The sequence below is a fragment of the Lutra lutra genome, chromosome 12 (assembly GCF_902655055.1).
Source record: "Lutra lutra chromosome 12, mLutLut1.2, whole genome shotgun sequence".
Taxonomy (NCBI): Eukaryota; Metazoa; Chordata; class Mammalia; order Carnivora; family Mustelidae; genus Lutra; species Lutra lutra.
This window is the reverse complement of record NC_062289.1, coordinates 12,077,109-12,149,197: the sequence shown is the minus strand read 5'-3', so window position 1 is coordinate 12,149,197 and position 72,089 is coordinate 12,077,109.

Below are 72,089 nucleotides of genomic sequence, written 5' to 3'. Positions count from 1 at the left end.
ACATATATGTTGTCTTTGTAAAAATTAACAATCTGTGTTGATTTTGAGTTTCAAAAGTGAATTCTCCAAACTTTGCTAGAGTGTTCTCCCAGGAATCGTGCTGCAGGCACAATTCACCGTGAGTCACATGCAGAGTTCCTATGCTCAGGCCTGCCTAGGAGCCTGTGTCTTTCCTTCCTTAGTATTGGCTTTATTATGAAAAAACCTAATGTTGCTACTAACTTTGGGAATGTACATGTGCGGAAGGAGGCAGGGTTATATGTATTTGACTGAATTAACTGTTACACTGGTAGGACTGGAATCTGATGTGCTCTGTCCTATTTTCTTTTTAAAAATAACTTGCTAAGATAAAATTTACGCAACATGAAGTTAACCATTTTAAAGTGACAGTTAAGCAGCGTTGGATACATTTGCAGCGCTGTGCAACTACAGTCTCTCTGTAGTTCCAAAACATTTCTGTCCCTCCCCAGTAAGACGCCGAGCCCATTGAGTGGTTTCTCCTCACTCCCCTCCAGCCCCAAACCACAGCGACTACTAACCTGAGTTTCTGTCTCTATGGATTCACCTATTCTAGATATTTCATGTAAACGCAGTCATAGACTTGTGAATGTTTTCTGTCTGGCTTCTTTCACTGAGTATAATGTCTCAGAGGCTTATCTTTTCTCCTAAGAAAACACATATTCATAACTAAATTATGCTTATCCTCAAAATGTTTGAGAGCGGGCATAACACATGCTGTTAGTCCAGATAGACCCGGGGTGAAATCTTCAAGTTTCCAATTACAGTGCTTGGGATATAGTGCATGTTATTTAACCTTTCTGGGCCACACGCTCTTGCACATAGTTAAGAAAGAAATATCTGCTTAACGGGACGATTTTGAGGAATAAGTAACATAGATTTAAAAAGTTCCAGAAGGTACCAGGTCTTTGATTTTTATTCCACTTGGCTTAGCAGAGATAAAATTGTTGCAATATCTTCACAATTCAATGACTTGACCGATATTCACTCAAATGTTTCTGTCAATATCTATTGCCATGTAGGTAAGGTAATGTAAATATCACTCATTTTGCATATATAAACTTTGTTATTATTTTTATTCTACCTATAAAGATATTCTAATTTTTTAAAAGTTTTATTTATTTATTTATTTGAGAGGGAGAGAGAGAGCAGCTAGTGGGGAGGGGAAGGGCATTGGGAGAGGGACAAAGACAATCTCAAGTGGCCTCCGTGCTGCTTGTAGAACATCCATGGGACTGGATCCCATGATCCTGAGATCATGAGCTGAGCTGAAACCAGGAGTGCGACTCTTTTTTTTTTTAAAGATTTTATTTATTTATTTGACAGGCAGAGATCACAAGTAAGCAGATAGGCAGGCAGAGAGAGAGAGAGAGAGGAGGAAGCAGGCTCCCTGCAGAGCACAGAGCCCGATGTGGGGCTCGATCCCAGGACCCTGGGATCATGACCTGAGCCGAAGGCAGAGGCTTTAACCCACTGAGCCACCCAGGCGCCCCAGGAGTCCGACTCTTAACTGACTGAGCCACCCAGGTGTTCCTTTAATGATTTTACTTCATAAATTTTAGTAAAAGAACAGTTTAATGGAAATTACCTGTAAAAAATCACAACATTGCTGTTTGGTTTGCAGCCCACTTTGCTTGAATTGTAATACTTTTTAAATTCTTTTCATTCTGACCCATTTTACAAGATTTCTATGTTAATGATGAAATTCTTCCACAAGACAATGTATTCCTTAGGAGAGAAATTTCAACAAAAGCAAAGCGACGTTAAGCCGCAAGGCTGTTTCTGCTTTACATTGAGATTGTATTCAAAATTACACACACAGTTAAACTGCTTTTATCTAAGCTAAAGAAAAAATCAATTTTATAGGCTTGATTATGACACACAGGACAGCAGGGTTTTATTTTTGTAGGATGGAAATTTGGTATTTGGTCTTGTATGTGAAAATGGTCAAGCCTCACCCTAATGTTGTTTATGCCTCTATAGTATATCAGAGCAAAAGGACTCCAAATATAGATTGTAATTATAAAGACCAAACAACTTAGCTATCTGTTCTTAACAAAGGGAACCTGTCACTAGCTAAACTATAAAAAAAAAAGTCAGGGACTGTTTTCTGGAAATTTTAAATAAGGGACTCTCTCTGTATTGTGTTCAGGTATACATTGATTTTTTTGTTGTTGTTCTTATTGAACATTTCTATGGTTAATTTTTATTTGTAATGCTTCTTTTTTCTTATAACTATCTATTTTAGTTCATTTCTTGTTAGTCCATGACTCATTTGATACATTTGTGGAAATTTAATCTGTTCTATGTCATTTTACATGATAATTTTATTGAAATATTTCATCTGAAATTCCCTTAAAGCCAATGAGAGATGAAATATCTTTTTTTATACTGTTTTTTCAAATTTTATGATGATCCTCCCTCAAGGAATATCACACACACACACACACACACACACACACTCTCAAACAACAAAAACAAAATAAAGTTGCATTCCCTGATTTCTAAACTAGAAAGTGAAACATAATTTCCCTATTAGCTTAACTGTATGCTATCAGTGCTCAAGTCATTTTTCTATAAAATGTCATTTCTTTAGGATGAATGACCACCCATCACCAAATTATACTTCAGGATCACCGTTCCTTAATAAAGCACTATCAGGTTGATTTTTTAAAGCTTGGAAAATAGTTACGGAACATATTTACTGATGGCATTTACTCAAACCTCTCGGCTCAAGATTTTGTTTCTAAATTAGAAATAATATCAAGCAATGTGACTGTATACAGTTAGTAATATAAATAAAGTGTGTGATTTATCTTCCATATGTATGCACCAGATGCATACATATTAAAAATATGTTAATTTTCTCCCCTGGAAGCACATTTTATATATTCCACATCATACTTCATTACAATATGTATAATGATAAAATATATGTACAGTTTTTAAATGAAACTTCAAAGGAAGATTATGCTAAAACTCAAATGTCTGCATGCTTATTATGCACTTGTCACCAATCTAAAAATTATTTAAAGGTTAGTTTTCTAATCTAATTGCACAGCTAAGAGTTTAAGGTCATCATAATGCTAGATTTGAAAAAAAATAGTCTTCTAGTCTTGACAGATACAAGAGGCAGAGACAGGAAGGGACTAATTTGAATCATACATAAATACAAAGTAAAATAAAATAAATGGTCTCAATGATGGTACACAGGCAATAAGATCAGTTTTGATGTCCCAAGGTAGGAGGAAAAAAAAATCTTTAAAAAGAATTAAGTTATCATTTTGAATAGTAGCCGAAAAATGTTCTTCTTTCATTTTGAATAAAGCTACCAAGCCAAGGAGAGTAAGATACGAGTCTGAATTGGGCCCACAATAAGGTGAGATTTATCAGGGTTCCATAAAAGTGGGGTTATCCAAGATTTTAAAGATGCAGAGGATAATATCAGGACTCACAGAAAAATACTACCACTGTATGAAAATGATCCCTTAATTATGGATTCTGGATTTTAATTCCAAGGGCATTTTACAGCGGAATCCATTATGGAACCTTATCATAATTAGGGGAGGGAAAAATCAGACTGTCAACAATTGCCTGTGTGTGATGAGGCACTTATCTTTTGATGTTCAGTTACCTTCTGCTTGTTAACCTTGTCGTGGAGGGCCACCGCGGAGAGCAGCAACCCAATGCAACCCCTGGTAATTACTGTAATTCAGCGAGAAATGCAGTCACTGGAGGCAGGCAGTTCTACCCCCGCCGTCAACCTTGTGCAACTCAAGGAAAACACAAACATGGCCGGGCGCAGACAAATTAGGCATGAACAAATGCTTCACATTAAGTGAGTTAAAGGACCTTGCTGAAAATTACAAGGGCTGCTTAGGAAAGCAACGAATCCCATTATGGAAGTAATAGGTCTAAGAGAAAGCAGCTTGTTGGGGATCCATCGAGAACCCCAGGATGTGGACTCCTTGGTGAAAGCAGGTCCCATCCTGAACCCGGTTCTCCAGCACAGCCCTCTCGGGGAGGAGTAGTCAAAGTCATGAGCTGGAGACTGCTCTCCTAGAAATGTAATTAGAAAATAAAATACTGTTTTGTGTTACCTCAAGCAATTTTGCTATGAAAAACCGGGAAGAAAACAATCTTACATTTCATTCTGAGTTTTAAAAAGCTCTATCTTTCTGGCAATGCCTGATTTGAATTCATAGACTGCACATATAGGGCATATGTGGACATTTATACCTCTATCAGAAATTATTTCCACATTACAATAAATAGGCTTGGGATACGGGTACTTCTAAATAACTATCTTTATGAAATATATTATTTTAATATGCATTTTCCCTGCCTTCCACTTCACTGGCAGGTGGGCGAGAGGTTCCTATTCTTTAAACAGGAATGAGACTGGGCAGTGCTCCATTTAGCTCTTTCTCCTGCTTCAGTGATAATGTAATTCATAGGAAATTCTGCCTTAACTCTGCTTTGTAGTATTTTCTAACAGCTTGCTACACTCTGAAAAAGTGCAATTTTATTCAAGTCCATTCTGTTGTGGAAAAAAAAATAAAATGGAAGTGGGGAGAGCAGGAGTAAAGATATATGCAACACAGAAGCAAAAATACATCCATAGAAGGGTTTAACAGAAAATGAAGTCAGCAGGGGTCTGTGTTATGTACCACCATGAAAAAACAGAAGACAGATCACCACTGCCCTGTGTTTTGCAGGTTTCCATTAAGGGAGTTTGTGTGTGTGTGAGTAAATGGTCTTTTAAGTTGAGCCTTTTTGCGGTTTGACTGTAAAAAGTGCCATCGAGGATGCAGAGAAAGGGGAACACTTGTGCACTGTTGGTGGGAATGTGAACCGGAGCAGCCACTCTGGAAAACAGTACAGAGGTTTCTTGAAAAGTTAAAAATAGAACTCTCCTATGATCCAGCAATTGCATTACTGGGCATTTACCCAAAAGATACAAAAATACTAATTCAAAGGGGTACCTGCATCCCAATGTTTATAGCAGGATTATCAACAATAGCCAAATGATGCAAAGAGCCCAAGTGTCCATCGACTGATGAATGGATAAAGAAAATGTGGTGTCCATACTCAACGGACTATTACTGAGCCATCAAAAAGAATGAAAGCTTGCCATTGGCAATGACGTGGATGGAGCGAGAGAGTATACTGCTGAGTGAAATAAGTCAGTCAGAGAAAGACAAATGCCATATGATTTCACTCATGTGTGGAATTTAAGAAGAAACAAATGAGCAAAGGGAAAAAAAAAGATGGAGGGAGGCAAACCAAGAAACAGACTCGTAACTATAGAGAACAAAGTAATGGTTACTGCAGGGGAGAGGGGTGGGGGAGTAGGTTATGTACGTGATGGGGATTAAGGAGGGCACATGTTGTGATGAGCACTGGGTGTTGTATGGAAGTGTTAAATCACTGTATTGTGTATCTGACACTAATATTACACCATATGCTAACCGGACTTAAACAAAAACTTCAAAAAAAAAAATAGAATATATAGACATTGTTCCTGCTGCAGTCTAGTTGATGCTGCCTGTTTCTAAATATATTGTAAAAGTTAACAAATAAATAAAAGTTATCTGTTTAATACCCTGAGTTTTATACTCACATGTTGTTATATTTTTTAATGGTAAACTGAATCAGAAGGAAGAAAACAGATGAGTTGAAAGAAGAATTGATTACCTAATCTGTCCCAATTTTATCAGTTGTTCATATGATATAGGATATATTGTTGATACTTATGAATGTCTCTCTTCCTTTTTTCTTTTTATCTGTGGGCCCTCTTGGTGAGCAATAAAAGCATCCACTTTTTCTTCCCATTTTCACATTTCAGTTTAAAAAAATCTTCCTGGGCACCTGGGTGGCTCAGTGGGTTAAGCCCAGCCTCAGGTCATGATCTCAGGGTTCTGGGATAGAGCCCGTGTTGGGCTCTCTGCTCCGCAGGGAGACTGCTTCCCTTCCTCTCTCTCTGCCTGCCTTTCTGCCTACTTGTGATCTCTCTCTCTCTGTCAAATAAATAAATAAAATCTTTTAAAAAGAATCTTCCTGATGAACATATTGCACCTATATTTTTTATTTATTTATGTTTAAAGATTGTATTCATTTATTTATCAGAGAGAGAGAGAGAGCACAAACAGGCAAAAGAGCTTGTAGGAGGGAGCAGGCTCCCACAGCAGAGGGAGAAGCAGGCTCCCCACTGAATAAGGAGCTCCAGTGTGGGACTCAGTCCCAGGACCCTGAGATCATGACCTGAGCCGAAGGCAGACGCTTAACCGACTGAGCCACCCAGGCACCCCTACCTCTATCTTTTAATGAAATATAGATTACTCACATTCAAATTTCATTGAGCTTGTACATCAGTTTAAATAATTTGTGTCCATAAGTATAGCTCATGTAAATATACATTGTTGTAAGTTTAACTGAACAACCCACAACTAATGCATGTATGTTTCATTGGTATGAAATACACTAATAGTAACTTATAATCAAAAGGCAAAGGGGTACACAGGAGTAATAACACATTATGGGACATGCTCAGAAGCACATTGATGATACCCAAAAACTAGAACAGCCACTATTCTTGGGCCTCCATGGGTGGGAAGCGAAATGCTCCTTTGTCAATCACTGCCAGTCCACTACACTTCTTAATAGGATGTTTTTATCAGCTTACTGACATATCTTTGGCAAATAAAATTTATATATATTTAAGGTGTACAATGTAATGATTTGACATACATCATGAAATGATTCTCACAAGCAAATTAGACAACACCTCGCATAGTTGTGTGTGTGTGTGTGTGTGTATAGAACATGCTCTCTTAACCAATTTCAAGTACAAAGTATGGAATTATTAACTATAATCACCATGATGTACATTCGGTCCTCAGAACTTATTCATCTTACAACTGGAAGTTTTTCCTCTTTGCTTTGAGTAAATCTCTCCACTTCCTCCAGCCCCCAGACACTGACAACCATCATTCTAGTCTCCATTTCTGTGAACTAGAGTTTTTTAGGTTCGAGTAAGATTACACAGTATTCTTCTTTCTCTGTCTGCTTTATTTCACTTAGGATAGTGTCCTCCTGTTTCATCCATGTTGTCATAAATGGCATGATTTCCTTCTTTCTTGTGGCTGAATAATTGCATGTATATACCACATTTTCTTCATCGATTCATTTGTTTGTGGACCTTTGAGTTATTTCTTGGCTATTGTGAATAATGCTTTAATGAACATGAGGGTGCAGCTGTCTCTTCGATTCGGGTTTCATTTCCTTTGAACATATACCTAAAGTTGGGATTGCTGAATCATACAGTAGTTCTATTTTTTCTTTCTTTATTTATTTTAGGTAACTCCATATCGTTATCCATAATGGCTGCACCAACTTATATTTCCACAAACAGTGCACCAGATTTCCTTTTTCTTCAAACCTTCACCACATTTACCTGTTGACTTTTTGATAACATCCATCCTACAAGATTTGAGGTGATAGCTCACTGTGGTTTTGATTTGCATTTCCCTGGTGATGGGTGATGTTGAGCACCTTTAAATACACCAAAAGGCCACTTGTATATTGAAAATATCTACTCAGGCCCTTTGCCCATTTTTTAAAATTTAGTTATTTTATTTTATTTATTATTTTTGTTTGTTTGTTTTGCCACTAAGTTGTAGGAGTTCCTTATATATTTTGAATGTTTTCCACTTATTGGATATGTGGTTTGCTTATATTTTTTCCCATTGTGTAGGTTGCTTTCTCATTTTGTTAATTAGTTCCTTTTCTGTGCAGAAGCCTTTTAGTTTGATGCAATCTCACTTGTGTATTTTTACTTTTGCTGCCTTTGCTTTTCGTGTCATATCCAGGAAATCTTTGATCTCTTCTTTGGGTGCTTGTCACCTCTGTAACCCATGTGTCCCTTCCATCCACAGAGCACAGAATAAATAATAATAATTATTATTACTATTATTATTATTAATTATATTATGCAACCTAACCTTGTACAGTTTCTGCCTATCTGAGTTTTGTTTTGTTTTTTTGTTTGTTTGCTTGTTTTTTGCTCTTTCTCTTTTTATCTAGGAATTTCTCTAGCTGCTTATTGTAAAGAGTATATGACCACTCACCTTCTTTTTAAATTTTATCTTGCCTGCCACTCTTTGGTGTATAATAGATTTCAGTTGAAGTCTCATGACCAAACTTGGACTTTGAATCCCCCCATTTTAAGTAAAGAACTATTATTTAAGCAGTTAGAGCTCTGGTACTTAATTTGTATCGTCTTACAGATTCAAAGAGGATTGTCTTGCCTTCAAGGATTTTTTTCAATTTGGCCAAAGTTGTATTGTATTTGACTGTTATTCTCTACAGACTTCTGGTCAGGATTGTGATGAATTGGTATTTTTCTTCTTGAAAAGTTAAATTTTGGGGGTCATTTTGTGTGACATAGGAGAGAGAACACTTTTTCTCTGTCATATACAAATGAAAATGGAATTCTTAAAAATACTAAATTTACTACTAACACCAATAAAAGAGTTTTTGTGGTTCTATATTCTTTCACAAATAATAATTAATATTCTTCATGCCATATAACATGAGCCTATTCGTATATATATTATACCTAAACTTATCCTTAAAACTCTGAATGTCTGATTTTTTCCTATTTTATATACAAATGAACTGAGGCTCAGGGAAACTAAGTATCTTGCCAGAGTCTCATTGATAATTAAGATACAATAACCTGATTGAAAAGTAATTTATAATCTTTACCCAAACTTCCTCTTTGGTCTAACTTCTTCTCACTCTCTCATATGAGTTATCTAGTCTTGATTCAATGAATAAAAACAATTCTCTGAATGGATGATCTCTCATGAGTACCTGCTTCTACGTAGCCCCTAATGGACACTAAATCTAGTAGGTGATATCTTCCCTTGTGCTGCTTGCTGTATAATTTTAACACAACAAAAACCCTTTTCTCTGGCATAGTCAGAATGTTGGGCTTAATATGTCCATTCACTTGATAGAGGCGACATTATTTATTCCTTGAAACTTTTTACACTGCTTTGAATATGCAAGATGTTTATGTCATTGGTGGAAGTCCCAATTATTATGTCTACTTTGTCCAAGTTTATTACCATTTTCTGGAACCTTTTAAGGATTTTGGTTAAGATCATTTACTTTGTTAATTAATGTTATATTTGAAATTTTTGTGCTTTGTGATACTGTTGCTTCTTTGCTAGGGTGGACATTTTGGTTCTTATTCTATGAACACTTTTACCTCATTCTTTTCAACTCTCATCTTCTATGATATCAAAATCTTCACTTTTCAGTGAGGTCTTCCTCTCTGCTATGAGGGCAGATGGGACTTGAGACATAGCCTGCTTTTCTTGATATCTGTCATCTAAACATAATATGAAATCAAGACTCTGTGCAGTTCTTCCGAGTTAATTTTACATTGTCTTTTTCTCCCATAAGTAATAAGTAGAAAAACTGCTTAACATGGGCTGAGAACAAAAAGAGGAGACTAGGGGGGCGCCTGGGTGGCTCAGTAGGTTAATCCTCTGCCTTCAGCTCAGGTCAGGATCCCAGGGTCCTGGGATGGAGCCCCGCATCGGGCTCTCTGCTCAGCAGGGAGCCTGCCTCCACCTCTCTCTCTGCCTGCCTCTCTGCCTACTTGTGATCTCTTTGTCAAATAAATAAATAAATAAAATCTTTAAAAAAAAAAAAGAGGAGACTAGGGTTACTGGTGCTACATGCTTGTGATGTGTTTACTCGAGAATCAGAAAACTTATATTCTCATCTCATGGGATCTTAGGGTAGCCAATTAAACACTGTAGTCTAATGTTTCTTTTTAAGAAAAATGAAAGAATCTGGCTTAGGTTACTCAGAGAGGTGTTTTTTTTTTTTAGTTAAAAAAACAAAGTAAAAAAAAAACTTTAGTTTCTTTTTTTTTTTTTTTTATTTGAGAGAGAGATCACAAGTAGGCAGAGAGGCAGGCAGAGAGAGGAGGAAGCAGGCTCACTGCTGAGCAGAGCGCCTGATGTGGGGCTCGATCCCAGGACCCTGAGATCATGACCCGAACCGAAGGCAGAGGCTTAACCCACTGAGCCACCCAGGTGCCCCTAGTTTCATTTTTGTATGTAGTAATCTTTGAAAACTATGAGGTTGAGCTGGAAACTATAAGACATGAAATACAATGTGTCTGGGGCATAGGATGAATCTAGCCTAGAGTGAGGGTTTAGTCTAGTCTAAATAGGCCAGAACTTCACTGATAAATCTTGATGATATTATGGTAATGGGCATAAAATCATTAAGGGTTTTGAAATGAGTACTGACCAAAGGAAAATAAAAATGATACTTTAATATCTGGGCAATGCGGTGCAACTAAAGAAGAAACAACTAGAAGTAAAAAGAAGTAGAAAGAAAAGCTATCAAGTATTATGTCTAAAAATACCCACAAGGTTGAAATTTAATGGTTTATAGCATTTGTTTTGCAGATAATAAAGAATTTTGAGAAAATGATGGGAAATATTACCTAATCAAACAATACGACACAGCTGAAAAAACAGTAAGTTGTAGGGATGTCACAGAAGATCTTTAAGTACTGGGTTTCTCACCTACCCAAATACCCTCTTTTTTTCTGCTCCTTACGCACAATTCTGCAATACCAGTAACAAATAATTATGCTAAGAAGAGTCTACTAACAAAAATGGGCCAAACAATATTCTTCCTTACGAATCGAGACTACAAAAAAATGACTTTCATTATTGAATTTTGGATGATTAAACTGGGAGAAGACATAGCTGTTTTCTTGTCATTTGCAGAGGGAAGCAAATATTTCCTGGATGAAAACAAGGCCAAATTGGGACTAGACTCAGCATAGTGTCACTCTAAAAAAAAAAATATATATATATATATATATACATATATATATATATATATATTACAAACCCAATCCCTAAAGCAAAGAAAACAAATATAATACTTTAACACAGGTCCTTGTGGGTGCCTGATCGGGAAAAGGATTTTACTACATAAAAAATTTACAGACTTTCTAATCACCTTATTTCCATACTTTCCCCAAAGTGACACTGATCATATCTATAGCTACAAGTCAATCCTCCCTCTCCCTCCATCATTTTCCAAGATGATTCTGTGCCACAGGGCTGTTGTTCCATTATTAATTCTTCTCTATGCAGCATCATTCATATGTAAAATGCTCTAGCTCTCAAGACTTTACCAAATCCTTTTTATTCCTTGTTTCAATAAACACAAGGAAAGTTCTGCAAGTTACAAGTCTGGAAGAAGCGTATCTATCCTCACGGGTTGGAGCAGGAGAGGAGGAGCTGGGCATTAGAGAAGCTAGTAGAGAAAACTCTCATAATACATTAAATTTGTTTTACCTGGCCCACAGAGAAAAATAGGTCTAGAGTGAGAGGATGTCATAGATCAGGTGTGCAGGGAAGGGGGACCATACGACTCAAGAAAGAGAGGGAGATTCCTTTATGATGCTTCGCCCACAGTTACATTCTTACTTTTCTGAGGCCCATCTGGACGTGGGGAAGAAAGTGAGACACCGTGGACTTCTCATTTAATCCCCACCGCTCCTACCTCATGACTCCTAATTAGAGGTGCTCAGTTACTCGTAATATAAAAATTCTAAGACCGACTTTCTCTTCATCGAAGAAGTCTAAAAGGTTATCTTTCAAAAATAGAGAGATTCAAGTAATTCATGAGCTGTAGTAATTATTTTCCAGGTTAAAATAAACTATTAACTGCACTTAAATCAAAGGGGAAGTAAAATTAACACTGAGAACAGGAGGAGGAAATAACTATGTGTATAGATGACTTTATCATTACTTTTATCCTCTACCTATCAGAGCAAATATATTTTATGTACAAGTCATATATTTATAAAACTGTTTTACTGCAATATTTAATATAAACTACATAACAATAACCACTCATTCTTGTTACATGCTTGCCTAATAGTATACTTGAAAATTTAAGAAATTTTATCTTAAGTATTTGAGGGTTTGTTTTTTTTTTTTAAATCACAGAGAGACTAGAAATGTCATTCTGTTGCTTATTTAATGTTTATATTAAAAGTTTGCATAACAAAATTTCACAATAAGCTTATATGTTGCTTATATTTGTGATTAAAATTATAACCATCATGGCGACATAATTGCTACAAAGTTATCATAATTATCATTGTAAAAATACTATCATAAAAATAGTGTACTTAACAGTATTTGAAATTATCCTGTTTGCATATTTTTTACCTCGTCCCATTTGACTGAGAGTTTCGTGAGAGCAGGGACATTGGCTGGCTTGTTTTGTCTTTTCATATCTGGAACATTTGCTGAGACTTACTGAGGCTCCATAGTCAAATAGTCCTAAAAAGATACTAGGAAAACCAGTCATTGTATGTTTCTGATGTTATGCTTTCTACCTATCTATTTATCTATCTATCTATCTAAATATCATAGATACCTTATACAATATATACAACATATGAAGTATTCTTGCAAAAATTTTTAATTGAAAGCTAACCACTATATCAAAAACTATATGCTGGCTAACTAACCAAAACTCTAGATTTAATTTCCAATTTACAGAAGTACAGAGTATATAGACACTGTAGAAACAGTAAATACAATGTAGAAACAATATATAAATACAGAATAAGAAACATTCCATTAGGCATTGCCTGGGATCCCCTAAAATTAAACGTCTCGGGAAAAATAGGTGTAACTATATTTGATTTAAAATGATTAAAAGTGGAAATACAACATATCAAAATTTATGGAATGTAGAAAAAGAGACGTTAAGAAGGAAGTTCATACTGAGCAATGCCTACCTCAAGAAAAGAGTCTCAAATACACAACCTAACTTTATACCTGAAAAAACTAAAATAAGAACAAATGAAGCCTGAAGTTAGTAGAAGGAAGAAAATAACAAAGATTAAAGCAGAAATAAACAAAATAGATACAAAAAAGACAATAGAAAAGATCAATGAAACTAAGACCTTGTTCTTCAAAGAAATAAATAGAATTGACAAGCTGTTAGGCTCACCAAGAAAAAGAAGAGTGAGCTCAATAAATGAAATCAGAAATGAAAAAGGAGTTATTACAACCGATCCACAGAAATGTAATGGATAGTAAGAGGTCACTAAGAACACTGATAAGCCAACAAATTGGATAACTTAGAAAAAATATATAAATTCCTAGAATCATGAAGAAATAGGAAATCCTAACAGAGCAATTACTAGTAGGGAGATTGAATCAGTAATTCAAAACCTCCCAGCAAACAGAAGTCCAGGACCAGCCAGACAGCTCTACTATTGAATTCTACCAAACATTTAGAAAATTTAATACTTACCCTTCTCAATTTTTTCCAAAAATAGAAGGAGAGGGAACTCTTCTAAACTCACTTTAGATGCCAGCATTACCCAGATACAAAAACTAGACATAGATGCCACAAGTAAAGAAAATCATAGGTCCATATAGCCCTGGTGAACATAGATGCAAAAATCCTAAAGAAAATATTAACAACTAAATTCAACAATACCTTAAAAGTATCATTCATAACAATCAGAAGGGATTTACTCCAGGAATGTGAGGATGGTTCAACAACCACAAATCAGTCAATGTGATATACCACAATAACAAAATGAAGGATAAAAATCATAGGATTATCTCAACAGATGCAGGAAAAGCATTTGACAGAATGCAACATTCACTTATGATAAAATTTCTCAACAAGACAGGTACAGAGGGGGTGCACCTTCAGCATAATAAAGGTCATACATGACAAGGCCACAGCTTTAGTACATCTCAGGAGATACTGAGTAAGAAGTACCCAGCTGAGTTCTCTTGAATTTCTGACCACTGGGCCTGTGAAATAATGAATGTCTGTGGTTTTAAGCTGCTAAATCTAGGGTAATTTGTCACTTCAAATAGGTAGCTAATCCAAAACCCTTTGATTTTCCGTACTAGATTTCCTATGTAAAGCATCTGAAAGGAAGAATGTTTATTTATTTGATGTTTTCTAGAGCACCAGCAGTTCCATCAGTCTTGTATAAAACTGTTGAAAAGAAGTCTTATTTACTTACTGCATGCCTATTAGGACATCCATGACCAAACTGAATTTCTAGAGAGGAACAGAGCCATGGAGTAAAAGGGGTGGAGAGGAAGAGGCAACAAAATCAGAAAGAAATAGAGAAAAAAAAATAGTCAAAACAAAATGAGGAAAAATGTTCAGAGAATTCAATAAAATGTTTGTCTTAGATGATAATTGCTATCAAATAATTCACATTACTCTTGTTTTATTCTTGAACCAGGCATTTTTCCTTTGTATTACTTTGGGTTATTTTTTTAACCCTCAACTTTACAATATAAATTTAAAGATCCAATAATTGAAAAAAAGTAAAAATTAAAGACCCAATCATTGGTCTCAGGAATAAAATAGTAGGTAAGATATTTATGTGTTTATACATATATAAATATATAAATGAAAATTTAAAGCTGCAATAATGGTCTCAGATATGAGTAAAGGAGTAGGTGAAATATTTATATATTTATATTTATTATTTACATTTAATATTTATGTATTCACCATTTTAACTTACTGTTTGTAATTGACAAATAGTTTTTTTTTTTAAGATTTTATTTATTTATTTGACAGACAGAGATCACAAGTAGGGAGAGAGGCAGGCAGAGAGAGAGAGAGAGGAGGAAGCGGGCTCCCCACTGAGCAGAGAGCCCATATGAGGCTTGATCCCAGGATCCTGGGATCACAACCTGAGCCAAAGGCTGAGGCTTTAACCCACTGAGCCACCCAGGAGCCCAGCAAATACAGATTTTTTAAAGCTCCATAACTTCCTTTAAGCTCTTAATGTTATGTTTTTCCTAGTAGACAAATGATAAGATCATTATTGCTAACAATCTACACGTGCATGGCGTTTTCTAAGAGAAACGAAGCATTCACCTTGTGTTTCCTTAAGCTTGGAAGGAGTTTGGCAGCGTTCACACCAGAGAAGAGCATTCCATTTGGGGATTGAATTCAGGACTGATGTACTTTTCTTAGCCTTAAAGACCAGTAGAAATATCTCCAGGGCAGGGTGGAAAATTGATGGGTAGGAGTAAATGTGCCACAGTGACTTGGTTTGCCTGTAAGTGTATGTGACTTCAAATTTATTTTACTTCCACAAAACTTAAAATTAATTCCTTGGTGTCTCCCTGTTGTCATTTCTTCATAAGACCTTATATGGAGAAGTTAATAAGGAAAATTGTGTTTTCTGAAATGATTAGGTCAGCAGCATAGATAGAATAGAAATAACTTCTCCCACTCTTCCAAGTATAGCAGTCTTAACAATGTTTCTAAAAATAGTAAAGACTAATAATTTGAGTTCACTCTGAAGACTCAAACAAGACAATACACATAAGTAGCGAAAGGTCACTGGTAACTTCTAACCATCTCAATGTGTTTCAATTGCATCTATAATTTCATTAAATTGCATCTCCTTAATAAAGGAGACATTTACTGAGGGTAAGGCATTGTGAAATGTCTAGAACAGGGACTATATCAAAAGAAAGAATTCCAGTAGGTTATTCTTATTGTTAATAATATCAGACAGGTGATCTTCAACATACCCTCCAATCGTTTTCCTAGAACTAATATGAATGTTAATTTAAATATTAATCTAATTAACGTGTGTGTGTGTGTGTCTGTGTGTGTGTGTGTGTGTGTGTGTGTGTGTGTGTTAGGTGGTGTGCACTTGGTGCAAGGAGCAATGGTAAACACAAAAAGAAGTCAGGGATTTTTGTTGTGTTTTATTTTTTCCATTCAGATACAATTTCCCATAGAAACGATGACATGTCTGTCGCAAATACTGCTGCTCACTCTTCCCTTGCTTCCCGTCTCCAAGGAAAGATCCAACATTTTATTTGGCCAGAGTTCCACAGAGTAGTTTAAACTGATACAAAGGAAGAGCTTTCTAAAGGTTATTATTGGTCTCTAGTGCCCAGAGAGTCCATTCCAAGGCTCTGCTCTTGGATTTTGAAGGCACCACGTCAGAGGACCTGGTCTGGCTTTAGGAAACTACCCTGTTGGGAGAGGGCGTGGGGCATGGGAAGGCAAATTGCTCTGTGGAGGGCTCTGGGGTAGATCCTGCATGTGTGATTCTCTGCATCACTGTGTCCACTTTTCTGGACCAGGGTTTCCCAGTAGCACGAGGCGGTTATATTAAAAAGGACAGGATTTGATCGTGATCTTCGAGAGGAAGACCGTGTTCCGTGTACACTACATTTACACCACAACTATAAGCTTAGCCTAAACACAGGTTGCCACTGTAAGGTTTATTCTCAAGTACAGAAAACTATGCCTCCAACTGAAGTTAGTGCTTCGATATGAAACTGATTATAGAACCTCTAGATCTGGGGGAGGAGAAATCTAAGCCAGTGATCAGAGGCCACAAACTCGTCCATTAATTACACTGAAACGGTAGTTCTGAGCACATCCCGCCAGAACGTAATGGTGCCCAATGAGGAAGATTTTCCTTCTCTGCTGTAACCCTGAAACACAACGTACATTTTTCTTACTGACTCGTTTCACTAACAAGGCCAAAGGTAGTGAAAGCCCATCTCTCTCTTAGAGAAAATCATCTCTGATCAATAGTCGCACTCCGATGCTCGCTCTGTAATGTGTATCAGAGCCCAGGGTGCAAGAAGGCTGAGTAACCCGCAGCCACCTATCACGTGGCCAGGAGCCAGCTGGGCACTTAGTGCAGCTCTCAGTCCTCCACCAGCCTTTGAAGGCATTTTATGCATCTGAACATTGGGAGTCTTTTTGACTTCCCCAACAGGAAACATAGATTTCACTCTAATACTGTTACAAAAGTAACTCAGTTAAGAACCCAGCACTTGTATTTTTTTAGTCAATGATATAAAAGTGTTCAAAATGACTCTTAGTGTGTATCATTCTACTCCAAGAAGTACAGTGGTAATTAAAAGAAAAGGTGATAATGGAATGCAGTAGAATCCAAAATCATCCTGTACGACACCGACCTTGGTTTTGTTCTTGATAGGGTACCATGCAGAATCGTAAGTAACATTTGCTCTTAAATGAATGGAAAAGTGGAAGTTTAAGTTAGGGTATTTCATGGTTTGTCTCCCCCTCCTATGTGGACTCTGAAAAACAAACTGAGGGTTTTGGAGGGGACGAAGGTGGGAGGTTGGGTGAGCCTGGTGGTGGGTATTGTGGAGGGCACGTATTGCATGGAGCACTGGGTGTGGTGCATAAACAATGAATGCTGTAACACTGAAAAGAAATAAAATAAAATAAAGTGGAAAAGAAAAAAAAAGGGTATTTGAAATGACACCAGCCATAGGCAAGCCAAGGAAGATAAGATGCTGGTAAAATCCTCAGACAGCACTGGAGGAGAAAGATACATTACCAGTGAAAGAGCGTAAGTTTTGAATACAAATGGAAATTGTACACCCACTTGCCTCCGCCCTAACAATAACAAAGCAAATGCTTTTGCTGAGCATTACTTAAACCTGCTTAAATTATCACTTCGAAGTCCTTAAATCCATTTATTGTAATAATGGAAAAAATTCATCTCGCACCAAAATTTGCTCATTAAAAATAATCTAATAGTTTTCTATTACTGTTTTTGTGGAAATAATGATTTTCGTGACTATTAATACCTGGTAGATGTTTTTAAAGATTTTATTTATTTATTTCACAAAGAGAGACGCAGTGAGAGACGGAACACAAACAGGGAGACGACAGAGGGAGGAGCAGGCTTCCCACCTAGCAGGGAGCCCAATCAGGGGCTTGATCCCAGGACTTTGGGATCATGACCTGAGCTGAAGCCAAAGGCAGATGCTTAGCAACTGAGCCACCCAGGTGCCCCTAAAATCTGGTATGTTGGCTTTTTTTCGTACTTCTTTATTTAACAATTAAAATGTTGTTCATGGGGCGCCTGGGTGACTCAGTGGGTTAAGCCGTTGCCTTCGGCTCAGGTCATGATCTCAGGATCCTGGGATCGAGTCCCGCATCGGGCTCTCTGCTCAGCAGGGAGCCTGCTTCCCTCTCTCTCTCTCTCTGTACGCCTCTCTGTACGCCTGCCTCTCCGTCTACTTGTGATTTCTCTCTGTCAAATAAATAAATAAAATCTTTAAAAAAAAAAAAAATAAAATAAAATGTTGTTCATGGTATAAAATGGAGAACTCTATCTGACTCTGAATAAAAATCACTCACTACCTTCCCCTGCTCCTTTTGGTCCCTTTAATGTGAGGACATTTACCTTGTGAATCAGTAGATAGCGAAAAATATTTCCTTTTTTCTTCAAAATTCTACTAGTAATGTCAAGAATCATTCACCTTTAACTGGCAGGTTTGATGACCAACCAAACTTCTTACTCTTGATTAAGAGTGGTTCCAAAATATAGTGCTTGTTATATGCATGCACACACACAAACATACATATGTAATCACCTCTTACACTTGTAACATGAAGAATTCAGCAGAAGAATAAGATGTTTCCTGTCCCTCTAAAACTCTTATTGTGTGACACTTAAAAGATTTTTATCTTAAGTATCTTTAGCTGTTATCACTAAAAGATTTTATAATGTGACAGTCTTATTTCATAAATTTTACTAGTAAATAATAGTTTATTATATGATTAATCCAAAATATATTGATCTATTCTAAATGGACATCTAATGGACATCCAGTGCTTTGTGCTATTCAGGGTGCATATGTGTATGTGTGTGTGTGTGTGTGTTTATTAGCAATGCTTCCAAAGGAACGTGATTTAACATGTCATCTGAAGAACATGTGTGTGTCCTGTGGTGTGTGTGTATACATACAGTTGTGTATACATGTCTATATAAACACACGCATGTGTGTCTAGTGTGGATGTGTGTATATACGTAATGCCTATATTTAACTATTGGGTTGTATATACGTGCATGTTTAACTTTACTAGGCAATGTCTCACTGATTTCTAATGTGGCTGTATCATTTTATACGCCCATCAAATGTAGATAAGTGATCGCAGGGGTACCCATCCTTGAAAACACTTGTTATTATCAGATTTTAAAGTTTTTGCCATAAAATTTTTGCCAAAGTGTAAATTTTCTATTTCCCTTTTTTTCTCCTTTATTTACCGAGATAGTTGAGGGTGTTTAATGGTCATTTGTATTTTCCATTCTATGACGTTATATTTACACCTTTATTTACTTTTCATCTGGTTTGTCTTTTTCCCCCCCTAATTTGTAGAGTTTCTATATAATCTCGAAATTAGTAAATTTCAGGCAAAATGGGTGGCAAGTATTTTCTTTTTTTAAGGATTTTGTTTTTATTTTTTGTCCTTTTTGTATTAATAAAACAGTGCTTAAATGTAAGATTGTGAAATTTATTAATAGTTCCCCTTTTCACTTAATCTTAATTAAAACATCCTTTAAATCTAGTTACAAAAATATATTCTTCCATTTTACTCTATTCATTCTAGCTTGTATATATAAATTCCTCAAATTGCTAAAATAGGCAGTTAGTTAAGTTCTAACAGGATGCCTGGAGGCCAACAAAGGGGAATGCATGGTTAACTATGAAGGAGTCAGACGCCCATCCAGGCACACTCTAAAACTAAAGCACAAAAAACCCAGATCAAACCAGGCAGGCCCAAGATGGCTGACAGAGTAGTCCAAAGTTCACAGTATTCCTTCATTATACTATAGTACCATACTAAAATCTCCTCCCTGAGGGTTCCATGACAGGAACCTATGACCAAATAAGGAAGAAAATAAAACCCCAGAACCCACTTTCCTGGAAAAGACCACCCTACTTCCAAGAACTCCCCACCTTAAGTGGTGAATATTCCACTCCTTGGTTAACAACTGTCAAAAGACAGAAAACCAAAACCCAGTGGGAAACAGTCTCCCTTGTGCTCACCTGCTCTCACATTTTGAGAGTATACTTTGGTTTTAATAAACTTTCCTGCTTAGACTGCTTTTCTGCTGTGCTATACCTGTCCTTGAATTCTTTCTCCTGATAAGACAAACCAAGAGTCTCCTGAGACATCTTTTGGACCGGCTGGACCTGAGGTTCCCCCAGTCCAACTGGCAACAAAATCATTTTAGGTGTTTGTATGTGTACTAAAAATTTCAGTTTGTTTAAATTGCATTGTAAGAACTGTTATACATGATTTGTTTTCTGCCATAATGTTTGTTTTCTATTTTCTTTTTTCTCTCTCACTCTTTCTTTCTTCATTTTTGGCCATTTATTTGGATTGAGTTTCCCTTCAGTATTTTATTATTTTTTCTTAACTAATATGAAAGTTATTCAAATTTTGTGGTTGCCTTTGGAATTCTAATATTCACTTAAAATGTTTGAGCTTTTACCTTTTTTTCTGGACAGTACAAAGATCTGAAAATTATTTCACTCCAAAGCCCCTACTGTCCTCTCCCTACTCCTAATAACACACAGTGGCTCATGATCCTGGACTTTAGTTCTTTCTACCTTGGTTCCTTTAACCACAAAACCTAAATGTTTTCTTTGTCATTTGGATTCATGTTATGTTTAACATTTACATTATTTACCATCATTTCATACATTTGCTACTTTCTTCCTGGTTTACGAAGACCCAAATTTTAGAATCCTAGATACAGACAAACACAGGCAAATGCTGATGACATTGTTGTTCACCTCACAGATGTTTCTGTTATTTCTGCTATATATTTTTTTTAATTTCCAAAAGCTGAGCTATGTCTTTTAAACTCTCAGTGTTAATATATTATCCAGGGAGAAGTTGGTCTTCATAGCTAGTTTACCATTTGGAGAAAAAATGGGAACAAACCCAGCATCTTGAAAGAAAAGAATAGCAGGTAAATTTCTCAGAGGAATATTTATTGTGTAAGATGTCAATATCCATAAAGTATTTGAAAATTTGGAGAAATAAAACAACTTGAAATTTTTAGCAAAAGGTAGTGTGTAAGTTTTCCAAAATAGCCCTCTGCCCCAGCATGTTAGGAATGATGCATGGTGGGGTGGTATAGACAGTTGGTTATTACTAACAGAGGAATGTCTGTAAGCATGACATCTTCAGAAAGATAGAAAGACCCCGGCTTATGAGAATTAAAATAACTCTTTATGTATTTGAAGGCCTGTCACGACATAAATTTCATCAGTAAACAGTGTTTAAAATACCATTTTCTCTGAGTTGATTCGTATTTTGTTTCACTGGACTGTCATAACAATTACTGACTTCTTTACCTGATAATAGCTATTGATATTAAGGCTTAAGAATGGGACTTTTTTCTTAATGCCACTCATATACATTCAGAAGGAGATAGAGTTGAAAGTTAAATGTTTCTCACTGAGGGGAAAAAAAAAATCCTTTAATTTTCTGCCCACTAAAGTGTTGCCATCTCATGTCATTTTAATATGCAGTTAACCAGAGGATGGAAATGCTATGATTTATTGTGACAGGGTAAATAAAGCAATAAGAGCAAATCTAATTTAAGCATGCATCACTGAGCATGCCTTTTCACTCCCGCTTAATAGCTACCCAAAGTGATCCAACAGAAAATAAAAGGCAAGATGCATTAAAAGTGGGAGACTGGCTTCCCAGTGCACTGAGAGCCCACTGAGAGCCCATTGTGTAGTTCAGGGTTCTGCACCTCCTCCTGACTTCTGACTGAGAGCTGGGAAATCCTTATCATGACCTTCTTAAGCATTTTTTCACTTCCTGCTGCTCTTTGAACCATTGAGTAGAGCTGATTCTTCTATCAGGAACCCTAGATTTGAAGTTTATCTCTCCCTTGTACTAGCTGGGGGCTCCTGGACAAGTTCCTTAACAAGCTATGCCTCCATTTCCAAGTCTCTAAAATGGAGATGCAAATCATGTCAAACGAACACAGGTTTGTGAGTGTTGAATGAGATAATACATGTAGAGCACTTAGCTATTGTCTCGTAGTTATAAAAGCTCAGTAAATACTAGTCATTTTTTTAAAAGATTTTATTTATTTATTTGACAGAGATCACAAGTAGGTGGAGAGGCAGGCAGAGAGAGAGGAGGAAACAGGCCCCCTGCCAAGCAGAGAACCCAATGAGGGGCTCCATCCCAGGACCCTCTGAGCCGAAGGCAGAGGCTTTAACCCACTGAGCCACCCAGGTACCCCAATACTAGTCATTTTTATTAATATTAAATTTAACTATAAGTTAAAAAAAAAAAAGCCTTGAATAAGTGGAGACACTGAATTTAACACCTTGCTCTCAAGCAGAAAAATAATCTGAAAACAAGCAACCTGTCTTCCAGGCTGCCAATTAACTAGATTCAAGGGGTAAATACTTAACACTCTATGTGAAATGTGTGCAAACATGATAGCTCCCCACACTCAGTTTGGCTAGGGTCAGTCTTTATTTTGAAAGCCACAGAAGGTGTTTCCAGTATCACTCTCCTTGTTTTCCCCCTTTTTTCATATGTCTATTAGCTTTCTTTTCAACATTTTCTTGATAACCTTAATTCCTATTACCAAACAGCTTGAGTAAAGCATTATCATAAACAAAAAAAGAAAGAAACAAAACAAGATATTCTGTAAGAAGAATTCTACTTTTATTTCTGGGCCAACACACTCAAATTCCATATGGATTTTGAAAATCATGATATACTTTCTCCCATTACAAAAGACTGTTTTGTGCATGCATGCATGCAAAAAAAAAAAAAAAAAAAAAAAGAATAGTAAAAAACACACTTTTCAATGTAGGCCAAATTGTGTTATTGTGGTGGTTGTTGATGTTCTTATTGAGAGCCTAGAGCATAATTTTGGCTTTTTCACATTCTGTAAATGATTGGAAAATGTGATAAGATAGTGTTTTCAAGGAATCCTATGGCTTTAGTGCCATAGCATGAGTAGAAAAACAGGGCCAGGACTGATTAAGAAGGGCTGACATTAAACGCTCACTGAATACCAGGCACTGGACTAAGTGGTTTACAGATACTTGTTTAATACAACAACCAGATGAGAAATGTTACTAACTGCATTTTTTACAGAAGAAACTGAAGGTTAAGAAAATTGCTCAAGTTCACATAGCTAGAACTTGAAGCTAAACTTTGGACTCAGGTTAACTACTGCTAGTTCCCAGTATGCTAATAATATTTCTGTTGAGTAGCCTGCATTGTTACTGAACAGAAGACCACAGAGGCCTGAATAGTTAACTTTCTAATGAGTTCACAATCTCATGAAAATATGTTGTTCAATCAAATGCTATGATTTGAGTCCTTATACATGTACACACCAAATTTATTCTGACAGATCTTGTTTTTCTTTCTTTTTTTTTTTTTTTTGCTTCAGTTGTGGTTGATCAAATGTTTTAGTTACAGATAGATAACTTTATTTACTTCCATATTCTGAATAATGTAAGTACACTAAAAATTCTGCTTCACTGAATTTACTATGAGTCTTTCAATATCCTGATTTTTAAATTTTATGTTTAATGTGCAATATGGGTTGGGTTTCAAAATAAAATCTGAGAAACTAGTTCATTTAAAAAAAAAAAAGGATGAAAATACAAAGTAGCTGAAATCATTTAAGTTTTGACACATAGGTTAATGCTCATGAAAGTTTCTGAAAGAAACAAACCAGAAAAGGAACTGAAAGCAAATACCATCCACTTTCATGTATTTGGTACTATGTTTCATTCTAAAATGTGCAGAATGCATTTAGGTATTGAAGAGACAATTTACTATTGTATTTATATATAGGTAGGTGTGTGTGTGTGTGTGTGTGTGTGTGTGTGTGTGTGTGTATACATATATATATATGTATATGTGTGTGTGTGTGTGTGTGTATATATATATATATATATAATATTGCAGTGGCACCTATGCTCTGCTGGCCCAGGAGACCAAACTGCTTATCTTCCAGTGCAGGTCTCAGCAAAGGAGAGACTGACTACCCATGTTTCCTAAAGGAATAAATGTACAGCTAACCAATGAATGAATGAGTTTCTGGGTTGTATGACTATAAGCAGATATATTTTGCTTTATTTTTTTCTGTTTTCCACATTTTTACCACCAAGTTTGTATTTTTTTAATATAGAGATAATGAATTTTATTTTCAAGAGTCCCTGTGCTTGGAGAAGTGAGAAGTCAGGGTGAATGTCACTGAAGGGCGTATACACATTTGTATCCCAAAGATGGAAGCCCACAAAGCTGTGATACTTAGTAGCTCAGTTAGCTCAGTTTACACCCTACATCTCCTCATTAACATTCCATACTTGAGGTGTTTCATGAAGGAGACTCTCTCTTTTCTAAAGTTAACATGAAAAGTAAGGGAGATGAAAAGAGCAATGAGAAGGAAAACACTTCCTTATGAGGAGAAATGTCCTCGGTTAGAGTTCTTGATCCTTACAAGAAGAATCTAAGCATAATTATGGAAACATCAAAAAATGTATATTTTAACATTGTTTTCCCTCTGTAGGCCATTTGAGGATGGGTATAAGATTTATTGAGGGAAGATTTTAAAAGTTACTCATCAACAACACAAGGTCATACATAATGAAACTCTTCTGCATCTATAAACTCCTAGGGGTGTTTTTAACATTGCTTTTCATTCTCTTCTTTGAGCTCACTGTCCTTTTTCCTGTTATTAAAGAATATCAAGGTCAAATATTTTGTCACTGCTTTTGATGAATCACTCTTATACTCCAAAATTCAACAGAGCCAAACGGATTTCTATGTGTGTGCATATAGATCATTGTACGTGCGTGTGTGTTTTCCTTAAACTGTTTGAGAAAACAAAAATAATAATATTTATTAAGATATTGATTTTAATTTTCACTGCCAGTGTTGACAATTAAATACTTAAATATTTATGATGAATGAATGAAGGAAAATACTGCCTCACTTGATAAAATTGGATTTAGATTCTGGAAGATTTTATGTTGTTTAAAAACACCTCAGAGATTAAATGTGCTCTGAACTTCTGTAAAATGGAAGATGAAGTAATTTGTTCAAGGTCACATGATTAGGAAGTGGCAAAGCTCTGTTTCCAACTGAGGCAGTAGGGCTCCGGCGCCCATTCTCTTCCGCATTATGGGATGTTTTTTGTGAAGGTTAAATGAGACCATGCCTATGAAATAATTGTATGTATTTTCTAAAATAAATAAATAAGTTTCATATTATTTTTATATTTATAAGTTTTATATTATTATACATTATATTATTATATATTGTATATAATATATAGATATAACGTGTTATCTATATATTATATATCATACATTACATAGATGTATGATATTATATATCATACATTACATATTATATATTATTATAATTATTTATATTATTATAACGCCTGCCTGGATAGAAGGTCTTTGAAGAGTACAGCAAATAGATTGGCCTGAACAGCAAATAGAGGATGCATAAGAGGACATTAAAAGTAGTAAGGTAAATCAATGTAGAAAATACTATTGTGCCAGATAATGGAGGTTGTTAAATACCAAATTTAGTACCTTTATTTTAAATGCAACCAAGAGGAATATTTAACATATCTTGTAAAGATGCAACATGGGCCTTAAGAAGGTTATACAAACAGCTTGTTTGGGGAAGGGAGGCGACTGGACAGCCCATTGATTTTCTATTGTACTAGTTGAGGAAAGAGGTATTTACATGATTAGTGGTGATGAACATGATAAAGAGAGGGTGAATAAAAGTGTATACAAAGGGAAAGCTGTATAGCAATCAAGAACAGATAAGCAGGATTAAGATTCATTGAGTGACTTTTCTATCCAAACTTTGCTAGAAATTCTACATTGAATCTCACCAGAAGTTTATGATATGTTTATGGGGTTTATTTTCTTCTCATTCTATAGTTGAGAAAACAGTCTCAAGAAATGTTTAAACAGATAGGTCAAGATCATCTAACAAATACAAGGCAGAAATGGGAGTAAAATGTAGACCTTGGCTCCAAAACTTGTGGTCTTTCTATCTCCCCAAGTGCCCCATGCCACTTAATACTGGGAAAAGCAAATGTAATAAGACTAAAAAATCCCAAACACGTTTGAGGAGGAGGATGGTGGCAATTCTAACCAAAGTAGGAGATGTAAGAAGAAGAATACATTTTGATGAGACAATGTTAAATCTCGACCTAAAATTTTGAGTTTAGTACAGAGATGAGTGCAAGGGTTAGAACATTCTGGCGCATATAGCATGTACCTATAGCTATGCCATACGATACCATTATTTATTATTATATCTAAACCCAAAACATTTAAGGAGATTTCACATCATTATTTACAGCAGACACTTGACAAAAGATTTTACCATGTGCTTCAACTTGACTTAATAACAAAACTCTTGCCTCCTTCAAAATAGTATTGTCCACCTTCAAGAACATAATGAACAGTGAATATTTTCATTGCCATTCTAAATCAGCTATGAGAGCATGTATATAAATCCTGCCAGTTTTCATCAAACCCAGTTACTGGTTGCTGTGACCTTTGGAAGCTATGGATCATTTTTAATAAACAGAATGGTATAGGGAAAAATTATACAGAAAACATGAAGTCCTTATAGTTTTGTCGATCTGTTGTGTGTCCATAGGTTGTGACATTTTTGCTTAGCCTCTGTGCTATTCACAAGTCACGGCTTCTGGTTCATATTCTTTAAGTGGGTCATTTCGTTTTATCCCTAAGTTTCTAGTCTCAGAGAGATCATTTGCTTGGTCATTACCAGTTGCAAACACACATTTAAAGCTTCGGAGAGAACACAACATACCAGGGAGTTTATCACAATGACTGTAAATAGCATAATTTTCAACATTTGGAGGTACTTTGAGTCCGTGGTCCCCCAGACCCAAAAGAATCAAAAATCAAAGAAGTCAAAGAAAGACCCTGCCAAAGGAGTCACCTTTTTAAGCCAAGTAAGTACCTTGCTCCTTGATTTCATGTAATTGAAGTTTAACTTCTCCAGAAGTGTTAATCCAGGCACAGCAGGTAGTGTTACCACAGCACAGAAATTTTGCTCAGCTAGAAGATCTTCAAGGCTCTTCAAGGATCTTCAAGAAGATCTTCAAGCCTCTTAGCAGGAACATTTTCCAAAGAGTCTAAGGATCTTTGCTGGGGTGCTCTTGTCTTAACAATGGATTCTGAAATTTCAGGAATTAAGAAGTTCCTGATCATTGTCTCTTACATTTCCCTAATGAGGGAAGTAGGAAACTGCCAACAGGGGTGAGTCTGAAATCATGAAAACCTCCTTATAGGCCTTTCCTAACTTGATGATGTAAATTAAGGGGAGTTGACCAATAAGTTGTCTTATTTTGCTTGTGAAGAATTAGGGGCATGGGTAGGTTCTCTCCTAGCCTGAAATAAAAGGTTGGTCTAAATTCCAGAGGTTATGCCCACTGTTAGTGTTGGGTGACAGAGATGAGTGCATTATCATTCCAGGCCAAGACCAGAATAAAGGAAAGGAGAAAGGGTTTTACTAATTAAAGTATGAAGTCTTTATCTGCTGTTTTGGGCGGAAGCAGTCTGCCTCCGTGTCAGCTACCTCCCTTCCACTTCAGTTTAATTCAGAGGTCTTCAGTATTTAGATAGGACCAGCTGTCAGCCAGAGCATTTTTTAGCTATGTGATGTGAGCTTAAGGCTTAATACCTTCTGGGAGAACTAAAGAGTGGTAACTGAGAATGGTGCCAATGCTCTAAATTTTGATCACATCTCTCAGTTAAAGCTGAGGGTTGATTAAAAGGGCAGAATTCTCTCTCTCTGTCTCTGTCTCTCTCTCTCTCTCTCTTTTTAAAAAACATTTATTTGTTTTAGAGAGAAAGCATGAGCAGGAGGGACAGAGGGAAAGGGAGGGAGAATCTCAAGCTGACTCTGAGTTGAGCATGGAGCCCAGTGTCAGGCTCCATTGTACAACCCTGGTATTGTGATCTGAGTGAAAACCAGGAGTCAGATGCTTCATTGACTGCACCTGTTAGGTGCTCCTAAGAGGGTAGAATTCTGAAAACCACAGGCCCCAAATGGTATTACCTAATCTCAAATTCTTATAAACTTTATAATCTTGATATCTTGGTGTGGGTGAACATGCACACACACACTCTCTAAATGTTATTTAAAAATTTAGTAATGAGGGGCACTGGGTGGCTCGGTTGGCTCAGGTCATGATCTTGGGGTCCTGGGGTTGAGCCCTGCCTTGGGGAAGACTCCTTCTCCCTCTCCCTCTCTTTCTCAGCCCGCTTGTGCTCTTGCTCTCAAATAAATAAATAAATAAATACATAAAATCTTTCTTAAAAATAAAATAGATAAATATATAAATAAATATTTAATAATGACTATCAACCAGATTTGAAGCTACTTATAAGCCAATTATTAACAAACTATGTAAAACGAGACAAAAGTTAAATGGAAAACTAATGCATTGAAATAATTCTGTAACTCAAAGATCTAGATAGGTCCTATCCAATTTTGCCATTTGGGGTAAGCAATTTTTCTTCCCTGAGTTTCTCTCTCCTTTTCCATGGGATATGAAAAACAAAATAATAATGCTATCTTCTGCACATTGTTACACAAGTCATATGAGATTATATAAGCAAATGTGCTAAATGATATACATATTTAAGACATTTTCCTTATTCTCGATATTATGTTTTATTTATTTATACCTTGCCTTTCTCTATAAAAGTTTGAAGCAACTTATGAAAATATACTAATAAAGCATAGAAATGTAAGTAATATTTAGACATTCAAAACAAAGAATAGTAAAAGCCAGAGAGACAAGACCAAGATAATCACGTTATTACTATTAATAGAAGCATAAAAAGAAATAAAGAGGGGGTAATTTAAGTCCTTTGATTTCAGAAGTGTTTTATTTGCCCTATTTGTTTCTTTGCTACAGCTCTATTTTATACATCCCTAGAGTTGTGTAATCTATAACACCCAAAGGTTGGTTTATGGGTCAAGAGATAGCTTCATTAAAAAAAAAAAAAAAAAATCTTTATGTTGTTGGAGGGCAGTTGTTACCTAGGTCTTATTTTATTATTTCACTTTTCTAGTAGAGGGGAAAAAAATCAAGATCATTCTAATTTCCAATAGCATAGGATTTAATATCATGAAAATAACAAAAATAAAAGTCGAGACATTGTAGTGGTTTTACCACATACTACTTTATTAATACGTGATGTCAGCAGCATGCCCATTTCCAGAAATGTAACAATTGCAAGGAATGTAAACGAGGATTTTTTTTTAAAAACAACCCATAACAGATGTTTGCAAGATTTTTCCCCCTACTTAGAACATAATAAACATATGGAATGGCCTATTAGGCACAATTGCTGAAGCAAAACACAAGGATCATTCAAGAAACAATTAGATTCTGTTCTAAAGAAATGGAATACTTAAAAAGGATGAGTCCTGATGGGCCTATAGTCCTGATGAGCAAATAGCTCCAGCTCAACCCTTTATGATTCTATCTCCATTTGAATGTAAATATCACCACAATGTACTCGGATCAGGATTTGGGAGCGCTGTGGAGATTTTTCTCCTCTGCAAGAAAAGAGTGAGCGTTGATAATATTCCATGTCTATGTTGTAAAACGCCTACATGTGGTAACAATGTTAACATTCTCTTTCATATTAAAAGAAAGGAAGATGTTTCTCATCATCTTAATGTCTTCATTTTTTAGGTAATGTTTAGTGGAGCTGAGATGATTTTTTTTAAGAGTAAAATCAGTTTTAGGCATATTTTAAGACGCATATTCTGAGCTGTGTCGGGAAGTAAATTTGGGAAATAAATCAGGAAGTAAATAAAAATTATGAATTTACAAGACAGAGTAAAACATAACAGCATATGCAAAGAAGAAACCTCTGGAATTCAAGGCCACATGGAAAGTGGTTTGTCCTTGAACAGCTAATTTTAGTGTAGCACGATTGAACATGGCTCCAAGAAAATGTAATTTTATTTATTACTGTATAAAATAATGGCTTATCTGTAGCTGAGGTGCAGAGGTACAGGAGCACCTGGCTCCGGGGGTCCCAAACAGACTGGGTCTTCCACCTGAGCCAAGAGATTAGCTGAAAGAACCTAATGAGAAATTATGAGGCCAAAATGGAAGTGGTCCCAGTCCTCTTTCCTAGCCTTATGGGAAAGGCCATCTCTTGCATGCATTTATTGCCCGACATGTAACTGCTTAAAATGGGCTTTGGGTCTGAAACACTTTCTTCCTAAGAGGTAGAAAGCTCTCAGTCTGTTGGGCTTATAGCTTTGTGGAGGAATATGTTTCTCTGTTCCAGACCCAATGTGTGCTCCTATGTTTCTCCTAAATGAAGTTGGGCTTTTCCTCTGGAAAGGGGAGGGGCTTTTATTCAACAATCCTAATAGTACATGTACTTTCCTTTCTTTATCCCAGTGTGCTTTTTCTTAGAAACCTAGGATTTTACACCATCCTAAAGAATATAAGTTTGCTTAATCTATCATCCATATCTATTGGTCATGAAGACTGGGTTGAATTATTTTTGTACAGTGTATGTTATGAAAATGAATAGCTCTGTTTTCCAAAATTTAAATAATATTTGAGTGTATGTCTTAGACTACATATGACACTATCATTCTAAGATTTGGCTATGCTTTCCAAGGGCTGCTAACTGTTCCTTCTCTTTTCCTGTTGAGGATTATTTACCTGACTCTTAACACCAATATGTATGACCCACATATTGTTGTCGACAACTATGATTGTGATGTCTGAGAAAAGAATTAACTATTCAGGTAAAAAAGATATTAGCTATTCAGTAAACTACGAAGGTAAATAAGTTATTTCCATAAATATCACTTTTATATATCATTCAAATGGTAAGAGGTGAGCCTTAAAATAGTATTAATTTGTAATTAATTTGTAATATACTCTGAATTCTACTTTGTTTTGTTGCTTAGTGAAGTTGGATCAAATACCAAAATACCACAAATTGTATTTCCCAAGTAAATGTAAATTGACCAACTAAGTACTTATGTGAACTATTTTAAGTATAGAGGGAAGAAATTTTAGTTTTAGCTTATTCAATAAAAATTACTAGTTTGGGCCCTCTGGGTGGCTCAATTTGTTAAGCGTCTACCTTTGGCTCAGGTCATGATCCCAGGGTCCTGGAATTGGGCCCCATAAGGGACTCCCTACTCAGCGAGGAGTCTGTTTCTCTTTTGCCTTCTGCCCTTCCTCCCACTTGTGCATTCTCTCTCTCTCAAATAAATGGATAAAATCTTTAAAAATATATTAAATTTAAAAAATATATCTCTGCACTAGAAATTAACCTCTTGAGGGAATAGGCTGTGACCTAGTCAACTCTATGTCTCTGGCACATAGCATGTTATCACCAAATGCTTATGGACTAGAAATTAATTGTTAATGCAAATTTGTTTAACTTTATTGACGTATCTTGCTGAAGCATGCACCTTTACCTTATTAAGCTTCCTCAAATTAGATGCTAAGTCTAGAATGGCAAATTTTAAGGTTGTCCTTGAACATTTGCTCCTCACAATTCAAATCCACTTTGGCTTAATGAAATATAGTCCTGTAGGGCCTCCTTGTTTCAACCCACACAAACTCAGTTACTTGATGCCCTTTAACTGCTAATTGCAGTGCATTTCACATTTTGGCATATGGTCAACAATTAAGACACACATACACACACACACACACACACACACACATGCATGCAAAGTGTGGAGTATATTTTTCCAAGATTCAATTTCTAAAGCCCTGTAGGAACTATACTCATAGGATATTGAATTGGTCTAATACTGAAAATCCTGCCTGATCTCAAACATATTTTTTTATCTTACAGATGCAAATTATATGCAATTTGATTAACTGTTTATTTAGGCAGATTTAAAACCTTATTTTGTGCATTGAATAGTTACACAGATTTGAGTCACCTGCTTGCAATTGGGCAATTAGGTTAAAAAAAATCATTTTTTCTTGAGACACCTATCTGGCTCAGTTTGTGGAGTATGCAACACTTGATCTCAGAGTTGTAAGTTTGAGCCCCATGTTGGGTATAGAGATTACTTAAAAAGAAAATCTTAAAAATTTTTTTTCTCTCTCAATAAACTTGGGCTTTATTATTGTAATAATATCTTTCCTAAATTATAGTATTATAAAACAAGTATTTGTTCATGAAATTAATACTCTGGTGAAAATTTACAAAGTATTTTTGATAGTCACCATTCACGGAATTACAAGAAAGGCTATTTTATACTACATTTCTTAATATGCTGAAACAGGGTTTTTGAGCTCTAAACATGAGATATTGCCATGAAAATAAGCCAGATTAAACTGAAATCATATGTGTACAGTATGGTGCTCATGAACAACTGGCTAATATAGGGTCAATCTACTGTTACTTACCAAGATGGCTTTAACTTTCTCCTGAACTTGACAAGCTCTATACAGACTTCTTTCTGACTCCCAGTCCCTGACCTCCTTTTCCTTAGACAATTTACTGTAGAAAGTTTGCAATTGAAAATTCTTTTTCAACCTCTTCAAAATACAACTTTTAAAAGGTCTTGCCTATTTAACATCTCAGGAATGTCTTTCTCCATGTCCAGAAAGCCATCTCTTAGAAATATAATCATCAAAGGAGATGCCCCTACCTCCCATTTTGTATGGAAGAACAGGAGCCTAATTTTAGCAGGTACCTTGATCCAAGTTATGCAACTAACTTCCTGTTATAAAGATATGAGAAAGGTTACTTTTTCTCTGGGCAAAAACAATTGGCAAATGCAAATAACCTAAGATCACCCAACCTCATCTTCAAAAACTCTCAAGTCCTTTGTTTCAGTACAGTTGATCTCAGACAGAGTTCTGACCTCTCTATCCCATTGCAGTAGCCTTGAACAAAGTCTTCTTTACCTGTTTAACTATATCCAGCACAATTTTTGCTTTGGTATTACAGATTAAAAGCAAATACATCATTCAACAGAAGAGTGTTTACTCTAGTGTTTAAGCTTCACTAAAATATGGTTCCCTATTGAAAGGCTTAAAGGTTTTGTTTTTAATCAAGTGAGGTTTAAGTTATCATTTTAAATTAATATATGCTTAAACATAAAATTGTTTTGAAGTCTCTATGCTTATTGGTTTAGGTTTATTCGACTTTAAAACCAAACCAATATGTACATTAAGTATAAGCAAAATTAAAATACAAAACCAATCAAATTAAAGTTTACAACATTAATGTGATCCAACAAATTGTTTTGTCCTGTAATTCAGCTGCCATTTACAATATGACTCTGCTAGTGATAGCCAAAGCAAGACAATGATTCTTCTAAGTCTGTGCACCTATACTACCATATGCCAGCATTTTGCCAAAGCACTTCTCCATCAATATCTTTATATAATATACTATGAGATCATTTGGCTTTCACTTGCTCCAAAAATATGACAATCTATGTGATAATGAGCACAATCTTACCAAAAGAATATTAAACCCAATTGAAAATTCTATCACTGAAATCATACGGTGGTCATCAGAAACTTATGTAGTAGGAAAAGCCTTGCTCTTTCCATTGTGGGCACTTTATGGCTAGCCCTCTTAGTAAACACCGCAAGACTCTCATTCCCCCTCCCATTCATCCTTGGAGAAGGCTTAGTTATTTATTGGTATGTTCATCTGTTGGTTTATTTGTTTAGTTATTTACTTAATACGTATCTATTTATTTAATTACATTAATTATTGAGTGAGATTCTTCATTTTTTACGTTAGGTTCCTAGAATAATTTTGATTGTGAATTGATATTTGGGAACCCAATGGCACAAAGAGCTTGTGTTACTGTCCCACCATTCTTGCTTCCCACACACAGACATGCATATTCTGTGTTAATAAACACTCTGAAGTGAGAAAAAAGAAAAGTTGATCTCTCAAAAGAAAAAAAATTGTTGCATTTCTCAGATAGTAGGAAATCTTATAAATAAATATCTCAGTGTACTTTAGATTGAGAAAAAGAAGTATTTAAGTACTCTGAAGCTTCTTACATCAGTATTTTTTTTAGGGTATCTAATATCTGCCTACAAGATATGTGCTTTCTCAAGGCTTTTTGTTACTTAATGCAAATATTTTCTTAAAGTTTAACAAGTATACAGAAAAGTGCAAAAATTCTAAGCGTGCATCTGGAATGCTTTTTACAAACTGAACACATTTATATACCTAGCATCTAGATCAAAACCCGGGATACTAAGGCCCCAGAAACCATCACCACTAGTATGCTAACCAAAGATGTCTCTTATCAATTAACCCAAGGGTAAAGACAATCCACTTCTGACAGCATAAATTAGTTTTGCCTATTTTTATACTTGATATAAATGAATCACACAATATGCATGTTTGTGTCTGTCTTTTTTTGCTGTAACCTGTCCCTGTGAAATTTATTTTCTTGGTGCAGTCACAGTTTGTTTATTCTCATTGTTGTCTCCTGTTTGATTATTTTGTTTGTTTATTGCCTTACCAAACTATGACGTCTAAGTAATGATGTTTTTCTTGACAGTAATTTGTGTTTTCTTTCTTCCTTTGGTGATTTGTCATGCTTGGGATTTATCAGTCTTATTAATATTTTCAAATCACAAAGTTTGGCCTATCTTGATGCTCTTTATTGTATGCATATTTTCTATTTAACTAATCTCTACTCCTATTTTAATTTATTACTCCATTCTAATTTCTGAGAATTGTATATACTTTCCAACAATCCAGCTTATAGAAATAAAAGACTTGATAATAAATCATGAAAAAATTCTCAAAATTAATCAGGCACTTTCAGTTTTTCTTATGTAGAGATTTGTATGTATTTGTTATGCATTATATTTCTAAGTACCGATTTAGAATTTCACAAACTTAAATTTGTCATATCCACACCATCATTCTAATTTCTGTGGTGATTTCTTCTTTTACTCATGGGTTATTCAGTAGTATATTGTTTGCTTTCCAACAAATTCCTAGTTATCTTTTTTATGGATATAGGAAAATTAATATGACTTATATCAGTGCTTTGAGATTTGTTGAGACTTGCTATAATGCTTAATATGTAAGCAGTCACTTTTTAAAAAATGTTACAAATGCAGTTAAAAACAAAATATATTCTGTCTTTTTGGGTGCCTTGTTCTATATGTGCCAATTTCTTCATATGTGTTAAATGCATCATTTATAGCATCTCTGTTCTTACTCTTTTTGTGTATGCAAGTTTGCTATTTCTCTTACCGATTTTTAGAGGAATGTTAAAATCCCACTATGTTTGTGAGATTGTCTATCATTTAGTTCTCAAATGTTGCTTTATATATATTTTTAAGCTAAGTTATTAGAAAGTGAGAGTAGTATTTCTTCCCTTAACATCTAAGTTGGCTGGTAACAGCATAGCCATAACAGCTTTTTTTTGGTTAATGTGTTCATGATTGAGCTTCTTTCTTGCTTTTTATTTTTGACTTTTTTGTACATCTTGTAAGCCATATGTAGATTTTATTTTTCTTCCTTTAATTTACTTTGACAATCTCAGTCTTACAACTATTGTTTTTAGCCTATTTATATTTAATGTAATTCCTGATGTTTTCAGGTTTATAATACTGTTATTTACTTTTATTTGACCACCTATTTCATGTTTACTTCTTTCTTTTGTTCCTTTTATATTAGATATCTTATAACCTATGGTTTCTTTATATTATTTACACATTTTATTAGTTCTTAGTGTTTATTCTGTGGATTGAAATGTAAATGCTTTATGAATACTTGATTAATTACCCATGAACAATAATGTCACTTTTGTCATTTTACTGAGAATAGAACATTTAACTCTATATTTACTCCCTTCCTTCCATTTGTACTGTTTTAGGCACTTTTGCTCTAAAAATATTTGAGTATACACAGGAGACTATTATTGTTTTATATAGACAATTAACTTTCTTGTGATGCAAGTCTGTTGGCAAGAATTTTCTTTCACTTTCTCTGTAAATTCTTTAGTTTACTATTATTTTTGAAGGGTATTTTTAGGTTAGAGATTATTTTCTTCAGCACTTTAACTGATATTTTATTGTCTTCTGGCTTCCAGGTTTAGTCTTTATTGTCATTTTTTAATTCTTTTGTCATTTACTGGAACATAATTTGTGCCCCCTTTTTGGATAATTTTAGCTCCTTTTCTTTGTTTTCAAGCAGTTTAATTAATGTATTCCTAAATTTGGTTTGCTTTGGGCTCAATGAACTTCTTGATCTATAGGTTCATATTTGTTTTGTCTCTTACTGCATTATAAGCCATTCTAAAAAGTAGTGGCTTAAAATAATAACAATTTTATTAGCTCATGTTTTTGTGGGCTGATTGGTTACAGCAAGGATTTCTTTTGCAAGTCTTGCTAAGGGTTTCTCATGTCATTATATTCAGATAGTGGCTGGGTCTGGACTTTGGGATGTTAAAATGTTCTAGTCCATCTATGATGTCCAAAATGGCTTCTCTATGCACATATAAGGTGACATGTGGCTTCTCTATGAAACCATTCTTTGATTATGGTGTCTCCTCCTCCAGGATCTCTCTTTAGCAGGATAGCTGGGAATAATACTGTTGGGACAGGGTTGTAAGGGCTCAAAAGCAAAGTTTCCCAGCCATTTTAAAGCTCAGGCTTGATGTTTTATGCACAGTGTCCTTACTGTCACATTGTTACACTAAGCAAGGCATAGTTCTGACCCATAGTCAATAAAGGAGATCTTTCCACATGGCATGGATATAAGGGCATGCAGCTACTTTGAGGACCATTTCTTTAAAAAGATTTTATTTATTTATTTATTTATTTATTTATTTATTTATTTATTTATTTAAGAGGGAGAGGAGGAGGAGCAGAGGGAGAGGGACAAGCAGACTACTGAGTGGTGAGCACAAAGCCCCAAAGGGGCTGGATCCCACAACCCCAAGGTCATGACCTGAGCTGAAATCAAGAGTGGGATGTTCAACTAACTGAGCCACCCAAGCACCCCTGGGGTCTGATTTTGAAGACCAGATACCACAATGTGTTTCTTCAGTTTTGGGATTGCTCTATTATGATCTCTCTAAAAATCATTTCCTCCCCTTTCTCCTGGTAATTTCTGCCTGGAACAGCAATTACAGGTATGCTATATGTTCCAACATTTCTTACACTCTTTTCTGTACTTTCCATCCCTTTTTCATTCTTTTCTTCAGTGTGTATATCTTCTATTGACATGTGTTTCAGACCACTAGTCCTGTGTTCTGCTGTGTTGAAATCTGTTGTTAACCTATTGTGTTCTTAATTTTAAAACTTCTTTTTTTCAGTTCTAAATTTCACGAAAATCCTTTTCTGCATTTCAAGTTTCTGATATAGTTCTCCATCTCTGTATCTTCTCTGTCTTTCATTTATTATTTTTTTTAACAGCTCGATCATAGGTTTTTTAATGTTCTCTTCTGCTAAGTGAATATCTGTACCATCTCTCCTGCTCCCTTGGTTTTGGATTTTAGGGACTGCTGGCTTGCAGTATGGGTAATGTTTATTTCCACCTCTAACTTATCCTCCCCATGGCCACAGTCCCTTCCATGCTTTCAGATGACCATTTGGCATTGTCTCCATGACCCTCTCCTGACATTAAATGAACTTAGGCATTGTTTTCTCAGCAAGGCTGGAGTTGCCATTTTGCTTTGCAGAAGCTCTGTTCAGTCTTTTTAGCCTCCTCATCATCCATGAAGCCATGGAGGGGGAAATAGCCATGTATTTAGGAGCCATCACGTTTCCATTTTCTCTCTCCAGTCCCCTGAGACCTCCAAAAGCTCTACTAAATGTTTCTCATCCTAGCAGCAGACCTCTTCTGGGGCATGGCCTACATTCCTAGCCTCCTCTGTAAAGGCAGAATCAGCAGATTCCCTCAGGGAAAACACTTCTGCAAAAGTCAGCTCAGTTTTCAGAGGTTCACCTCTCTCTGGAATTCTGCTGTCTCTAATTATCCTGGTTTCAGCATTTCTCTAATGTTGTAGGCATGATTTTTATATGTCATCCAAATTTGCTAGTTGTTTTTGGTGGAAGTATTGGTCTGCCCTCTTTAAGTCTTTTTTACCACAACATTTAGGTATCACACACTCTTGACTGCCTGCCTGCACCTTTCCTCAAGGGACTGTAATTCTTTCTACACTTTAACATACTTATTACACAGAATAAGAGTGTTTGGTAAGCCAAGTTTCCCATTAGACTGTATGCTCTTTGAGTAGAAAAACACTGCATTATTCATCTGTGTACTCTTGGTATCTAGCAGTTGGCATCAGAGAATGCAAAGAATATTTCTTTTTTTAAAACATATTGCTAGGTCCAAAATGGATTCTTGTTAACATATTTGAGGTTATAAGCTAAATATTTTAAGAGGGCAAAGTTCCCATAAATATATATGGCATCCCTATATTAGGCATCTTGGGATATTCCTGAGGAATCTGATAATGACAGAATTGTCAACACATGATAGCTTTTGATCAATTTTAAACTTTTAAAGAAGCTTTTAGTTATTACTTTCTGAAACCGAAGAAGCAATTTTTCCCCCTCTGGATTCCACAATAACTCAAGTGCTGTCATTTGACCTCTCTTCACTGATAACTCTTACCAAAAACATGATACCCTGGATGGTAGGGGAGGAAAGTCCTGAAGAAACAAAGTGCACTATGAATTAAAAACTGATTTATTTGTTTGGCTCATTATATATACAGTTTAATGATTTACCAATGACATAAACAATATCATGTTTTTGTTTCAATAAGTTGGTGTTGTTGAAGAAGTGTGTCATCAGTATTTTTATTGTTTCTCCATACCACAATTTAGAACCTTTGCAAGGGAGAAGGAAACATAATTATAGAAATACAAGTAAAACCACATAAAAATGACAAAGTTGAAAAATTGGACAGATTTTTAATCCTGACCCTTATATAAATATAATAGCTTTAAAATAAATTTTAAGGTAACTGTGAATGAATGTGCCAAAGGATAAGATGTATTATTGAGTATAGTTTCAGAATGAACCTTGCTTGGAATTTTTTTTTTTTTTAAGACTTATTTACTAATTTTGAGAGAGAGACGGTACCAATGTGTGGAGGAGGGACAGGGAAGAGGAGTCAGAGAATCCAAGCAGACTCTCTGCTGAGCAGAAACCCACTTATGCGGCTCAATCTCAGGACCCATGAGATCATGACCTGAGCCAAAATTAAGAGTCAGTCACTTAGGGGCGCCTGGGTGGCTCAGTGGGTTAAGCCTCTGCTTTCAGCTCAGGTCATGATCTCAGGGTCCTGCGATCGAGCCCCACATTGGGCTCTCTGCTCAGCAGGGAGCCTGCTGCCCTCTCTCTCTTCTGCCTGCCTCTCTGCCTACTTGTGATCTCTCTCTGTCAAATAAATAAATAAAATCTTAAAAAAAAAAAAAGAGTCAGTCACTTAACTGACTAAGCCACTCAGGTGCCCTTTCTTGGGCTTAATTAAAAAAAAATCATGTACTTTCAGATGTTCAAACATATGCATATATTTATATTTAAAATAAAAACAGATAAAATTAGATGAACATCAGAGAGTTTTACTGTTGGGATCATGATACATTTTTCCACCTGGTTGAAGTAAAACATAAATTTTGCTACTTATGAAAGATAGAGTTTGACTTGCAATGGCCATAGTTTTGAGCCTCCTCTGTGTAGATAATTTACATTTATAAGTATAATATTACACCCATGGTAATGCATGTTGTGGTCTTGTGGATTATCGTTTTCATTATAAGGAATCTTTTAAAATACTGATTTAATTTTTACTATGGTGAGTTTTTATCTAGATTCTTTGTTGGTTGTCTTATTTTGCATAGCAGTACTGGCTAAAATTATTAGATATATATTTCAGATAACACCACATACTTTATTTTTTTTAAAGATTTTTATTTATTTATTTGACAGAGAGAGAGCACAAGCAGGCAGAGAGGCAGGCAGAGAGAGAGGAGGAAGCAGGCTCCCTGCTGAGCAGAGAGCCCAATGCGGGGCTCGATCCCAGGATCCCGAGACCACGACCTGAGCCGAAGGCAGCGGCTTAACCCACTGAGCCACCCAGGCGCCCCACACCACATACTTTAAATGCTAAAATACCATAAAAATATCCTATTGCTTTTTGCCTTTATTTACTTCCTTCTTGAATAATTTCACATTGATTAATATGTAAACTTATAGAATATATTGTACATATTTTGATTCATCTGTTTATAAATGTGACAGTACATTCAGAGAAAACAGTGTGACAGATACTGTACTTCAATGAAAATAACAAAAGAAAATAAAACAAAGGGTGTTTGTGACAAATATGACAGCTCTAACTTTCAAAGGAAAATGAAAGTAGGGGATTTGTCCTTGAAAACTGGTATTATGACCTTTCATTTTATAACCATTTACTTCATGTTTAATGAGAATATGGCATATTTTCTCTCAGGTTAAGGAAAATAATAGCTTTAGACATTATCTTTGACCCTCAAACTATAGAGGGATATGAATAATGATGAAGCAGGGGTAGAGAGCATTTTAAAATAGCCTACTATGTCTCAAAAAGGGGCACTCAACTATTAGTGCTAAGAATAACTTCTATAACTTTGAAATAGCTAGCATAGGTCATTTTCAAAAATGGACTAATTCATACTCTTAGAAGGTTTTTTTTTTAATTTTTAATATAAAATCTTTGGGTTACAAGAGGAATGATAACATGTTAATCCAGGCACAAGGTTTTCAGAAAAAAAACTGAGGCCTGGAACCATAAAATGATTTCCCCCAGCCATTTGTATAGAGAAAGCCATGTGACACTCTCATCTTTGTCCCATTGTGTCCTCCTTCGCTCTACTTCATGAGTCCTCCACACATCTCTTTTTGAAAGAAGTTGATTGGGTAGAATGTGTAGCTGGATATCCACTCTCTTGTCTATACAACGGTGCAGAAAGAAATTCTCTCAACTAACAAGCCATAGTCCTCCAGTTATTTTGACAAAGGTCATCCAATCAATATGAAAGCATATTCTCTACAGATTGAGTGAGACCCACCCCACCAAATGACAGCCATGGATCTATTACCCAAAGGAAATGTTTAGTTTTGAAAGCACCCTCTGTTTTCAGTGAATAAATCAACCCCCTGAAGAGAATTTTAGGTTAAGCTAAAGATAGTATTTGTGGTTTCTGGTTGTTTATTACTTCTGAGACTCAACTTTTTTTTCTTTTTTTTTTTTAAATCAAGGAAGCTAATGGTAGTAATTAATATTTTACAGCAGTCATTAATATAAATTATTAACAACTATTTTAAAGGCAAGACATCACAAGACAGTGAAATTGTGAGTACACATGAAATTTTCCTTTCTTAAGGAATAAAGTTAAAAAAGACCACCTTAAATAGATATATTACAAATAAAGTCTTATTTTTTACAGTTATGAAAACAAATGTAAAATGTGTAGATTAAATTAATTGTTCAATGAGTTATGTCTTAGTTATCTCATTAGCAACATTACTTCAATCAGGAAATCAGAATTTTATAAAATTAGGTTGAACATTACTGCATACACACACACACACACACACACACATTTTTATTCTATAGAAAGGTCACTTGCATTATAATAACCCTATTGGCAACATTGTGGGATAGATAAAGCAATAATTATTTCTATTTGGCACATAAGGACACTAAAAATGTAATGTTAAATACTGTCCTAAAATTATCACAAGTGAATTTTAAACCAGAGGTGTTCTTGTTGCATTCTCTTTTGATTCTGAATACCTTCCATGGTAGAAAATTGTAACAATAATGGGTATTCTAATAACTTACTTTCAGTAAGGATTCCAAGCTGAAATGTAATTGCATTATGTTATACATGCTCTTTTTATTTCTAATAACACCTCAAGAGGGATTAAGTGCCATAATTCTATCTAAAAGTATGTGTGAGAGGTGCCTGGGTGGCTCAGTTGGTTAAATTTCTTCAGCCTTGGGCTCAGGTCATGATCTCAGGGTCCTGGGATCGAGTCCCACATCAGGCTCCCTGCTCAGCAGGGAGTCTGCTTCTCCCTCTCCCTCTGCCCCTCCACACCCTGCTCCCACTCATGCTCTCAATCTCTCTCTCTCAAATAAATAAATAAGATCTTTAAATAAATAAATATTGTGAGACAGAATCAAAAATGTATTTACTGACATATGGCCTAGAAAATAAAATAAAATAAACAACAAATGGGGCGCCTGGGTGGCTCAGTGGGTTAAGCCACTGCCTTCGGCTCAGGTCATGATCTCAGGGTCCTGGGATCGAGTCCCGCATTGGGCTCTCTGCTCAGTGGGGAACCTGCTTCCCCCTCTCTCTCTGCCTGACTCTCTGCCTACTTGTGATCTCTCTCTCTGTCAAATAAATAAATAAAATCTTAAAAAAATATATTTAGCTCTGATTGATTTGTACATTGTGTGTACATATGTACACATGCTCACACAAATATAATAAAAACACATTTTTATTCTTTTCCCCATATTTATTATATTTGATTTCATTCCAATAAATTTCCAAATTCTATCTCAATTTTAATCTCTTAGGGCTATGTGGTAGTATTTCTTCTAAAATGTATATATATGTGTGACTGTGTGTTTGTGTGTGTGTATCTAAGTTGATAATTATTTTTGTTAAATAAAAATATATCATCTACTTGTATTTAAAAATTATCATCTAAAATATCTAAATTTAAGAAAGTAAATTATTTTAGAAAATATTACATTGCCTTATAAATTTAAATATCCAGTTCCACATGAGATTGACTAATTGACCCATAATTGGTCAATTACAGCTATAATCACATGCAGTTGCTATCTTCTGTACACAAATAATTATAGGTGACAAATACATACACATTAAAGAAGTAATCATTCTTAAAAATAAAATCTCTCTTAATTTATGTTCTCCAAGGGCATGTGGATGCATGAAATTACAATTGACAAGCAGCACATATTTTGTACATTTTGAAGAAATTGTAATCACCTGGAAAACTACTATAATACAGACATTATAAGGAGCAATTGCTATCAAAATCTGATGTGTCTAAACATCTTGTTGTATGAAAATGCATTTACCTGAAGAGCGCCTCTCACTTTAACACGGCGCCATTGCTCGTGGGATTGATGGCCTCCCTAGTTGAACTCTAGACTGCTTTGCTGTAATGCGACGTTAACAGAGACAGCTGACATAGTAAAAAGAGCCATCGCCACCACTAGTCAGGGTGTGATCTAGAGCAGTCACAGAGCAAATCTACAATGAATGGCTTACAGAGTGAGGAAGAAGGAAATCTGCTATTTAAGCTTCTCATACCTTCTAGATAATGGTCTTCAGGACAACAGAGAGACTTTCTAAAATTAGCATTTCTTTTTTGACATACCATAAATCAAGCAAAAGTAGTAGTAACCTTTGTTACCATGTAGTTTACTGAAATACAAAGCACCTCAAAACCACACTGATTAGCAAACAAATACCTTCTGTTTCCACAGATGCTAAGTACTTATTGATTTAGTTTTACCTGCTGGTGGTCATTAAGGCTGGAAAAAAAAATGACCACAACACCATAAATCATTATCGTGCTGAAACATTGATTAAGTACCTGTGTGTACATGAAGGCATTTCGTGAAAGGAGACAAGCAGAATTGTGTAAAAATATGACCAGTGGGAGGATGCGATGATGAAAGAGAGAATGTGATACAGCTGTGGGTTCAAGCTGAAATTACGGCACAACAGTCTCGACAGGCTCTGTGTGGGCTCATCACGTCTAATGGAAGAAGTGCAGGCACCCCCGGGTCTCAGTATGTGCTGCTGTCTGCCAGGGGATTTATCCAAGCAGATTGTTAAATTTGGTGTTACATCAAAATAAGATTTGTCTTCAATATTCTGTGGCTCTCCATAGAAAATAGCAGTAGATTTATATTGTGTTTTTTGTCTTTTTTTATTTTAGTTCCCTTGATTTTAGTAAATTGGCTAGAAAGTCTAACATTATGAATGAGAGGCAATTATTTTGTGTTATTTTTGGTATTGTTTTGGCTCTTCATCCTTAAGAGGGTACGGATTTGTCTAGAATGTTCTGGCTTCCTCCTAATTACAGGCGGCAGAGGGTTCTGTGGAAACAGCAATCGATCAGTTAGCATGAACTAAGAAATTCATCTCAGTTTTTAAGGAAGTTAACATAACTTTCAAAAACCATGAACAATTGCAAAATGTCTTACCTGTGCTGTCCCTTACATGATTTTCCCTTAACAACCTGAAACTAAAGGAGAGCTACATGATTTCAAAGAAACCGCAGCTTTGCCCTCATCTTCAAAAAGCCAGAGAGTGCTCACAAGGGCAAGTGCTTTTTCTTTCCACTCTGCACCCTCATTGGCAAGTGCAAGGCCACACACCTTTGAGCTGATTGAAGCATAACAAAACATAACTACCTGCTCCAAGAATCAGACTCTGGCTTTGGGCTATAGCTCAGAACAGAAGTGAGCTTTGCTGAACATAAAGAAAGTTAAACAGATGCAATCCTCAGTGACAATCAAGAAAGACAACACTGATGCAGGAGGAAAAAAAAAAAATTGTAAGGGCAAGCCGACATTCAAGCAACTGCACAGACACTGAACCCATAAACTAAATGAAGCATTAACAGGTTATACAATTTCAATTTGAGTTTGGGGATGAGTGAAACTTTTTGTATGGGAGACTCAAGGAAAAATATAGACCACACTGAACATGGAAATCGAACTTTTGAAGCCTCTCTTTCACCCTCTTCAGAAATAGTTAAGAATTTGACCTTCAGTGATCAACGGCTGTGTGTGTCATGGGAAGCATATAGTAAGGATAAATGTTTTATGTTTAAAAAATGAATGTCCTGACTCATAATCAAGGCAAATGAGTGGGCAGAATCACAATATTCAGGCTTCTAAAACACATTACTCGTTCAAAAAAATATTGGCAATACTTTCTTAGCTTATACATTAATTTCTTCATTAATTCTTCAATGCCCCTTATATCCAGGGGCTGTATTGGGCACTTGGTGGCTAAAGGTGATAAGCACCTGTCTCTATAGTAAAGAAGCTGTGGTTATAAAAAAGTATTAAAATAAGGAAACATCAGCAGATAATGATATAATGATGAGTGTTAATTATCATTTTTATACATCTACCAGAAGATTTTTTAAATCACTAGGTCTATGTACCATGCCCATAGCAGAATTTTTAAAAAGTGATTTTTAAAATCTCTTATTTAAAATGGCATGTGTATCTTAAACTACACACACTTAGAAATAACCTGACATTCTGTGGTTCCTCAATAGTTCCTCAAATGGCAAGGATCCATTATGTAATAGTCACAAGTGTTTTGTTTGTTTGCGCTAAACCTCAGCTCTTTTGAGCATAGGCGGCCTCTCCTGCAGATGCCTGTGTTGGCCAGGGCGTCTCATGTGGAGAGACTGAAATACTCCCTTGGACAGCAAGCAATGAGCCATCCTCTTCCTGCAGATAATTCTATGCAACCAGAAGACTTTGTCTGGAGAAATCCAGACCAGGAAAGGAAGTTGTTATCTGTCTCTTGACCAAGGGCAGATACTAAGGTAGATTTTAAGAAAACAACTAAAGTCCAAGGTAAAGATCTTGATTTTCAAGAGTAATTCTATCAGCCTAATTCAAGTATGTGAGTAAACTTAACTTATACAAACTAGTCTATGAAAAGTACCCAAAGGTCTAGAGTAGACTAAGAATATCAGCAAGAGGAAATCATTTTTGCCATAAAAAAATAAGCTTGCACCAAATAAAATGAAAATGTTCCCAAGAACACAGAAATTCAAACTACATAAGCTTTCTTTTGATTTTCTTTGTCTTTTCCTATCTTATACTAGTTTCCATAGAGATTCCTTTTGTAAGCATCTGTTACCTACATGGAGTAGGATGTGTTCGGTTCAGTGTTCTCCCTGGGATGAGTGTGACATCGATGCCTGTTTTAGCTTCAAACCAACACCTATTTTAGCTTTAAAATGGAAAACTCTAGCATTCAGCAGAAGCTGGGAGACAGAAGGGGAGAGATTCCGAATCGGTTTGGAATATTTTACATATTTTTTTAATGCCAAAGAATGCTGCTCTGGGGTCTCATTTTATGCTTTCTTAACCTCAGTTTCCAGACAACCCACCTGAGTCTGATTACTTAGCAGCCACTCTACTGACAGACCTCTTACTGGTCACGGTAGGATTCAAACTGACCACAGGACACTTTTTAGTGTTATTTTATTTGAACTGTCATTATCATCGGATGATAATGATTATCCAATAATCCCTTTTTGAAATTCTTCTTCCCTTACATGGATAGCACTATATTCTTCTTGTTTTCCCTACTTCTATCAGAACTCTCTTTTTAAATGTGTCATTCCCAAGTATTCATTATGGCCTCTTCCCTCTAATTATATGTACTCATTGGGCAATTTTTATAGCCTGAACAATTCATGTTTGTCCTTCAAGGGCCATGAAGTACACCTTGGAAGCCTTCTCTCTTTTGATGCTCCAGCTCGATGCAGAATGACTCATGATTATTATTCCCCTCCAAGATCCCATATCATCATGTACAAATTTCTTAGGAAAAACCACAGTGAATTATAATTTTCCATGAGTTTATTTTTCATTATCTTGTTTTTCCACCAGATTTTAAGATTCCTGAGACAAGGGTCTCTGTCTCATTCATCATGATATCCCACTTTATTCCCAGTTTTGTCAGAATTGCTGGATAAATGAGGTAATGTTTGCTAAATGGATGAATCAATTAAAATCAAATAAGGTAACTTCAATTATTGCCAATTAAAGAGTATGCGATTTTTCTCAAATATTATGGGAATCTGAAAACAGTTTGCATTTTCTGTAAGATTTTGAGTGGAGAACAAGCATGATGACATATTTTGTCAATATATTCTGCTCCACAGCACATGATTAAACATATATATTTTTCTACGCATGTGATTATATGCAAATGTATAGAAAATGTATCCAAGTGTACTGCTCATTGCATCTTATCTGAAGATCCATGCTTCATGTTGACAAGGAATAACTCAGATGCAAATATTTCAGTTTCTGCACAAAACAAATGAATAAAGAACGAAGACATGTATTAAATAGATCTCAGTTATGTATTAAAAGCAAGAGTCCAATTGCCTAAAGCTTTGGGAAAAAAAAAAAAAAACAAAACAGCAGACTAACACCAAACCAATTAAAACACAGGGCACCTGTTTCTCAAATTAAAATAGGAGCAGGCGATAAACAAATGAGACGTTTAATTGGAAATATGTTTCATGGAACTACTACATATCCCTTATTCCTTAAATTACTTGAAAAGGCAACAAATTTATTCTTATCTGAGCTGGTAGAGAGAAGCATTGGCACAGGTAATAGAAAGCCAGACATCATGGCCAATTAAGCCAGCCAGCTGTGTAATGTAGGTGGAGCTCTAGGGTCCTAAGCCAAATGCAGGGTGCAGCTAGATAGCAAGATATCCAGAGGGTGTGTAACCCTATGTCTAAAAGATTAATTAATTAATTAACTTATTAATTTGTTTATTTTAAAACAGCCTAGAGCTTAATCAAAATGCCCATGATTGACATGGACAAAATGGGGTGTTGTTCCTAAGTGAAGTAGTTCACAAATGCTTACAGCTCATAAAATGGTTGTTATAAATTGAAACTTATACAGGTGACACTGGTTTAATGCAAGGGGGTCCAAGATTTCAGCAGATGAAGAGAGGTTAATTTATTATTTATTTTACAATCAATGGTAGAGGAAACATGATTCTTTTTGATTTTGGCTTTGTTGCAATATATTTAGACCACTGGATAAATTTTTTTTTTTTATTTTTTATTTTTTCAGCATAACAGTATTCATTATTTTTGCACCACACCCAGTGCTCCATGCAATCCGTGCCCTCTACAATACCCACCACCTGGTGCCCCCAACCTCCCACCCCCCACCCCTTCAAAATTCTCAGATCGTTTTTCAGAGTCCATAGTCTCTCATGGTTCACCTCCCCTTCCAATTTCCCTCAAATAAATGAAACCATATGATAATTGACTCTTTCTGCTTGACTTATTTCACTCAGCATAATCTCTTCCAGTCCCGTCCATGTTGCTACAAAACTTGGGTATTCGTCCTTTCTTTTTTTTTTTTTTTTTTTTTTTTACAGCTTTATAAACATATATTTTTATCCCCAGGGGTACATGTCTGCGAATCGCCAGGTTTACACACTTCACAACACTCACCATAGCACATACCCTCCCCAATATCCATAACCCCACCCCCTCTCCCAACCCCCTCCCCCCATCAACCCTCAGTTTGTTTTGTGAGATTAAGAGTCACTTATGGTTTGTCTCCCTCCCAATCCCATCTTGTTTCATTTACTCTTCTCCTACCCCCTCGACCCCCCATATTGCATCTCCTCTCCCTCATATCAGGGAGATCATATGATAGTTGTCTTTCTCCGATTGACTTATTTTGCTAAGCATGATACCCTCTAGTTCCATCCACGTCGTCGCAAATGGCAAGATTTCATTTCTTTTGATGGCTGCATAGTATTCCATTGTGTATATATACCACATCTTCTTTATCCATTCGTCTGTTGATGGACATTTAGGTTCTTTCCATAGTTTGGCTATTGTAGACATTGCTGCTATAAACATTCGGGTGCATGTGCCCCTTCGGATCACTATGTTTGTATCTTTAGGGTAAATACCCAGCAGTGCAATTGCTGGGTCATAGGGTAGTTCTATTTTCAACATTTTGAGGAACCTCCATGCTGTTTTCCAGAGTGGTTGCACCAGCTTGCATTCCCACCAACAGTGTAGGAGGGTTCCCCTTTCTCCGCATCCTCGCCAGCATCTGTCATTTCCTGACTTGTTAATTTTAGCCATTCTGACTGGTGTGAGGTGATATCTCATGGTGGTTTTGATTTGTATTTCCCTGATGCCGAGTGATATGGAGCACTTTTTCATGTGTCTGTTGGCCATCTGGATGTCTTCTATGCAGAAATGTCTGTTCATGTCCTCTGCCCATTTCTTGATTGGATTATTTGTTCTTTGGGTGTTGAATTTGCTAAGTTCTTTATAGATTTTGGACACTAGCCCTTTATCTGATATGTCATTTGCAAATATCTTCTCCCATTCTGTCAGTTGTCTTTTGGTTTTGTTCACTGTTTCCTTTGCTGTGCAAAAGCTTTTGATCTTGATAAAATCCCAAAAGTTCATTTTTGCCCTTGCTTCCCTTGCCTTTGGTGATGTTCCTAGGAAGATGTTGCTGCGGCTGAGGTCGAAGAGGTTGCTGCCTGTGTTCTCCTCGAGGATTTTGATGGATTCCTTTCTAACATTGAGATCCTTCATCCATTTTGAGTCTATTTTCGTGTGTGGTGTAAGGAAATGATCTAATTTCATTTTTCTGCATGTGGCTGTCCAATTTTCCCAACACCATTTATTGAAGAGGCTGTCTTTGTTCCATTGGACATTCTTTCCTGCTTTGTCGAAGATGAGTTGACCATAGAGTTGAGGGTCTATTTCTGGGCTTTCTATTCTGTTCCATTGATCTATGTGTCTGTTTTTGTGCCAGTACCATGCTGTCTTGATGATGACAGCTTTGTAATAGAGCTTGAAGTCCGGAATTGTGATGCCACCAACTTTGGCTTTCTTTTTCAATATTCTGCTGGCTATTCGAGGTCTTTTCTGGTTCCATATAAATTTTAGGATTATTTGTTCCATTTCTTTGAAAAAAATGGATGGTACTTTGATAGGAATTGCATTAAATGTGTAGATTGCTTTAGGTAGCATAGACATTTTCACAATATTTATTCTTCCAATCCAGGAGCATGGAACATTTTTCCATTTCTTTGTGTCTTCCTCAATTTCTTTCATGAGTACTTTATAGTTTTCTGAGTATAGATTCTTAGTCTCTTTGGTTAGGTTTATTCCTAGGTATCTTATAGTTTTGGGTGCAATTGTAAATGGGATAGACTCCTTAATTTCTCTTTCTTCTGTCTTGTTGTTGGTGTAGAGAAATGCAACTGATTTCTGTGCATTGATTTTATATCCTGACACTTGACTGAATTCCTGTACAAGTTCTAGCAGTTTTGGAGTGGAGTCTTTTGGGTTTTCCACATAGAGTATCATATCATCTGCGAAGAGTGATAGTTTGACTTCTTCTTTGCCGATTTGGATGCCTTTAATTTCCTTTTGTTGTCTGATTGCTGAGGCTAGGACTTCTAGTACTATGTTGAATAGCAGTGGTGATAACGGACATCCCTGCCGTGTTCCTGACCTTAGTGGAAAAGCTTTCAGTTTTTCTCCATTGAGAATGATATTTGCGGTGGGTTTTTCATAGATGGCTTTGATAATATTGAGGTATGTGCCGTCTATCCCTACACTTTGAAGAGTTTTGATCAGGAAGGGATGCTGTACTTTGTCAAATGCTTTTTCAGCATCTATGGAGAGTATCATATGGTTCTTGTTCTTTCTTTTATTAATGTGTTGTATCACATTGATTGATTTGCGGATGTTGAACCAACCTTGCAGCCCTGGAATAAATCCCACTTGGTCGTGGTGAATAATCCTTTTAACGTACTGTTGAATCCTATTGGCTAGTATTTTGGCGAGAATTTTTGCATCTGTGTTCATCAAGGATATTGGTCTGTAGTTCTCTTTTTTGTTGGAATCCTTGTCTGGTTTTGGGATCAAGGTGATGCTGGCCTCATAAAATGAGTTTGGAAGTTTTCCTTCTATTTCTATTTTTTGGAACAGTTTCAGGAGAATAGGAATTAGTTCTTCTTTAAATGTTTGGTAGAATTCCCCCGGGAAGCCGTCTGGCCCTGGGCTTTTGTTTGTTTGGAGATTTTTGATGACTGTTTCAATCTCCTTACTGGTTATGGGTCTGTTCAGGCTATTTCTTCCTGGTTCAGTTGTGGTAGTTTATATGTCTCTAGGAATGCATCCATTTCTTCCAGATTGTCAAATTTGTTGGCGTAGAGTTGCTCATAGTATGTTCTTATAATTGTCAGTATTTCTTTGGTGTTCGTTATGATCTCTCCTCTTTCATTCATGATTTTATTTATTTGGGTCCTCTCTCTTTTCTTTTTGATAAGTCTGGCCAGGGGTTTATCAATCTTATTAATTCTTTCAAAGAACCAGCTCCTAGTTTCGTTGATTTGTTCTATTGTTTTTTTGGTTTCTATTTCATTGATTTCTGCTCTGATCTTTATGATTTCTCTTCTCCTGCTGGGTTTAGGGTTTCTTTCTTGTTCTTTCTCCAGCTCCTTTAGGTGTAGGGTTAGGTTGTGTACCTGAGACCTTTCTTGTTTCTTGAGAAAGGCTTGTACCGCTATATATTTTCCTCTCAGGACTGCCTTTGTTGTGTCCCACAGATTCTGAACCGTTGTGTTTTCATTATCATTTGTTTCCATAAATTTTTTCAATTCTTCTTTAATTTCCTGGTCGACCCATTCATTCTTTAGAAGATGCTGTTTAGTCTCCATGTATTTGGGTTCTTTCCCAATTTCCTCTTGTTATTGAGTTCTAGCTTTAAAGCATTGTGGTCTGAAAATATGCAGGGAATGATCCCAATCTTTTGATACCGGTTGAGACTTGATTTAGGACCAAGAATGTGATCTATTCTGGAGAATGTTCCATGTGCACTAGAGAAGAATGTGTATTCTGTTGCTTTGGGATGAAATGTTCTGAATATATCTGTGATGTCCATCTGGTCCAGTGTGTCATTTAAGGCCTTGATTTCCTTGTTGATCTTTTGCTTGGATGATCTGTCCATTTCAGTGAGGGGAGTGTTAAAATCCCCTACTATTATTGTATTCTTGTCGATGTGTTTCTTTGATTTTGTTATTAATTGGTTTATATAGTTGGCTGCTCCCACGTTAGGGGCATAGATATTTAAAATTGTTAGATCTTCTTGTTGGACAGTTCCTTTGAGTATGATATAGTGTCCTTCCTCATCTCTTATTATAGTCTTTGGCTTAAAATCTAATTGATCTGATATAAGGATTGCCACTCCTGCTTTCTTCTGATGTCCATTAGCATGGTAAATTCTTTTCCACCCCCTCACTTTAAACCTGGAGGTGTCTTCGGGTTTAAGATGAGTTTCTTGTAGGCAACATATAGATGGGTTTTGTTTTTTTATCCATTCTGATACCCTGTGTCTTTTGATTGGGGCATTTAGCCCATTAACATTCAGGGTAAGTATTGAGAGATATGAATTTAGTGCCATTGTATTGCCTGTAAGGTGACTGTTATTGTATATTGTCTCTGTTTCTTTCTGATCTACTACTTTGAGGGTCTCTCTTTGCTTAGAGGACCCCTCTCAATATTTCCTGTAGAGCTGGTTTGGTATTTGCAAATTCTTTCAGCTTTTGTTTGTCCTGGAAGCTTTTAATCTCTCCTTCTATTTTCAATGATAGCCTAGCTGGATATAGTATTCTTGGCTGCATGTTTTTCTCATTTAGTACTCTGAATATATCATGCCAGCTCTTTCTGGCCTGCCAGGTCTCTGTGGATAAGTCTGCTGCCAATCTAATATTTTTACCATTGTACGTTACAGACTTCTTTTCCCGGGCTGCTTTCAGGATCTTTTCTTTGTCACTAAGACTTGTCAATTTCACTATTAGATGACGGGGTGTGGACCTATTCTTATTGATCTTGAGGGGGGTCCTCTGAACCTCCTGGATTTTGATGCTTGTTCCCTTTGCCATATTGGGGAAATTCTCTCCAATAATTCTCTCCAATATACCTTCTGCTCCCCTCTCTGTTTCCTCTTCTTCTGGAATCCCAATTATTCTAATGTTGTTTCGTCTTATGGTGTCACTTATCTCTCGAATTCTCCCCTCGTGGTCCAGTAGCTGTTTGTCCCTCTTTTGCTCAGCTTCTTTATTCTCTGTCATTTGGTCTTCTATATCGCTAATTCTTTCTTATGCCTCATTTATCCTAGCAGTGAGAGCCTCCATTTTTTATTGCACCTCATTAATAGCTTTTTTGATTTCAACTTGGTTAGATTTTAGTTCTTTTATTTCTCCAGAAAGGGCTTTTATATCTCCTGAGAGGGTTGCTTTAATATCTTCCATGCCTTTTTCAAGCCCGGCTAGAACCTTGAGAATCATCATTCTGAACTCTATATCTGACATATTACCAATGTCTGTATTGATTAGGTCCCTAGCCTTTGGTACTGCCTCTTGTTCTTTTTTTTGTTGTGAATTTTTCCGCCTTGTCATTTTGTCCAGATAAGAGTTTATGAAGGAGCAAGTAAAATACTAAAAGGGTGGCAACAACCCCAGGAAAATATGCTTTAGCCAAATCAGAAGAGATCCCGAATTGTGAGGGGGGAGAAAGGGGATAAAAAGGGGTTCAGAAAGAAAGAAAAAAAAAACTATTAAAAAAAAAGAAAGCCGATAAAGAATAAATATAAAAAGAGGAAAAAAATATATATATTAGATAAACTATTTAAAAAACGTTAAAAAAAGAAAACGGTAAAAGTTAAAAAAAAATTTAGCAGAAGAAGAGAAAAAAAAATTGAAAAAGAAAAAAAAATTAAATTAACTGCAAGGCTAAAAAATCATGGGGAGAAAGCCATGAGTTCCGTGCTTTGCTTTCTTCTCCTCTGGAATTCTGCCACTCTCCTTGGTAGGTGAACTTGGTCCTGGCTGGGTTTCCCGTTGATCTTCTGGGGGAGGGGCCTGTTGTAGTGATTCTCAAGCGTCTTTGCCCCAGGCGGAGTTGCACCGCCCTTACCCGGGGCCGCGCTGAGTCATCCGCTCGGGTTCGCTTTCGGGAGCTTTTGTTCCCTGAGCGCTTTCCGTAGAGTCCGGAGGACGGGAATAAAGATGGCGGCCTCCCGGTCTCCGGCCCGGAGGAGCTGAGAGCCCGAGGCCCCACTCCTCAGTGCGCCCTCAGAGAACAGCTCCCAATGACTCCCGTCAGCCTGGCCTCCGGCCGCGCTCCTAGCTGACCGAGCCCGCGACTGGTTCCAGGCAACCCCGAGCTGATAGTCACTCCTCGGCTCTGTCTCTGCAACCGGCTTCTCCGTTCTAATACCGGTAAGCTCTGCGACACTCAGACACCCCCAATCCTTCTGCGACCCTGCGGGACCTGAGGCCACGCTGACCCCGCCTGGGCTTCACCCCAGTTAAGCCTCTGGAGCGATGTCCCTCAGCGGAACAGACTTTTAAAAGTCCCGATTTTGTGCTCCGTTGCTCCGCCGCTCGCCGGGAGCCGGCCCCTCCCCCCCGCGGTCTATCTTCCCGTCGCTTTGGATTCACTTCTCCGCCAGTTCTACCTTGCAGAAAGTGGTTGATTTTCTGTTTCTGGAATTGCTGTTCTTCTTCTCTTCAATCTCCCGTTGGATTTGTAGGTGTTTGCAATTTTTAGATAAGCTATTTAGCTGATCTCCCGCTACCCGAAGTAGTCTCAGCCTGCTACTTCTCCGCCATCTTGACTCCTCCCTCTGGATAAATTCTTACATCATTTTTTTTTTTAAAGGAAAATGTTACTTGGGACTATCCCCCAAATACAAACATAATAAGTCAGTTAAAAATGGGTCTTTAGCTGTCAATGGGTATATATAAATAGAAAGGTACATGTGAAAAGAAAGTAGACACAAGCAGTGGCAAGAAAACAAAAATAAATCATCCAGTGCATTTCGGTGGTTGGGAGAAAGAACAGTTCTGAAGACTGAAGATGGCATAGATGTAGGTGTAAAGGGAAGATTAGTATGGAGTAGACGATGCTTAAAAGTTCACGTGTGAGGATAGGGCTCAAAGCATCCCCCTAGGGAGTACTTTTGATAACACATTGTGGGATCCTTGTTTACTACAGTACTAAGAGAACTGTCCCGAAGAGAAAGCGAGCAAGCTGGGCAAAATCATAAATGAATCTAGGTATGAAACACTTCACCCTGTTCATCTCTAACACATCCACCCACCCACTCACCCACCCACCCACACGCACACCCTCATACACCCATGCACAATGCTCAATAAATGTTTGTGGAATGAATGAGTGAATTAATGAAGTCATGTAGAAGACAGATGTAAGCTGAAAATATCAGCTTGTTATTCAATTCCAGAAAAATAACAGGGACTACCAAAAGTTTAAAAAAGGAAGTAAAGAATGTGAAAGTATCATAGGGAAAAATATGAAGATATTGGGAATTAATTTTTCTCATCTCTGGAAAGAAATATATAGTACAGGCCCATATTTTGCCAAAACTAATTGTTAAAAGATTAAGAAAGGGTGCCTGGGTGGCTCAGTCAGTTAAGAGTCTGCCTTTGACTCAGGTCATGTTACTGGAATCCCAGGAGCCAGTCCCACATTGGGGTCCCTGTGCAGCAAGGAGTCTGCTTCTCTCTCTGACCCTCCCCTGCCCCTTTCATGCTCGCCTTTCTCTCCCTAACTCTTTCAAAAAAAAATAAATAAAATATTTTAAAAATAAATAAAAGTAGAAGATTAAGGAAAGGGGCACCTGGGTTGCTTTGTTGTTTGAGCGTCTGCCTTCAACTCAGGTCATGACCCCAGGTCCTGGGATCTGAGCCTTCCTCCCTGCTCAGTGGGAAGTTTACTTCTTCACTCTCCCTCTACCCCCCTCCTCATTTATGCTCTCTCTCTCTCAAATAAATGAAATCTTTTAAAAAAAGAAGATTAAGGAAAAGGAAAGGAATTTTAAAAACACATCATATATCTACCCTTTTATATTTTACCACCTACTTATGACACAGGACACAAACTTGAAAACAGTTATGTAACAACCATGTTCGGGGGTCATTAGGCTATTTTTTCAAAGTAGGGTTATATTTTCTTTAATGTGCAGTCTGCGATGATTATTGCTCTCACCTGTTCTCATAAGGATTTAGCTCTTAAAAGTGATCTCATGACTATTTCTGAAAGTCCTGTGAAGCTATTTCCCTGTGTTCTGTGACTCTGTTACCCTCATCCCAAATCAGAACCCCTTCCTCTGATGCCTGTGGTCCTGAAAGGTGTCATTCCACAGAGCACGGTTTACCTCTAATGAAACTACAGCTGTCGCAAAACGTTGACCTCTCCTTTGTACAAAACTTCGGAGTGTCCTTTTCTAAATTCTACACTGTACACAGTTAAAAATCATAGACTTAAGGAAATGATCAGAGCTCAAAAGGGAAGTAAACTTCAGAAAAGCTTTACAATTGCTTTCAGATGAATGCTTCTGGAGCCCAGAGTTTCTGTCATATGGAAACATATGGTTGACTTCCTGTAGGCGAGGAGACGAATGAGGATGGCAACTTCTGACATTTGTTACCTGGGAATTGCATGTTAATTTATTGTGGAGTTTTTCTAGGGACAGGGAAAGAGAAATTAAGGTACTATCAGATACTGTTAGGCTTTTAAAATATTATCTAATCCACATATATTCACACAAAAACGTGTCTATGAATATTCATGTTTTTATTCAAGAACTAAAAAGTTGAAATGACCCTTATGTTCTTCTACTGACGATGGATAAAGGGACATGTGGCTTATCTCTACAACAAAAGATTATACATCCATGTAGAGGATTGAAGTGCGTGCGGCAACGTGGGTGGCTGTTGAATACATTCCGCTAAACAAAGAAGCCCAACCCCAAAGAATGCATATTGTGTAATCCCATCCAACTGAAATCTCCAAGAGTATGAAAATCCGTAGACACTAAAGGCAGATTAGCAGTTGCCTCGAGATGCAGGGCGATGCGGTGGAAAGTGGGGGATTCTCTTTTGGGGTGATGGGAGTGTGCTGGAATTAGATAGTGGTGAGGATTGGACAACATTGTGAATGTGCTAGAGGTCAGTGAATCATAGACTTCAAAATATTTAAAATGGCGAATCTTAGGTTATGCGAGGTTTCTAAAATGATGGGAAAATATGATCTAATTCAATATCCAACACAATGCTATAAAGTAGGTATTTTATAGATAACTTTTAACATGAGAAAACCTAATGTCAGGTAAATAATTTGTTCCTGAACACTATGAGGAAATGAATTGTGGATTCCAAGCTCTTTTACTCCCTTTATACTATAGTGCTTCTCTAGATGAATTTTAAGCCATTTCCTAGTAAATGGGTCAGTCAATAATATATAAAAAAGTAACTTTAAATATGCTCTTCCTCTATTTTCCATCAACATTTTCATAATCCATATTTATTTGAAATTAACAAAGAGTTCCTCCAGCTGGCTTCTGTTGTGTTTTCTACTACTGTGTTTCAAGTTCCTCCAGGATGGGCATCTGTTAGATCTCTCTTTAAATTCCCAAAGTGCCTACTCAAGACACAGTACACTACCTATTTCTTGTATAAAATAATGCTACTTTTTATCGATACACATTATTTTATGTTAAGGGTTTAATGATCCTCCTTAAGTAGCTTCCTTTCATGGGGTTTATATGACTCATATTCTTTTAAAATATTTTGGTTTTATTTACAGTAATCAAATATATTATGAGACTTCAAACATTTAGCATTTTAATTTTCGGAACTTTTTATATATAAAAGTTGTGTTATCTAAACTTATGCCCATGTTTCTTTTCCTTAATGTAGTAAATGTATTTGCAACCAAGCACACAGGTGTTTTGTGTTTTTGTGGTTTTTTGCTTGGGGCCTCTCACTTCCAGAGTCAGAAGATTCGCTTGACCTTGAAAATGTGTTCTTTCTCCTGTTTAGCTCTTTGTAGAATAGGATAACATTGAGTTCCCAGGAAGCGATGGTAATGTCAAAAATTACAGCCTCATAAAAACTTTAATTCTCACCATAAAAGTAATATATAAAGTAGGGAACTATGAGGGTGCCTCACATATTGCAATGTCAGGTTTAGGAGCACTACTATAAAATTTATAATACCTATCTATTTGATAGTGGGTAAGAGTGCAAGCAAGTGTTGCTTAAATACAGCTACGTTATAAACAAGTGAATACTTTGGGGAGAGAGAGTTTGGGGCATGTTTTGTGGTAGAAATGAATGTTAAAGACCTGAGGCTTAAAGACCCTGTTTCTTTAAGATGCCCCTCTAAAAATTAACATTTATCATTAAAACATAATGAGGCAAAATTACAAAATATGGCATGGTGTATGGGTATGTGGAAGAGTGCAGAGCTCTCTTTAACTCAGAGAGTTAATCTCTCTGATTAACTGAAGATGCAAAAACAAAGGACAGAGAAATGAAGCTACCGAAACCGCAGCTGGATTGGCGACAACAGAAACGGACAGAGCAAAGGAACATTTTATAGACTCAGTGGACCACGCACCAGATTGGGCAGAATTAGCTCTGCTTGCCAACGATATGCTTCACATCCAGGTTGTTGAGCTGGATCTGCCCTAGGATTCTTGCCTTACCGTTCTGATTCCGGCTGAAAGAACCTTTGTCTTCCAATTCGGTCTGGACATCATTGGAACACAAGACTGGGTTTGGAAAGTGCATGATGGCAGATAGGCAGGTGGGATGGTTCCTGGTGCCTTCGTGTGGCTCCTGTCCTCCACATGGGCAGATTAACCGCTTCCTCATAGTCCATTCAACAACAGGTCTTTTCTTTCTATCGCTTTATCGACAGGCGTCTTTGGCGTTTTTTGTTTTATTTTGTTTTCTAAACATTTGTGCTCTTTCTAACTAATCTCTTTTGGACAGGATGATTATAAAGCCTACCCTTTGTTTCGGCAGAGCTGTCTGCTACTCCTGAGTTTTTCCTTTCATACCCACATCATTTTGTTTTCTGCAATTAAAGATTTCACTAGAAGAAATTTTCTTTTTATTCTGCATGTCTTTTATTCTGTCTACTAATTTGAAACTATTTTTCCCCAACTTATGTTCCTATTCCTGTACCTGCACCCCTACTCCCGACGCCACCTCCAGAGCAACTAATGCACCTCATGGAACAGAACATAAACTCTGTAATAGTCCAGAGGTGGATGTCAGTAGAAAAGCCAAAACAAAACAAGCAAACAAACCACGCTCAAATTAATTTTCCTTATTTGGGTTTTATTGGGGGAAAACAAAAACAAAAACAAAAAACTATAACCCAGTCTGGTCAAAGAAACTTCTGGAAATTTTCTGAATATTTTGGGAAGGTTTTCTCCGTTCCTGTGACAGGCCTTTTTATCTCTCCTCAAGTCTACAAATATGAGTGCTTGCATTTCTGACTGCTTCTGTTGGCCATCCCTCAACAAGCTTGCGGACTCAACTAAGATCAAGTCAACCATGTGGTTGTAGAGGAAAATAAATCTGGAACCTTGATGACTCACTTCATTAAGCCACTGAATCGATAAATTCCCATCTTCTCTTTAGAGCTGTGTATTCTCATTTGAATCTCTGTTACTTGCTCCAGGAACACATGATCTGATATACACATGCTTGTGTTTATCTTATATCTTAATAAATTGTATATTTGGTCTGTAGTTACAACACCATACTTGTTCCTTGGATGATCAGGATTTTTATTTTATCTTATTTTTTTGAAGATTTTATTTATTTGAGAGAGAGTGCGTGCGAGAGAGAGGACAAGCTGGGTGAAGGATAGAGGGAGAAGCAGACTCCCGGCTGAGCAGGGACCACCCCCATCATGCTGGGGCTCCATCCGGGGACTCGAGGATCCCCACCGGAGCTGAAGGCAGACGCTTAATCAACTGAGCCACTCAGGAACCCCCAGAATTTTGATTTTAGAGCATTTGGTTGGTTCTTGTTCTCCATGGCCATTCTCTGGGCTTTGTCTGAGCATATTTTGCCTTATTAACAATCTTACTGAGGAACTAGCTGCTTTTATGCCATGTTTTCTTCCGGAGTGTAGTATCCCAGTACTTACCATCCCCAGCCTTAATATACTCCCACTGATTTAGTATTTAAAATCACAGTTTTTCAGTGTACTATATTGCTAGGTTTAGCACCACATGCTGAATGAAGAGATGCTCTTGTCTTCCAGAAGTTTGCAGTCTGGTCAAAGTCGGCGCCATCATGTCCATGGCTTCTCAGCACTGTTGGATGACACACTGCTTACTCTTCCCTAGAATACCACAGAAACAGAAAAGTGTGAAATGAAAGCAAAATAGAAATGAAAATCTCACAGTAAAATAAGCCAAGTATATTAACTGTAAATTTCATCCTCTGCAAAGAAACAGATAAATTATGGCCTTCCCGGTCTATCAAAATCACAGAGTCAGAGGCTCTTCTGGCAGAGCTAAGGATCCATATGAATGTCATTTGCTTCACAGAACTGGGCATTGGAGAAGCCCTTCTCCCTATGCACCTGGGTGCAGGTTTAATCTGCTGCTGAGTTCTTGTTTTGCACAGGAAGGCAGTCATGAAACACATGCCTTCGTGAACACCTGCTCTCTAGCCATATGAATATTTTTGAACACAGCAAAAATAGGCAGAGAGTAGGTGCAGACACAATTATTGCTACAGATTTGTAATTTTCGAAGGAAAATTGCAGCTTTCATTACTGCTGTCTAAATTTAGATGAATGAAAGCAGAATCAGCAAAGTAAGTTTTTGATGTATATATGTATAAATGAAGAGTTTGCATCAGAATCTAGGTTTGCCAGTTTTCTCCCTTTTTTCAAAAAACAAAATCTTAATACAAATATTTTAGAAGAGGGGGACTGAAGAGTCAGTCCTAAATTTACATACACCATGTTTTGTTCCCGTGATATAGTTTATGTAGCCATTTTATTTCTGAGAAGTGAACATAATACTGGAATGGAATGGAATACTGGAGTAATAACCTCTTCCTTTAAGGGGCTTTTTTCTTACATGAGGTTGAGAAACCAATGAAAGCCATAGAAACTTCCCACAGAAAAATAAATAAGAATGCCAAAACTTGTGTGCAATTTTAGGACATTATGGATTACTTCTAGCTATTTAATATTTGATATCTTAAACAGCCTTCCCTCCCTCAAAACATAAAGTAAATAAAAGGAGATGTTCTTTGGGGGGGGGGAACAGATTCAAAGGTAAATGTAATTGAAGAACTATCTTTTTAGCATCTTCTGGCAAATAAAGCATCTTAAAAAAACAGACTTTTTTTCCTTGTATCTAATTAAGCACTTGTAGTATATTCAAGTTTTTAATTCCATTATGTGTATACACAGAAAAATTCAGCAAACATACACTTTTTCATAAACTTTACAGTATTTAAGATGTCATCTGTGTGTATGTAAATATATTTGATTGCACTAAGGATCCAAATATAGTGGTTTATTGAAAAACGTGCTTTCCCCTCGCCTTCTGGGAAGCCTGTGTGTTGACATTCCAGAACTGGCCAGCTGGGTCTACGTCATGAATATCTCAGCATCTTTCTTCTGCTCATTGTCTTTGAGAGGAGACTCACATCTCTCAGCTGCCTTGCAGTCACAACAGGGGTGCAGTCTTTGGTCTGCACTGAAAGTAGGAAGGAAAATAATGAAAGAGACCAAGTTCTGTGGAACCAGACTCCCTAGCCAGAACTGTGTCACTAGGACAAACCCAAAGCCAGGAAACATATTCTTGTAGGTAAGTATATTGCTGCTCCACACAAGATGGTGATTCTGCTTGGAGACATGACAGTAAGGATGGATATCGAAGACAACTTGCAGTTTCTGTAATAACTGCTAATATTTTCATCCTTCTTCAGTCACTTTTTAGGTAACTTCTTTGGAATATATGGTACCTAGATATGAATTACTACACCTTCCGAAGCTAAAATCTTTTTTTTTTAACCAATAATACCTATTTTATTTTACTTTTTTAAAGATTTTATTTATTTATTTGACAGACAGAGATCACAAGCAGGCAGAGAGGCAGGCAGAGAAAGAGGAGGAAGCAGGTTCCCTGCTGAGCAGAGAGCCCAATGCGGGGCTCGATCCCAGGACCCCGGGATCATGACCTGAGCTGAAGGCAGAGGCTTTAACCCACTGAGCCACCCAGGTGCCCCCCCGAAGCTAAAATCTTAACAAATGAACAAGTTTCCTGAATTCACAATAACAAGAGAATAATATAGGTAAAAAAGTTATGAAAGATTTGTGAAAAAATACACCTAATTCAAGTGAAAGTGGGAGAGTTAATTAGAGGATGGTCATCCATGTAGTTTTCAGTCTTGAAGAATGAGGAGAGCAGTTTTGCCAGAGGTCATCATAATGTTACATATATATATATATTTTTTAACATTTTATTTATTTATTTGAGAGACAGAGATCACAAGTAGGTTATTTATTTGACAGAGAGAGAGATCACAAGTAGGCAGAGACAGGCAGAGGGAGAGGGGGAAGCAGGCTCCCTGCTGAGCAGAAAGCCTGATCTGGGGCTCAATCCCAGGACCCTGGAATCATGACCTGAGTGGAAGGCAGAGGCTTTAACCCACTGAGCCACCCAGGCGCCCCTAATGTTACCTATATTTATGGTGTGCTTACTATTTGCCAGACACTGGGACTGAATGTCTTATGCATTATTTTAGCCCTTGCAACAACCTTACCAGGTAAGTACTACAATTATCCTCACTTTAAGATTAAAAAAACAAGGGGCACCTGGGTGGCTCAGTGGGTTAAAGCCTCTGCCTTCAGCTCAGGTCATGATCCCAGGGTCCTGGGATGGAGCCCTGCATCAGGCTCTCTGCTCAGCGGGGAGCCTGCTTCCTCTTCTCTGTCTCTCTGCCTGCCTCTCTGCCTACTTGTTATCTCTGTCAAATAAATAAATAAAATCTTGGAAAAAAAAAGATTAAAAAACAAAACTAAACAAACAAAAGAACTGTTCAGAGAAGTCAAGTAAGTAGGGGGTCTGGGTGGCTCAGTCGTTAGGATCGAATCCCACATGCGGCTCCCAGCTCAGCGGAAAGCCTGCTTCTCCCTCTCCCACTCCTCCTTCTTGTGTTCCCTCTCTGGCTGTGTCTCTCTGTGAGATAAATGAATAAAATCTTAAAAAAAGAGAACGCTCTGATATTAATATGTTTTGCTGAGAATTTAACACAGTTCTCTCCAATGCCAACACCCACACTTTTTAGCATAATGTAGCACTAATTTATCTATAAGCAAAAATGTGGAAACATGAAACTGCTTTTGAGGGGTGGAGAATTACAAACAGTTCAGAGTTGCTAGAAAATAAGTAGACTCCTGAAATCTCAAGAGAAATGTTCAGAGAGGAAGACTAAGCGAGCTCACTTAATAATTTAATTCAGAAGAATCTACTGGAAGATTTATTCAGGGAGATGTCACATAGCAGTGCTTCTCAAACTTTAATGTATATACAAATCATCGGAGGAGATTATTAAAATTTAAACTCCAATTCAGGGGTTCTAGAGTGAGGCCCGTGACACCATTTCTTTCTAGGAAGTCCTTCTCCCAAAGAGAAACTCGACTGCAGTTAACGCTGCTGACCTTGAGAAGGAAGGTCACTGATTTCTCAGGAATTACTGCAGAGAGGATTTTGAGGGACACATGGGAAGCTCAAAATATATTCGTTGAAGAATAAGACAGCTTTGAGTTAGGAATACCAGTTTATAAGCTTGTGGGTGCCTCTCCATATTTGCAGGATGAGGATGAGCTAGGATTGTTTGCAGAGACTGAAGTAAGTGTAGATTTGAGCTGCGGAAAACAAAGATGAAAGAGGCTTTGACTCCACAGATGAAATTGAATCCAACAAAAAGTATATGAATTGCACTTTCGTTGCCAGCAATGGTATGGAACGTAAGAGTGTTAAAGATTTGAAGAAATCAAATCGTGTCTATCCCCCATTCTCCCTCCTGTAGTCTCTTGCTCCTTTGGAAGGTGGTAAGGATTGTGTATGTCCATTCAAAACAAACTCTTCTGATTTATAAGAAGCAGTTTTCTCATATCAACTGTAAAGTAACACATTTTTACCAATGCTATTCAGAGTAGACCACTGCAGTAGTTCTAAAGACAATGTACACACAAAAGTTTCAGCTAGGAGACAATAGATACCAGAGCTAATGTGCATAGGCTGAGCACATTTCTGGTAGGACAAATATAAAGATATTAGTTGTAAACTAGCTTATGGAAGTGCATAATTGGATAATGGTAGAATAGAAGGGAATATCTAAAAACAAATCCAGCAGCATAATAATTTTTATTTTGTGTAGTATGATGCAGTTAAAATAAAGCAGAAAAACAAGAACAAAATCTATCTCTGGCCAACAGGGGCTATGGTGCTGTTTGTGCTTATGCCAAATTTTTAGAGTTTAATGAAGACAAAAAGAATATAAATGTCTCAAGGAGTGTCTTTTGGCTTCAGTGTACTCATAACTTCTCTTAATTAAAACAGAACCCAGCTAAAAGCAAAATCTGCCTCTTTAACAACATTCATTCATCCGTTCATTCAGAAAGTATTTACTGAGTGTCTGCTATTATCAGATACTATAAGAGGATCTGTGGCTTCAGCGATTAAACAAGACTGAATGAGGCCCCTGCTTTCCTGATGTTTACACTTGAGTGTGGGGTGATGGGAAATAAACAAAATTAAAATAAATAGAAGGATAATTTCAGATAATGGTAACAAAATAAAGTAGGAACATTGAAGAAAATAAACCTGAGGCAAGGATCTAAACTTAAATTTGGCAATAATAAAAGCTTTTGGAAAACTGCCAATTCAGGTGAGATCTTCATGGTGAGAAAGCCACCTCGGAAAGGTCTGGGGAAAATCATGCATCATGCAGAAGAAACAGTGCCTGGGCTCTGAGGTTTGAGTGACGTTGGGATGATCAAGAAGGGGAAAGAAGGTAGAGGAATGCTCAGACTGAGCAGTAGGAAGGGCCCCAGGATGGGGAAGTGAAGATACAGGAGCTAAGTCACACAGCGCAGTGGGCATTAAGGCAGCGAGTTCACCCTGGATTTTAATATGATGGGTAACATGTGGCAGGTTCAAGTGAGCAAGAAAAGTGATCTGAATTTCATTTTTCAAAAAGATTTTATTTATTCATTTGACAGAGAAATCACAAGTAGGCAGATAGGCAGGCAGAGAGAGAGGGAAGCAGGCTCCCTGCTGAGCAGAGAGCCCGATGCGGGGCTCGATCCAAGGACCCTGAGATCATGACCTGAGCTGAAGGCAGAGGCTTAACCCACTGAGCCACCCAGGCGCCCCCTAAATTTCATTTTTAAAGAAATACTCTGGCTGTTGTGTGGAGAATCGTTCGGCAGAGGATGAACAATAAGAGAAAAATAGAAGTTTTCAAACCATTGAAGGTAAACTGAAGAGTTCTGGCATGGTCGAGTCCACGCTGAAATGCCTATTGGCTCTTGATGGTGGTGTCAACTGGGCAGTTGTTGCTTGGGGAGGTCGTGTTTAGACAGATATCCGAGAAACAATTGTCCCACGGATGGCTTTTAGAACCATTGAGGCCAAAGAGAGAACACGAAGTCAGCAAAGGAGATTGAAAGGTATGGGAGGGGAGCAAAGAAAATCTACCCCTTCCCCCTCCTCCAGAATTCAACATCACAGAATGAAAGAAGTCACTGTTCCAATTAGGTGCAAAGAGGGAACTGCGCAGATTTCTTCTGGAGTTCAGTTATGGGCAACACAAATGAGCGGTCACTGAATTTCACTACCTGGAGCAATTGGGAACCCACATTAAAAGAGTTTTACGAGAACCAGAGGATGGGAATTCCAAGGCGAGTGAGTTGCAGGAAGAATGTGGACTGAATAAATTAAAACATATATATTTTTTAAGATTTTATTTATTTATTTGACAGAGAGAAATCACAAGTAGGCAGAGAGGCAAGCAGAGAGAGAGGAGGAAGCAGGCTCCCTGCCAAGCAGAGAGCCCGATACGGGGCTCGATCCCAGGACCCTGGGATCATGACCTGAGCCGAAGGCAGAGGCTTTAACCCACTGAGCCACCCAGGTGCCCCTAAAACATATTTTTATAGGAAAATTGCACTGTAAAAGAAAAGAGAAAAAAAGGTAGTAGCTGGAACAGGGTGCACAACTGAGAGTAGGGTTTATTCTCAAGATAAGGACACATAAATCTTAAATAAAGTTAACCCTTAGATTATACTCAATGAAACAAAACAAAACAAATTCAGAGTCTTAGAGCTTCCATTTCTTCCACAAGTATCGTTTCCATCTATCAAGAAATTTAGCAATATAAATCAGATCCACGGGTAGTAAATTTCTTGACAATAATTACCTACAGACAATATTTAATGCTACTCCTTTTTTTGGAGACACTAAAAATATAACACACAATAGATACGAATTTTAACAAATTTGTAAATATCTATTTAAAATGTTGCCACATTTTGTTTCTCTACCAAAGTCCCTTGCATTTCAATTTCCTTTAGTCTAGAAAAATGTTAATTTGTTAATTGTTAATATTACATACACATTATACATCTGCATATGTATTACATATAACATATACATATAATTGTTAACATTACATATAATACAGAAATGTATTTCTGAAACTACCATTTGACTAAATTAACAATCTCCCAACTCACAGAAACCTGGAAAGATAATTCAAGATAGGTCATAACCAAAACTTTTGGAATGAGAAGCTTTTAATGTCTTAAAATCCCTCAAAAGAAAATCCCAAGTTCTTACAAGAACCTATTTGAACACAGCCAAATGTTTATTAATATATGTTCTTTAGTTTCTCAGTTGTTGTAATCAAATAATACAATTATCTTAACAGTGATGTTGTACAGTTGGGTTGTCTTCTTTAAGGTTGACTCGTTTATACATATCTAAAATAACTTATTTTCCACAATCATACTTGTTCAAGTCAAAGTGTCATCTCCACACACAAGGTCTTAACTGTTAGAAATCAGATTTGAGAGGTGATTTTACGTCGTTCCACACATACCTTAGCAAAATTATATGTTGTACCAAAAGAGCATTCCCACTGTTATGTTCTGAAGTCTATCTAGTATTTTCATTTATTCCAAGCACCTTTATCTACTAAGCATAGTGCTCTCAGCTATTAATATTTGAACACAAACAACACTGAAGGAGTGATGTTCTAACAAGAACATTTAAGCATCATCCAGGAAACAAGGGGGTTACTGCGATAGGACAGCAGAGCTATCTCTGGTTTTGAAGCATAGCTATTTGTCTACAGAAAGTGAATTCTAGAATTTCTTGGCAGGAAAGAATAAATGAAATTTTACGGAAGTATCATTTATTCTCCTGATATCACTATGTGTATCAACTATGACCATACTGTTACAATGTAATTTTTAGGAAGTTTAATGACACTTTATGCCTAGAATAGACACCCTAAAACATGCCAATTACTGGAAAGAGAATAGGAGGATATTGTTCTTATGAACCTTTTTTAAAATGTTGTTTTTTTAAGGTAATATTGGTAGAGCAAATTGTTGGTAGTCTTTCAACTACAAAAGATTGGCAAAACAAAGCTCTTGTTTCTTTGAAGTTTAGTTTTTCATGATGCAGTCTGCCCAAGGGTCAGTTTAAAAATTTAAATACAGCACCCAGATTACTCATGTTTTTCCAGCAGCCTACTTGTTATTATACCCATATTTGAGATGTCTCACTAGCTTCCAATTATCCAATTTGAAAGAACTCCATTCTGCTTTCAATTTTTAATGCCTAACTCCTGTGGCTTTCAGCACCAGATCTGTGGATAGCAAAGTGTCAGAATATACTGACTTGAAGAGGGCACTTACAGTTTTATAAGGCAGTAAATGATATAAAGTTTCCGTATGTGGATATTTTACTGCATGTTACATTATTAAAGGTATACCAGCTTGGTGTTCCATCTCAGAGCTCTCTGGCAGTAAGAGAATGGTGTTTGTGGTTTTGCTTTTATCCCTTGTGACACAATTTAAACTTATAACCCTTGAGCAAAGTAATTTTAATGTTTCATCCCCCTTTTTAAGAATGGTTATTCTAAATCAGATTTCGGATGGCAGGTGAACTAAATGTTCTCCCTCAAGACAGCTTACAATCTCAGCTTACATTTTATATATTCAGTTGGTCTTTGCTGTTATGGGGAATCTTACTGTATTTTGAAAGCTATTCCAGTCAAAATTAAAAAGTAACTGTGAATATACAGTTGTAATTAAGATCTGACTCTGTGTCTTTGGTTTGCTATTACATCTGAAACATTTAAAAAATATATGAAGGCACATAATAAAATGTATTATTTACAAACATTTCTCATACATTTTGAAAACAACGTCTGTTTTGTAAATTTGTAATAGGTGTGTTTCTGGCATTATTATGATGAACTCATTAATTAATACATTATTAATTCAATAAATTTGTATCTACTGGATATTTTTAGCCAGGCAAAAATATTAGTAGACATAGGTGATTCTAAACAATACAAGCCTCTCTTCTTAGGAAATGGAAAGAAAAAGACCCTATAAACATATAAACTATAAACATATAAAAACTATAATAAAAGTCATGAATTTGATATATAAGAGAAATGCAAATAAAATTTCAAAAGTACTTCCTTCTTATTGATGTTGGGGGGCAAATATTTTTCTTTACTGTTTATGGTTTTCCTGACTGGTCTAAGAATTCAACTGACATGGGACAGATTAACAGAAGAAAATCAAATTTAATTCTGTATGCATAAAAAATGTAAAATATTCTTCAGATAGGCAAAATGAGGTATATATGTCATTCTGGACTAAGGAGATAGGAGTGGGGGTGTGGGACTTCAAAGGGCAGGAAAAATACTCATAAGAAGAATGGAAAGAGTAAATGTTTGCTACATAAATGTTTGCTGGGCCATCTAGAGGTAATGGGACATGGAGAAAGAACACTATTATGAAATAGGCCTTGTACACTTCCTATCTACTACACTTCCCTGTCTACTACACTTACTTCATATTTTACTATAGTAATCTATGGTGATAGTTCCCTTTTTGGAGCAGGTTCTATTTAAATTCTTTTAGGCAGTTAGGGTGAATGTCAAAGGTTCTTCCGAAACTTTCTGCCTCTCAAAAGCAACAGGCCCCTAACAATCCACATGCTAAAGAGACACACTGTGAGGTGGCAAAACCTGTTCCCTCACTAAGGACATTTGAAGATAACATTACAAGAGCAAAAGCATGAAATGGGAGAACATGGGATACCTCTACAGAGTAAAGGGTAATCCATATGTAGCATTTTACTGTGTGTGTGTGAAAGGAAGTATCAGGTGATAAGCCTTAAAAGGCAGAGTGAGAAGGTTCTGGAGAACTATTTCTTGACACTAATGATAGAAAAATGCTCTGTAAGCAACAGAAATCCATTAATTGGTCTCAAGCAGTATAATTTTAGCAGTGTTTAGGAATAGTAATACCCATTATGGATAAAACAAATGTAAAGAGGATTATAACAGAAAGGGGTAAAAATCTGACACAAATAGTTTCATACGGTTTAATTTGGACAGAGTGATTGTGTGGAAAGGGTTGGAATTGAATGAAGAGTGGTAAGGACTTGAGACAGAACACGGTCAAAAAACTGTGCAGAATTTGAAATCTACATGCCAGTATACAATAAGGGAGAAAAAATAATTATCCCAAATCATTGAGGATGATGACAGAATCAACAGAATGGGAAATTCAACAAAGACAAAAGCAGATATAGAGGAATAATTTAAAATGATTTTTCATGTTATTATTAAGGCCTTGGTAGAGCATCCATATAGTGATGAATAACAGCACTGTGAAAACCTGGCCCAAAATTTGGGAAAAGTTTTGGGTTGGAATATATTAGATTATATGAAGAAGGCAAAGGCTGAAGTCACACAAATGGATGAAACTAATGCAAGTAGGTGTACAGAAACTTAAAACTAAATGAATATATGCAGGACATCCTCACTACTAGCTAGAGCCCACCCTCATGTGAAAGATAACCATGGCATACCCCCTTAAGGTGGCCTATGATCCACACCTCTCAGTATTCTTGCCCTTGTGTGATCTCCTCCTCTTGAGTATGGAGGGACTTATATATAACTCAGCAGTATCACCCTCTTTTTTGGTGAAGTACGCTTTTTTAGAGCTGTGGGAATAAATATAGCATATGCTGTGGCTTAATGTACTAATATCTACAAGGAGAAATGAAATATTTAGTAATTTGTCGGGAGACTACATTGTTCTACCTACCTATTCTTTTTAAATCAAGTTAGAAAACATGTTTTTAAATCAAGTTGGAAAAACAAAGGGAACACAGGTAAACATGCATTTAGACTTGGACCTAACTGAGAGATTTTCTCTCTCTTAATCTCAACTTCCAGCAGTCACCAGGGCTGTGAATCTCAACTCCATATAACTTTTCTTCTTTCCCACTTAAAATGCTTAAATTCAGGCCCATATTTATTACTTGAAGAATTTCAGTAGTTTCAGATTAACGTCCTTGCCTCCAATCTTGTCCCTCATGTTATGATCTCTTCACTATTTGCAAAACTATCTTACTAAAATACTGATCAAAAAAAACTTCCACAAGTCAAAGGGTTTTTTTGTTTGTTTGTTTGTTTGTTTATTTTTTACTAATCAAAGGTTTTATCTGGTTCTTGTCGTTATTGATTTCCTAGCACTTACCATGATCCATTATATTCAATAAATTAGGCTTAATGCAAATGAATAAATGGTATTAATTGAATTGCCTTGGTTTTCTTTTCTTTTCTTTTTTTTGAGAATGTTCTTTATGATATGGTCAGTACCTCTCAGTATTCTGATTTTATTTTATTTTTTATTTCTTTAAAGATTTTATTTATTAGAGAGAGAAAGTGAGAAAGAGAGAGTGAACAAGTTGGGGGGGGCAGAGGGAGAGAGACAAGCAGACTCCCCAGTGAGCAGAGAGTCTGAGGACCACAAACAAGGGCCTTGATCCTGGGACTCTGGGATCATGACCTGAGCCAAAGGCAGATGCTTAACTGGCTGAGCCACCCAGGCACCCCTCTATCCAATTTTAGTGCCACTCACTTTGTTCCTAGACTTATCATCAAGCCATAGAACACACAGAAGACACGGAAGCCTTTGTAATTTCACCTTCACATCACCAGGTTAACAATTCCTCAGTTTTGTGCAGAAAACTCTATGCTTGCTTCTATATTGATTACCTAGAAACATAATACCAACCCATCTTTTAACACCGCGGGTTAAGTTTGTTTGTTTGTTTGTTTGTTTGTTTGTTTTTTCCCTAAACCCTTAGCTGGCCCATCTTTGGAAAGTAAAATTTAGCATCAGTTTCGATTATGCCATAGTTCACACTCCTTAAGATATGTATTCATCTATGATAGTCCTAGTAAAAATTTATTGCATTTGTTTATGTGCATACCTCTTTGCTTTTCATGTTAAAGCACCTTGGTTGCAGAAACCATGTTTTGTTAATTTGCACACCTCTGGTGGGTAATATGGTACTTGACACAGATGAAGATGAGCACTTGTGAGATGCTCTATGAAAATTCCACAACTGCTGTACAGATGACTGTGACTTTGCTGGTTTTCACCTGTGACACTGGGGACATTTCCTAACCTCTTTGTGACTCACTCTGCCAACTCTATTATGAGGATATTAATAGCACCTCATTCAAAGATTTTTTGTGAAGATTAAAAAAGACAGTGCTTGGTACCTGACATGAAATGAGAGCTCAACAAGGGCTGCATGGTATTTTTAAGAAAATTACAGATTTGGTCTGATTCTTATTTGTAAATTAAGGGTAACAATACCTGCCTCAGAGAATATGAGAAAATTATTTTGAAGTGGCCATTTAATCATGTTTATAAATATTTGTAAACATATTTATAAGTATTTTATTTTGACAAAATGAAATCTCTAAGCAAACATGTGAGTATTATCATGACAATTTGAACAATGTCAGAAGGAAGGCAGGATCTTGAAACAGAGTGTACGTGGGAGGATGACTCAGGTCCAAAGAGTCAGTCAGCACCAAGGACAGGGAGCCAAGTCTGTGACAAGGTCAGAAGTACAGATGAGGGCCCCATTCATGCTTACTTGAGTAGGGGAGCACACTTGAAGTGTACATGGTAGCTTTTTCTGAGTATTGTAATGATTAAATAGAAGACCGAATGCAGTTTGTGACAGTTTTGGATTACAGAATG